This window comes from Agelaius phoeniceus, chromosome 1 (assembly GCF_051311805.1).
Source record: "Agelaius phoeniceus isolate bAgePho1 chromosome 1, bAgePho1.hap1, whole genome shotgun sequence".
NCBI classification, from domain to species: domain Eukaryota; kingdom Metazoa; phylum Chordata; class Aves; order Passeriformes; family Icteridae; genus Agelaius; species Agelaius phoeniceus.
Genome location: NC_135265.1, coordinates 108,229,176 through 108,290,123, shown reverse-complemented (window position 1 = coordinate 108,290,123; position 60,948 = coordinate 108,229,176). Strand labels below are relative to the sequence as shown.

General features: G+C 39.1%; 1 protein-coding gene across 3 annotated transcripts; it reads left to right on the top strand.

The window, feature by feature from the left end:
• Positions 1–781: 781 nt before the first annotated feature.
• On the top strand, positions 782–43,478 carry SS18 (SS18 subunit of BAF chromatin remodeling complex). 3 transcript variants are annotated; one of them, XM_054643060.2, is made up of 11 exons: positions 789–996; positions 4,500–4,576; positions 5,817–5,901; positions 17,597–17,750; positions 24,130–24,351; positions 32,380–32,547; positions 33,267–33,371; positions 35,552–35,644; positions 36,361–36,483; positions 39,150–39,283; positions 41,410–43,478. In XM_054643060.2, exons 1-11 carry the CDS (start codon positions 928–930, stop codon positions 41,434–41,436), a joined length of 1,257 nt encoding a protein of 418 aa, XP_054499035.1. In that variant the 5' UTR covers positions 789–927; the 3' UTR covers positions 41,437–43,478. The 3 variants fall into 3 exon arrangements, with proteins under 3 accessions (XP_054499053.1, XP_054499045.1, XP_054499035.1); XM_054643070.2 differs by lacking the exon at positions 35,552–35,644 and having other exon boundaries at positions 788–996; XM_054643078.2 differs by lacking the exons at positions 33,267–33,371; positions 35,552–35,644 and having other exon boundaries at positions 782–996.
• The last annotated feature ends 17,470 nt before the right edge of the window (positions 43,479–60,948 follow it).

Genomic DNA, 60,948 nt, shown 5'->3' with positions numbered 1-60,948 from the left:
CCGATCTTCTTGCTCTGTTTCACTCTAAGGGCAGTGAACCTGCAGCTGCCCAACTCACCGGGGAAAGCCGTCCCAAGCCCCTGAGCAGCCTGTTCCACTGCTCTGCTACCCTCCATGTAAAAAAGTCCTCCCTCATGTCGAAGTGGAAACTTCTCGTGTTCTAGTTTATGGCCATTGCTCCTTGTCCTGTCGCTGGGCACCACTCTCTTGGCCCCCTCCTCTGAGATGTGTAGATGTAGAATCGTCTATTCTTTAGACTAAAAGGGTCAGTTTCCGCAGTCTCTCCTCATGAGAGGGACCGGGAGACGATCCAAACCACGTCCCCTCCACCTCCAAGTTTCACCCTTCAGCAGGTCCCGTCCCGTCCCGCCCCGTCCCGCCCCGCCCTGCGCTGCCGCCAGAGCGGGCTCCCCGGGTGCAACCAACTGCGGCGCCGGGAAGAGGGGGGAGTGGAGACTGCCGCCCGGCACAGCCCGAGCGTGTCCCCTGCAACGTGCGCGCCACAGCACCGTCACCCCCCTCCCAGTCGACCGTACCACTTCCCTGTTATGAGGCTCGTCGGGCAGGAACGTACCAAGGCGGCGGAGGGAAAGGGATAGACAAGAAAGGCGCGTGACAAGGCTGTGTGGGGGGGATCACTTTCGAAGCGGCTCAGGGTCGGCTCTCGATCCAGGTGTTCTGGCCGGGCCGTACGGAGCGGCCACGGTCTCATCGAGGCGCCCCCTCGCCAGGGGGAAAAGCAGGGAGGAGCCGCCGGTCCTCCTTAACCCCTTCCCCCGGCGGGATGGGGATGGGCCGTCCCACCGGGCGCGCGCCCCCGCCCCCCCGCGCGCCGCGTTCTTCCCGGATCGCCGCCGCTGCTGGGTCCGCGGGGCGCGCGCGCGAACGGGCGGGAGCGGACGCGGAGGCTCCCGGCACCCGCCAGACATGTCGGTGGCGTTCGCGGCCCCGAGGCAGCGGGGCAAGGGCGAGATCACGCCGGCCGCCATCCAGAAGGTGAGGAGGGCGCGAAGAGGAGGGCCCGGCCCGGCCCGGGCGGCCCCGGGGGCTGCAGCTGCCGCTTCCTGCCGCGCGGGGAACGGGGGCGGCGGCAGCGGCTCAGGCCCGGAGCGCCGAGGCCCCGGCGGGGAAGGGAGGCGGCTGGGCCGCACTCGCTGCGCCCGGGGCTCGGCCCCGGCGGGGCGCTGCCCCTCTCCCTGCGTTTGGACACTTGTTGGAGGGTCCCGGGGCCGGCGAGAGGCGCCGGGCGGAGGCGGCGATGTCCCCGGGCGCCTCCAGCCCTCATTTTTTTTCCTCCACTCGGGCTGCCCCGATCGCCCCCGCGGGCCTGAATTAAGCCGAGAGGACTCGGCCTGAAAGTGGAGGAGTGGAGTAAGTCCTTCCTGCGGGGGGGGCTCTGACAGCGGGACCGCAGCCCGGGTGTTCCAGACCCCTCTGCCTGACTCTGGGCGCTGCGGGGTAGGCGGCGGCTCCAGTTCCCAAACTTGGTCGACCTGGTAGTTAAGGCTGCCTCCCAGTAAGCCTTAGGTGTGATTGAAGAAGGCTATCTCGTTCGGAGCCAATGACAGCGCCTCCGGACGACTCCACCTAAGCTTGTGTGGGAGGGAGCAAGTTAACTCGCTAAAGCGATCAAAGAAAAGCACATACAGGATTAATAATAATGCACAGCAGCAACAGAGGAGCATGTTCAAGTTCACTGGTAACTGTGTGATATTTAGAAACTTGAGACTCGTACCATCATTGGTGTGGGTGGCCGTGGATCAAACAGATTTCAGATTGGTACCAGCTCCTCATGTGGAGGAGTCCTTTAGGTAAATAGAGCCTCTGATTTAGTAAAGAATTAGAACCTCTACAAAGCAGGTGTTGCCCCAATACGGACCTCAAAGAAGAACCTAGAGTTGTAATGGGAAGCTCCAGGGTACTGTAGGAGAAGTCAGTGCTTGGGAACTGTAGATGAAAAATACATATCCACTGGGTGGGAAGCTGCACAGGGGTAGTCAGTAGAGACTTCAGGATGCCGAGGTGCCCATGGAGAATACAGAAGATAAAGTTCTCCTGGGTCTGTAGTCAAACCATTAGTTCGATGGTGGTGTGCTGGCAAAACCCCAGTGTTAAAGTTGAAGAATTTTTGTAATGTACCTGAGTTGTCAGAAGTCCTGAGGGTATTTTCATCCAGCTAGAAACTAAATTCTCTTTCAATGGTAGGCGTTTATAACTATCCCAATTTTCTATCAGCAAACACTCAGTTAAACTTGTAAAAAACAGTTGTCTGCAGCCCCTCCTAGGATACAGTTATATTCTTTCTTGTTCCTTTTCCTCTTAGCCCTAGCACTCCTGCCCCCTCCGGTCCTTTCCTCCCCAAGAGGTCTAGCTTACATGGTTATAGTGAAGAATGCAACCATCTAATGGGTAGTTTGAAGGTCTGCTTGTCTGCTAAGCCTTAAGAATCTGCTGCTTCCCTCAGGACTGTGGGAGGTAGTCTGAGGAGAGCCTTGATTCACAGCTTCCTTTGCAAGTGTTCTATTAGACTTTGGTATCAAAGGTATTATCTCCTTTTTCCCTTTTTCTGATGAATATGGCCACTGTGTTTCTTGTAAAGCTTGAAGTAAGTACATGTGCTATGTGTCAGTGTTGCAGTGGGTTTGTGATCCTCTTCAGAGAGTGCAGTTGTAGCTTTGCCTGTTTTCCGAGGTTCACATAGTAGCTGAAAATACTGCAGTTATGTCTGTGTTTAGTGCTTAATGCATGTGTTTCCAGATCCAGCAGTTTCAGGCAAAATACTTGCACTGGGATTTTTCTAGTCCATTCTGGTGAATTACTGTTTAAAGATTGAGAAAACTTGGCTGACTGGCTTGTTCTTACTGGATAGAAGTCCTGAATGAACTGCCTAAGGTTTCTGACTCCATCCTCTTTTTCATAGTAGAGATGGATTAGGTGCAGAAAAAAGTGTCACTACTTCTTCTTTTTTTTTTTTTTTTCCCTCCCTGTAGAATTTGTTAGGAAAATAAAGGTTGTGGAATGATGTTGGCCCTTCCTTGTGGAAGAATGACTCTAGTCATGGCTAGTTTCAACCGTGTTTGGAAGAAGGAGAAAATCTGTGGGATGTCTTAAGATTCTGCTTGTTTTGTGAAATTCAGCAGCTGGGTAAAGGGATGTAAACCAGCTTTTCAGTGAGAGAAAGCAAAGGAGTAAATTGATGCAAAATTTTGCATTTGGCAGTAAATGTTCCATTTCTGTAAGTTCACTTGGATAACTTGGCTGGTGGCTCAGATTAGCCATGGTTCTGCTGAATCTTGCCTGATCAGAGTGCGGAGCATGAGCTAGAAAGATGAGTGTGGGCCACATGCACTCCAGGATACCAGGTTGTGTGGTTTTTTTCCCTGTTCACAGAGCTTGGAACACTCTGACTTCATGAAATTTTTGTAGAAAGTTGTGAAATTGTCCATTTCCCATGATTTTTTAGAACTACCCTTTTTTGGTGAGAAAATGAATTAGCAGGTGTTCATTTTCATGGACACTGCTAAAGTATGATAGATTTATTGTGTGCATTTGTCCTGATTCTGGCCACCACAGGATTAATTCCTGCACTAGCCAGGAAGTCTCATGGCATGGACCTGGAGGTTATTCTGTAGCACCTCGCTCCATTTTCCAGGCTTGGGGAAGGGGTCACGTATTGTGGTGTTGTCAGGTACTGTTGGGGGCTCTGTGTGATGAGCACTTGCATGTGAATCATTTCCCCTCTTGTACCCTCTATTAGTAGTAGTTTTGCTGTTATTGTTTGCTTCTTATCTCAGTGGTATTTCCAGTAAATTTTTGCCATCTCAGTTGGTGATCCTTTTGTACCTCCAGTTCTCCCCTCTACCCTACCAGAGGGGAGAAGGATGTGTGGTTTGGAGTGTTCAATGGGAATACTAAATTGGGCAATACCATTCCTAAACCATAATGTGCCATTATACCAAATATTTATAAAATGCAGCTTAGTTAGAGATTCTTCATGTAAATATTGCCTGACTTTCCAGTGCATTTACTTTGAACAAATCTGGTCAGCCCAGTTTCACCAATAACAATTTCAGTGTCTTTTAAAATTAAATTTATAAGCAGTTGCAGGCTTTAGAAGGAGAAGGGAAACTTGGGGCATAGACTTTTAAGTGAATTTCTTGTTAAAAATCAAACGAAGGAATGCAGAAAACTTAAAACTTTCTAAGAACTTAGTGCAGAATCAGCACAGGTCTTTGAACAGGATGCTTCACGAATGTGGCTTCTGATGGTAGCACTGTGAATTCCTTAAGCCAAAACCTGTAAAACTGATCAGAGGGGGGAAATGGGAGCAAACCAGTGTTCTGCAAATAAGTGGTGAAGTAGAACTTTATGGATAACAACATTTTTTGTTGTTTTTTAAAACTAAGAAGAGGAGCATTACTCAAGACTCAAACTTATCTTCAGTTTCTTTCCAAAAAAGAACATGGAATTTACTTCAAACTTTTTCTTTATTGTTCCAGATGTTGGATGAAAACAACCATCTTATCCAGTGTATAATGGACTATCAGAACAAGGGAAAGACTTCTGAATGCTCTCAGTAAGACCTTAATCTATACCTACTGTGGACTGGGTGAATTTCCATCTAGACCATCATTCTTGATTTGTTTAGCTTCCCTTACAGGACAGCTGTGCTGTGAAGAAAAGCATTGCTATAGATACTACACTTGAAATTCTTGTGGGGGGTGGGTGGGTTTTATTTGCTCTACGAGTATAACTTCTGTCACTGAAATGTTGCAACTTGCCTACTGCAAGTTGATGTCATGATGATGATGCTCATAAAAATAAGGACTGTCTAACATAGATCTTTTTCTTCTGTATTGTAATTACATTGTTGGAAAGAGGTAGTTTTGTTTGAAAAATTCTCAAAGTCATGTAGGAGAATGGACCTTTCTGCTTCCTGATGGCATGTTTGAAAACTACCTGCTTTTCACATGCCCAAGAACAAACAGGCTTGTTGGAGAAGTTTGGCTTGCTAAAATATCTGTCATAGATTTGCTGTCTAGTGGGGTCTTTGGAGAGTAATCTGAGAGAACTATAGAAGGAGTGAATTGTTAAGGAAATTTATTTTCCTATTACTCTTTTCTGGCATGAAGTGATGATGGCACCCATGTAATCCTACAAATATGGACAGATAGGATGTCCTACTCCCTTGCCAAGAGAACTGGTAATATGGGAATAGGAGTGGGATCATAAACAATGGGTGCTTTTGGTTTAAGGGACTACTTTTGTTTGCAAGCCTGTAGTTATGTTCTTGTCATCTGCTCCAGCTTTCAAAGTTGTTTTTGTGACTGTGGGCTAAATACTGAGAATCAGGACTGTGGTTCTCTAGCAGAAAAATTATTCCATAGCAAACTTCCAAATCTCATGGTCCTGATGAAATGTAGTCATGTAAACCTATGATATCTTGAATATGGGGACATAATAAACAGCTCTAGTGTTTGTGATGGAAATTACATCAGACACAAACACACTCCCTGTATGTATTCTGGTGATTTAGTTTAAGGCAGGAAGTGAAATAAGTGAGAACAGTGTCACCCAGCTTTAGATTTTTTTCATAGCAGGACAGTAGTACAGTTAGATACAGATATGATGGAGACATTGGGAAAGATCGGATAATAGAGAAGTGTGAGGGAAAAGGCTTAAGATTCCTAGGAATGGTACTCTTGTAAGTCTCCTGAGTCATGTTTTGCATAAGTAGCTTTCTTTTTTCTTTTCTAAATTCTCATGTTAACTGTATTTATGAATTAAGATTTGTTTTGCTTTGTTTATTTTGATAGATACCAGCAGATGCTGCATACAAACTTGGTTTACCTAGCCACTATAGCTGACTCCAACCAGAACATGCAGTCTCTACTACCAGCAGTAAGTACTAAATAGTGTAAAAGTAGGGAATATATTTCATTTGGATTCCCGAAGGTAAAAAAAAAAAAACCCACCCAAACCAAAAACCAACCAAACAAATGTTTGAGATAATGACCAAACACTTGGCCTCTGATTTACTGTGCCGTAAATACATGATGCTCTTTATGCTGTATTTGGAGTAATCTCACTGCTTAGGTTTGCTTAAAATCTGACTTGTTTAAATGTAGACTCTTACTGTGATTTAGATATCTGGTCTACTTCAAGGACAGATTTTTTTTTTCCTCTTTTGTTTTTCACCCTCAGCTGAGAACTGTAGTGGTATGGTTCCTAGTCAACTCCTACTGCAGTACTCTTTTTCCTCTTAGATTAGGGAAAGGTGAGGGAATGGGATTTTTTGTCTTTTTATTTTTCACTGGAATATAATCCATTCTCTTGCCCCAGTGGAATGAGGCTGGGTAAATTTTTTTCTGCTTTTCTACCTTCTAGATGATTCTCAAATTCTTTGCCTTTCTCCTTTATTGGAAAACATCCTTGTTTTAAGGTGGATTATGATAATACAAAAGAAGTAAGGGCCCAGAGGCCCTTGAAATGCTGCATCACTTTACGTGTCTTGGATATTACTTGCTATCTTTTTTAGCCTGAATTTTCTCTGAATCTGTATTCCTGAACTCTGTATTTTACATGATGCCTTAATTTTTTCCCCCTTTTCATTGTTTATACAGCAGTAAGAAAAGAAACAGCAGCATAGCTTGCTGTCTGTTTGCTTTTTGTGCTAATCAGAAAGCTTGGGGAGTTCATTGTGAGTAACACAAGGAAGTTCTTTGTTTTTTAGTAGTAAGACTTTTCTTGAATTAATATAGTCTTGATTCATTTCTGCAAAATGAAGCTAAAAAGAATATCTATAAAACAGCCATTCCTAGATACTAGTTTTCACCAACTGAAATTGAATTACTTTTTCTTTGGTCTCTGGAGAAGTGTTCTCCAATCATTGCTAGTGGCGAAGCATCCTTTCAAGTTGGTACCTAGAGGACTATAGAAACACTGCTTTATTATGTCCAACCTGTTGTGCCTGTAGAGGTTTCTCTTTTATAAATCCATGCTTGTAGCTGAAGGGGAGGGAAAGAACCCTTTAAGACGGTTGTGTATGTTCCTCAACTAATATGTTTTTGGAGGCTTAATTCATATCCTGCTTCTGATGACAACTGGAAATGAATTTGACCTTATCCTAGTCCCTGGTGGACAGCCCTGTTGTTAAAGTTGAATGTGATGACATTCTCTTCCTAAAAGAAAATGAAGATAGGGCTGGGAAAGGCTTTTGCAGATCTGGACAGAAGTGTGTTTCTGTCCTTCAATGACAGGAATATTCCATGATACTGAGAAAAATAGCATAGTGTGTGTGTTTGAGTGGGTAGAGAAAGTCTCTTTTGGACAGGTGAGGAAGGGAATAAACGTTCTTGTGTTTCTCTGGGTTTTCTTTCAAAAATACTAAATGAAATTTCGATCATCAGTCTTATCTAAATGTAGATGCTCTGACCTACAATCTTTGAAGATTGTCCCAAAATGTAGCATAATCAGACAAGATTATTTTTGTTGGGGTTTATGGGAAAATATTCTTTAAATTCTTTCTGTCTTGCTAGTATATATCTAGCAATTTTAGCTAACAGAATTTGGGCACATGTGAGATATCATGTTTTCTTTCTTTTTTCAATGCAAGATGAACTACTTCAGGGTCTTTTCCTCCACTGGCTTTCCATGTAGGAGCTGATGAGGCTCATGCTGACTTGGAGGTAGTATGATTCTCTTCACCATGCTTATGTATCAGCAGTTGATCAGTCTTTAAGGTGTGGATGGTAACAGTAAATACAGAGCAGGATACAGTGTGTGTGTGTAGACATCTACTATTTTTTATACTAAAATACATCAATTTTATGCTACTGCTATTGTAGTTTCTTTCCACAGAAGTTAGGAGACCTTGAGTTTGGATACCTTCTGAAGTTGGGTTGTGTCTCATCTATTCATTTCTGGAAGATTGTTCCCCCTGGCAGACTAAATTTTCTTTTTTGTTTAAGTTTTATCCTGTTATTGTTCTAAGCTCTCAAGAAATTTCACAACTTTTAAAGCATTTCATAAAAAGTAATAGTTATGTGTTAAAGGAAGGTTGGAAAGAGAATGCTTCTCTTCAGATATCATTCACACTGAAAAAAAGACATAAGTTACCAGCTTCATTGAAATTTTTAATATGAGCAAAAATTACTCAATGCTTTATATTGTTAGGAGAAATGCTTGTAGTCAGCTCTTGTGCCTTTTCCCTTGCCTTTCAGAATTCAGTGTTCCAATGAAATGACTGATGTAGTTTCTGAAACTCTGGTACTGCCTTAGAGAACAAAAAGTGTAGTGATCCAGTAGTGCTGTGCAGAGAAATGTTTATATAACTGGGACCTGGAAGTGTGGAAAGGTGAAGCAAACACTGCAGAGTATGGGTGAAGGGAGCCAGGAAAACTTTGATAATCTGGTGTCATAACAAAGCTCTTGTGGTCTTGTATGCCTACTAGAGTACTAAATTATTACTTTTGGGTAAGACACCTTCTTTCACATTAAAAGACAAAGTGTGAGGTTCTTGAGTGAACCAGTCTTTTCTCAGCTGTGTGAACAGCAGTGTTATTAAGGGCAGGGCTGTTATGTGGTGTCTTCCCAGCTGGATTAGGGCAGTGCCTAAGTTCACATGTTAAGTTGATGCAACATTTTGCTGTCTCTTTCTGAGTTGTGGCAGGTATTTTTGCATCACAGTCAAGAGTCTCTTTACCATCACCTTATGAGATAAGCTAGCTTCCCAAAAAGGGCTTTTGCACCATGAGGAACATAACACTTGCTTTCTTGTGATTTTTCACTGGTGCTGCTTTTGAGGGAGGCCTAGAGCAAGATATTGATGTCCTTGAACTGTAGAGAGCAAAGATGCAATTGAAGTGGTGGTGAGATATTGTGTGTTTGTTTCTAAACACATGAAATTTCAAACTGCAGAACAAGCATTCTCCTTGACTTATATTTTTTTGTTTTCTGAAGTGTTTTTAGTGCCCTTAAAAACTCATTGAAGACTACTGAATAAAAAAACCCCAGCTTTTCTATTTGGGCATCTTCCCTCTCTTATATGTCTTCATTTTGCCAGATATTTTTAAGGAAACAACCCATGCCCATCACTTTATTTGGTATGTAGTGGGGAAACTCTCCATTTTATAATGGACATATTGAGATCTACAGGAATTATTTGGGAACACTGGTGTGTGGGTTTTTATTGGTTTTTTGGGTTTTCTTTTGTGTGGGGTATTTTTTTTTTTTTTTTTTTTTTGTAGTATAGGCAGTGATTTTTTCCAGTTTTTCTTACATTCTGCCAGCATTCAGAACATGAGATTTCAGTGTATATTTCAGGGTGTTGAAAATAAGTGCTCCTGATTATTACTCACTTGTGTAACATAGAGCTTTGTTTTATGTTGGAAGTGCCAGTTTCTTCCAGTACTAAGTTACAGTCTGTATGTGTAATGACTTCCAAGAAAACTTACCGTGTCCAAGTCCCAGAAGAATCTGGATATTGCATTAAATAGTTTTTCTAAATTGGATAATATTGTAAAGGTTATTAATAAACTTTCTAATTACAAACCAGAAATACCTCTTTTTCTTGAGCTATTTCTTTCAAAAATTAAGCTTTTTGTAGCACTCGTGAAATCCCTTACTTTGTGCTGTTCCCAAACTTGTCACACAGATTAGGGAGGAGTCCATGTCACTTTAGTTACAAAATACTTCTCTAGAAGATAATGATAGCTTTTTATAAACACCTAATCTCAACAAGCACTGAAATCCTGGTTCTTCCCAAAGCAACTGCTTCAAGAGATAGGAAAAAACCCAAACCACAGCAAAGCAAACTAATACAAACAAATCTCCCAAACCAAAACCAAAGACAACCACTGCCCATACACCAAATAATAAAATACTTCCAAAAATTAACTTGAAGACAAGCTTTCATGAAGTGTTAGTAATGATGTTTAATGGTTCTATGTTGTGGAGTGCTGCAGGCTAAGTAGGAATCTTTAATATAAGCATGGTTTCACTCAAACAATGAAAACTCTCATATAATTTTACACACTTTATTTTTCAAAGGGGTGATGTTCTATCTATGGTTTTAATGTACTTGCAGTGTGTTGTAGAAAAAAATGTGAGTCTTAAGAAATGAGCTGTGCACTCTTGTTTTTTTTAGTAGCCATTATTTTGAACACAAAAGTTGTCTAAAATATATGGTAATTGAATTACCTTGACTTGGCTCTTATTGAAAAAAGCAAGGTGGCTCAGTTTTTTTCACACTTTAAAATAAAACTGCGAAGTAAAACTTTTACTACTGATGATGAGAGGAATCCTAAATTAATGAGATTCTTGTCCAGTTATGCACCAAATGCCTGGTAAAGTTTGATAGCTATGGTGGTGATGTGGTTTAACCCCAGCTAGCAACTAAGTACCATGCAGCTGCTTGGTTATCCCATACACCTTCCTTCCCCTTGCAGTGGGCTGGGCAGGAGAATCAGGAAAAAAGATGAAACCTCTGTGTTGAGATAAGAACAGTTTAATAATTGAAATAAAATAATACAATAATATTGTAATTGTAATTAAAAATGAGACAGTAAAAACCACAGACCAGTGCTCAGTCTGAGTCTGATGCTCTGTGGTGTGGATTATCCCTTTGGCCAGTTTGAGTCTGCTGTCCTGGCCATGCTCTCTCTTGGCTTCTTGCACACCTTGCTGGCAGAGCCTGGGAAACCAAAAAATCTTTGATTTAAGAGTGAGCACTGCTTAGCAACTAAAACATCAGTGTTATCAATATTATTCTACTGAATCCAAAACCCAGCACTGCACCAGCTACTGGGAAGAAAATCAACTCTATCCCAACAGAAATCAGGACAGGTAGCATAGCAGAAAATCTGTTTGTAGTATGTGGAGTATGCTGCATAATTTTGCATTAACCTTTCAGAACACAAGTCCATGCCCAGTTCAAGTTCAACTATTTGTAAACTGAATTAATAGAGAACAGAGCCAAAGCAAGGTTGAATGTTTCCTGTCAAGAGGCAAGGGAGCTATTAGTGATTCCTGGAGCTTGGATTTTGAAGAATAATTGCTCTGATTAAATGTTAAATAGTTTTGAAAAAAACCGTAATTTCTTAAGATGTTACAAAAGAGAAGAAGGCGGATGTGTTGGCACAACTGAAAGGGTACTGTTGGAAATGAAGAGTCACTGGTGGGAGCTTCTTAACCCAGCAGCTACACTAAGAAAAAAAATAAATACTGGAATTTCTGTTGTTAGGAGTGAATTCAGAGCCCAATAGCTGCCATTTTAAACAGAGGATTGCTCTGAGTTCTGTAAGCTACTTTGCATGTATTGTTAATCAGGTGTGTCCACACGGGGAGCTAGTGCACTGTACACAAAAAACTATTTCTATTGCCTCTGAACTTCTGTGTCTGATTTAGAAATCAGTAAAAATCACTGGCAGCTTGAATGAGGAGTATGCTCTAAAGTGTAGTTCTTTCATACTCACAAATGTCATTTGCCTCTCTGTAGTGCACTATCTGCACAATAAATACATTTTCAGTTGTAGGCTGTTTCCTGAGAGCTGTACCATGTAGTCTGGTAACATAGGTGCAGAGTCTGTATGGTTTTGCTCTTTCCCAAATGCCTTGCTGTGATTTGGGGTTCTCCTGGATTCTTTCTGCTTTAGGTGAGTTTACATAAAGCCTTTTAGCTAGAACAGAGGTGGGGTTTTTTTCTCTTAGACTACTAAATGCAAGCAAAACCTGTAAGTATCAGACCAAACATTAAACCATCTTAAAAGCAAAAGAGACCAGGGCTGTGGAACACAAAGCTGAGGACAGATAGGAACTGCGTTTTATGGGGGAGTTATAGAGCACCTCAGAAGCTGTCTAGTTTCTATAATTCAGTGATCCCTGAGTTAACATCCACAGTTAAGTGATGCATGGTCACTCTTAATAAACCCTTATGAATTAATACAGATTTAAAAATTTCTGATTTAAGTAATTTTTAGTTCTACTAAAACCCCCGAAAGAATTTTTGGAGGATTATTTTTGTAAGTGTCAGAGTAGCTATTGCTAAGAGGACATCAGATATTTCAGGGTTAAATTTTGTTTGTTAAAATGTTGTTAATGAATATTGGGACACTGAAATATTTTTATGCAGTGACATATGCAATTTGAAACAATTAAAGATTTCAATTTCCTCTTTAAACAGAATGTTTAAGTCAGAATTTCTCTGACTTTTGAAGATCCTGATGTAGATCAAGATGTATTAACTGGCTGTCATTGTAAATTTAAAATTCCTTACTCTGAGTCACAACTGATAATCCAACAGTGAGAGCACAAATTACATTTATAATTAACTTCACTATTTAGACATGATTGTAAATGTTTTTCCTGTCGAAATCCTCCCTACCCTCAAATATTTCACTAGCTGAGAATTGATACAGGGTCTTTATTTTTTCATTGAAGACACTCAGTACCAGAATACCCTGTACCTTGTAGAGGAAGAATTGTAGCCCAATTAAACCTCTGCTCTTTCAAATCTCAAAAGCATATTCCTTTACAATCTTATTTCCCAGTCTGACACCTCAGTAAGTACTCCACAGGTGCCATCACCACCTATCAACAGAGTACTGCTCTCTGAGACTGGGACAGGTCCTGCAATATTAGCAATGTGATATGAGCAGGGCAGAGTACCCCCTGGGAAAGGGTGTGTTGCTTTGCAGAAAATGGTATTTGAGAATTGAAAACAAAGATGATTGATTAAATCCTGAGTTAAGGCTTCTCTTGGAAAGAAAAGAAGGCTATTTATGTTTGCATTTCCTGGAGCTTTTAATTGTTATTCTGAGAGAATTTCAAGAAAATTGTATTTTTGATAGTGTACTTTAAGTATCTATTGCTAGTTGTATTGATTAGCAATATTGTGTTTTAATGTGCTTAACAGTATTTCCTGAGGGGTTTTTTGTTTGTTTGTTTGTGTTTTTTCTGGTTGGTTGGGTTTTTTTTGCTGAGTTGATATTCCACCTCAGTTTTCATAACAATACATGGTCCCTAAACAAATCTTTGAACCTGCTTTGAACCTGCTGGTGGTGGTAAGAAAAATCTTACCATCTTCTGGTACACATTTTCACCCTAGGTGATTTTATTGTTGCGTCTTATATTTGATCTATTTTATTATTTACAAGAAAATCCTCTAAAAAATGCAGTGTAGCTGTCGTCTTTAATGCATGCTTTTAAATAACTTCTGGATTTAGTAGGATTTTGTTTGCTGGAACTTGTCAGTTAAAATCTATTTTTTTTTCATGTCTCTTTTTTTAATTGCAACTATTGGATCAGTTTCAGTCTTTTTCCAGTTCAAATTTCTGGAGTTTCACTAAATAGCGTATAATTATTTTTTTTTTCATGCTCTGATAAATTTTAAATGCTTATAGCCACAGTAAGTGTAATCTGTGTGTTTGGGGAAATAAGCCAAAAGTTAGTGTTTAGCGAGTGAAGCTAACATTTTCTAAATCTTTAATTTACTTTTTACTGAAGTAAAATATTTTAACATTTTCTACTACATAATCAGAATAAAATCAGCAGTGATTTTAATTTTCATTCCTTTTTGTCACACTTCTAGCAAAAGGAGGGAAGTAACCTTTCCTTTGGTTCTGTTAACCTAACTGTGTTTGGATGTCAATTAACCCTTTGTATCTAGGCTTAATGGCTAGGGTTCATTTTGGATAGCTTTTCTTTCACACAGGGTGGGTTGTTTCTTTTGAATACTGTGTGATCATTTTTCATTGCAGAATTTATTTAGTGCATGTTCCTGGGGATAGTCAATTTTCTTAACTTCTGTAAGGAACAAAAAAGGTTAAATAATCTAGTTTATGTAGCTGAGTGGGGCTTTTTTCTTGTGGGATTTTTAAATTGAAGTTAATTTAAAGAAGTTTATTATCTCCAAAAGTCTGGATCAAGTCCAATAGAAATTGGGAAGTTACCATTTAAAAACAATTTTTTCTTGTTTTCTTCTGTCTGGATCCACTAGAAAAATACTCTGGAGGAATTTCACTGGGGAATAATTATATCTGCAGGAGACATTTCATTTTAATTACTATCAGGTAGTGATTGGTTTATGATCTGACAAAAAGGCTTGTAATGCTCTTTTAAAATATCCTATATAACTGTTTCTATTGCATATATGTATGTGTAATTATCTCTTAATCTTATTTAAACATACTTCTAGTGTACTGTGTTGATGAATACCTCAGATTTATGTGATTTATGGCATGTCTTGTATGTTTAATGTTATTCGTCAATTTACTGACTAATCTCCTGAGGTTTTCTTTCTTGTTAAACTATAAATTGGATGATCTACTTTTTGTATGTATCATACATTAAATTGTCTTTCTGTCATATCCTCTTAAGTTATATTCCTTTATATGCAAAAAAAAAGATCTGTCCTTTTTGCCTGTTTCAGGTGTAAACAGTCAAAGTTTTTAATCACTGATTGCCTCTCTTTAGAATCCTGCTATTTTACAGTATCTTTTTGAGATTATTTTGCCCAAATTGAATGTGCATTATGGTATCAAAAACATCAGCATTTTTTCTTTAGTATTCTACCTGACTTTGGATATTACTGAAGATAATCAGAAAGTGACCACAGGTATTATGTATAGATTTTATGGGGTTTTGAGTTTTCTGTTTGTTTTGTTGGGTTTTTTGTTTCAGTTTGGGATGTTTTTTCCCCACCAAACACTCTGGATTGTGGTAAATTCGTTTTTGTTTGTTACTTTTTTTCTGGATCAAAGGCAATAGGAGCTTCCTCTTTCTGAAGAATGTGGTTTACAGTTCCATGTAGTTGTCATATATTTATCCACATCACTTGGCACCTTCTGCTTATTCTTTCTTTCACATTTTCAGTAATGTTACAGTAGCTTCATATGTTGACATTTACTAAAATATTTTCAGGAGAGCTCTGTGTGTTCCTTTACTCTTTGAACTTCCCTTTGGGCAGTTTCTGATCAGTGCCATTGGACAATGTATTGCTTCAAAAGGCTTTGTCAAAAAACTTGTGTTAAGAGGCTTCTTTTAATTATGCAGCTAGGTGGTTTAATTTATACTTTAAAAATTTCTAGTAAATTAGAAAGGTTTGACTTTACTATATTGGTCCTACTACTTTTTTATAAGTAGAGGTATAGTGTTTGTCTACCTTCTATTTATCTGATAGGGTAGTTTCTTTTAATGGAAGATTGAATTTTTTTCTTAGCATCTTGGACCTTTCTTTTGCATTATTTTCAAGAATCTTGTATGGATTCACACAGGTCTTTGGGCTGTTTCCATATCCAGAAGCTCCTCTTGATGAATTACTTTCTGGTAGTACCTCTTTGAGTGTCTTTAGTCGCTCCCTCAATTGACTTAATTCCCTGTGGTTTGTGAAGTCTCTTGCAGGTTTTTGTATCTAAAGTCCTTAACAATTTTTTGTTCCCTGTCCTTGCATGTCTACACTCTCTCATGCTGTCTTTTTGATAACTGCAGTGTTTTTCTTGAAGGATAGTTGTTTTGAAAACTTCAGACTAAATAGCATTGGAATATATATAGTTTTGTTAAAATAATCCTTGGAGCTTTCTTCATCCCTCTTCCCACACATAAGGGCATGCCTGTGTTTGTGCAATATGATCTGCAGGATAGCTAAAACCTAGGTATGAGCTGATCTTCTTTAGTACTTCATTGGAGTTACTAATGTTTGTTTCATACTTGGAATTGAAGAAGTTCATTTTAATTCTAAAAACATTTCAGCTTGGAATGTTTTTGCTCTCAGTTTGCTGGCATGGGCCTTCTCTGAGGCTGACATGGGACAGGCTTTGAGCACTGACTGTTCATGTGGAGGTTACCAAGTGTGTTGGTTTTGATAGTATTCCTGAACATACTTTCTAAATAAAAATGTTTTCTTTTTTGTTTGTTTCTTTGTTTATCAGTTTTAGATCATTTCTGTTAGATTCTCTTAAATGCAAAATTAGGATAATAGTGAGTTTTGAAGGTGAAGGGACAGAAGACTCTAACTGAGGGGAAGCAGCCTTGCCTTGGTTGCTCACTAGTGGAGGAAGAACAAGCAGAGTGGAGCAGCATTTCAGTCACATTGTTCAGAGGGTAGAGCTGCCTTTCACTCTTACCTTCTTCACCTCCTGTTGCTTCTGCTATAGGCTGAAGAAGGAACTTTGCTTATAAAATGTTATTCTTTTCATCATGGAGGAATGAAAGGAATTTAGTAAGAGAAGTTGCCTACTTGCTTATATTTTTCTTCATCTCCTTCCTTCTTCCTGCTGAAAAAAAAAAGCTTTCACTAATTTCCTGAAGAATTTTTTAAAGTACTGCAGGGAAAATAATACCTGCTTGAGGTGTTTGAAGAAATGTTGAGACAACAAATTACTACCATTCAGTCCCCTCCCCTGGCAAGTGAATATATGTGTGTGTCTGTGTTACCCTGCTGTTACCATCTCCAGCATACATTCACTGGGAAAGCCTTGCTCTTTACTATTGTATTGTGTTTTGTCTTTATGAACCTGGTGAATAGTGTAGGCATAGGCAGGGACTGGGCTAGAGAGGAACTTAGGGTTCACCTGCTTGGTTCTGTCTGTGAAGAGAAATGTTGAAAAACGCACACGTGGTTGTCTCATGGGGGCAGTTTTTCATGAATAGTTATAACCTGTAGACAGAGTCCTCAAAAGCCAGAGAGCCGGGAATTTGCTCTCACTGAGATGATTTTTACTCCCCTGAAAGTGCTTGGCTAAGGTATGTGAGAAGGATCGTAGAGTCTCACAGGTGTTTTTAGTAGGAAAAAACAAAGCTGGCTACTAGCAGTTTCTCTGTCTCCTTACATTGCTATGAGTAGAACCTACCAGTAAATTCCCTCTTGTATTTATTGTTTTTCTTGCTCTCCCTCTTTGAACTCTCAAGGTTATTCAGTTATTTTCCTCACAATTTCATTAGGAAATTTGCCAAAAACATCCTTTCTAGGCAGCTGTCTCTGGACCTTTGGAGGCCAGCACTAATGTGCTTCCAGTCTGTAGGGGGTGTTTGGCATGGAATTATGAACTAGGCCTTCATTACTTTGGGGGAGAGCAGGGAAGAGATCGCTAGTGTTTTACCACACCCAGGTGCAAATTTTTTGCTGGTTTATGAGCATTCAGAGGCTTTCATCTCATGTTGTACCTGTTTTGTCCCAGTGCAAGGTCTGTTAACAGCAACAAATAGTTGATGTGAGAGAATTACAGTGAACACTTATTTCTCTGTTGAATGAAAGCTTTTGTGTGTGAGTGTAAGGGAGTGACTCCAGCAGTCTTAAACTGTTCAGATGTAATTTTTTAATGAGGCATTGATTTGTTTTTTTTATCTCTTGAAGTGGCGCTCAAAGGTGCTGTGGTGTTGTTTGCATGTAATACTTCATGTAAAATTGATTAAAATGTTAAACGCTTTGCCAGAATTAATGTTGGGAGGAGTTAAACATATCAGATAGAGAAAGAAATGCATTTCAGCGCTTTCTTTCATACACCGTTGAACAATATAGGCAAGTGCTGTACCATATGTACATATAATATATTTGTCAGACTAACTGCTCCCCGTGTTTGACTAAACTGTCTCCTTTCAGCCACCCACACAGAATATGCCTATGGGTCCGGGCGGGATGAGTCAGAGCGGCCCTCCCCCACCCCCGCGCTCGCACAACATGTCTTCAGATGGTATGGTAGGTGGGGGCCCTCCTGCACCACACATGCAGAACCAGATGAACGGCCAGATGCCTGGTAAGTTTTTCTCCTCTAAGACATTAACACCAGCGTTGCCTGGCAACTGAAACGACATGGGGGCTCAAGGGATACTAGATTGTTGATGACAAAACTGCTTTGAATGCCCCCGAGTACAAGCTCTCTTAGAGTTTGTTAGCTACAGAGCTACGTGACCTGTATTCAGTGTTTATCAGGCTGCCCTTGGGCTTTGATGTAGCTGACACACAGCATTCCTCTGATGAACAGAACTGGCTAAATTTAGTCTGTTTGAAACCATGCAGTACAGCTGGCTTTAGAGGGCTTACTGGGGAAAGGTATTGGCCTGTGGCTGAGCGAACACAAATCCTTCCATAAAAAGATAATGTGAAATCATTGTAGCTAAATAATTAGATAATAATAAAATAGATACTTCTGAAAGCAGCTGTTTCTGATTTCGGTAAATGTTTAAAAAAAAAAAGGTTGCTTTTATACAGCTTCCACTAATCTCCTGTGTTCTTTATTATTGAAGATGTGTTGAATCGTAAGGGATTTGTAAAGAAATGGCCTCCAGATTATTGTTCTAGGTGTAAATTTTAAGTCAGTTTCTATGCCCTCCTGTTTTGTAATAAAAAGAAATGTACTTGGGAAGACAGAAACAAAGCAGAGAAGGAGGATGATAAAATTCCACATTGTACCTACCAATACTGGCTTCAGGGTAACTATTCCCTTTAGCAGTCAGATCAGAGTGGTGTAGGCAATGGAAAAGCATGCTTTTTTATATAGAGGCTATTTTCCTGAATTTCCACTTGTAAAATCATACTGCCTATTTCATGTGAAATGGCTTTCAGCTTAAAATTGCATTCCCAGGATTGCTTTTGTTCAGGATCCCTTCCATTTTTTTTTCTTTTTTTTGTTATGAAGGAACTTTTCATACAAAAGCTCCTCAAGGTATTGATACTTTCAAGAAAGGAAACTACTGTCAAAGGATCTTTGAAAATTAATCTTTCACTGGTGTCAAGGATAACCTTCCTGACAGCAAACACAGTAATAACTATGCAAACTTAATACAAAATAAAAAATACAACAATTGCTGTAGTCTCTAATTTCTGTGCAAATCTTGATAAAATGGACGTGATATAATGGTGGCTTTTCTGAAAGAGTAGCTTGAATAGCCTCCAGAGGCTGTGTGTAAGAAGTGCAATAAAAGATCTAGAGAAGTTAGTTTCATCATACACCAGTAGTCATGGTCTGCATTTGGAAGTGTAAAGAGCAATATATGCTTCTCCCTAAGTAGGGCAGAGATATTCTGATTATGGTGTCCTTTATCCAAGTAAGATCCATCAGTTCCCATGGAGAATAGCATTGCCTCTCAAAAATCAGTCTCTTTGACCCTCAAGTGTAATCATATTATTGTTGTTATAGTGATCTTTTCCAAGGAGAAGGATTACTAAGTCACAACATGAGCATAATGACTTCACTGCAGAGCCACGGGGGAGAAAAGTCACTCCTTAAACATACATATTTTGTAATTAGATAGAATAAGAAAAGAGCTGTTAGGAAAATATGTGAAAGGTAAATAGCTTTGTTTTGGTATTCACCTAGACAGATAGTTAAATACAGTTTCCAACTAAGCTTTAATTTAGCCTTTCCTCCAACATATTCCCTTTCTTGAATGTCTGTTCTTTCCATCTCAGTTTGAAGTTTTCTCTGAGGATGTGAAGATAAACAGCTTAGGATGAGGGCATCTCTAATATCAGAAAGGCTTGCTAAAATAATTTCATAGGTTGGAAAAAGGGAAACAATCATCTTGGTAAGTGTGTAGCTGAATTACACATATCTTTTTAAGTGTGTGTTAGTTTACCTGCTTGTGAGCCTTCCTGTATTTCACAGAGAATTTCTCTGTATTTCTCTTTGTATTTCTAATAATTTCTACATTGTATACATTTGCTTTCTGGTTTTAGGGCACTTACTCTGAGCTTACATAAACATTTGTACTAAAAACCAGATACAAAATCTTAAATATCTGTAGAGATTATCTGTATAAAAGGAGTAAAGTCACTAATCTTAAACTAAGAGAATCCAGGACTGACATCAGTTGACCAGCATGGAAAAAATAAAATGCAGGCTCTTAAAAATGCCAGCTAAGGATTTCAGGTATTACGTGAGTAGGGGCTTCCACAGATCTGTGTATGGGCAGAAGAGAATGGTTGATGAGAGGTATAGAAGAACTGCCTAGTGATCATCAGGGCATGAGTAATTTTAAAGTTCTGCTACAGACCTGTCCCATTGCCTGAAGGGCAAAGGATGATTTTTCTTGTACTTGTGTCCTGGTTAATACAGAACCTGAAGTGCTGTTGGGGCCTTTAATTGCATCCCCTGACAAATGTGTGTCTGTATCCTCTTGCCAGGGAAGACAGTCATGACAAACCTTTTTCAACTGGTGATACACTTGAGTGTTATTTGTACCTGTGACAGATTGTGGGTTTTAGCTGAAAAAATCGCTGTCTGAAGAGTTACTTTGGCCGAGTTTATGTGATGCAAAGTAAGGGTGGTCTGAATTTGGAAGGAGATGATGAAATAGGATGTGTTGGGGACAAGTTGTCTTCCTGATTTCTTGAGGTTGTTTTCTCACATATACAAAGTTGAAAGGTAAGACTAGCTATGGGGGTCTCTGTCCTTTGTCATGGCACTGATAGGTGACCTTCCTGGACAACAGGTCCTGGTTCCAGCCAGAACAGGGTTAAATTTTGCAGTAGCCAGGAGGAGGCATGGTCAGGACCTGCAGGATATTTTGAGGGTTCTGTGTGGTGAGCAATTGCCTGTGAATCCTTTGCATCTTGTACACTGTTATTAATACTGTTGCTGTTACTGTCCTTTTTCTGATTTCATTGCTGTTTCCAGTAAATTTTTCTTATCTCAACTTGTAATCTTTACTTTTTTTTGCCTCCTGTTCACCTCTCCAGCCCAGCACAGGAAAGGGGATACAGGGGAGCAAGCAAAGTGGTGTGTGGTTTGGAGTGTTGTAGTGGAAACCATAAACTGGGGAATAGCATTTCTAAACCACAACACAGGTGTTTGTGTGTTCCCAACAAGTTCTCTCAAAATCTTTCCTTCCTGCAAATGTAGTCTCCAATGTATTTAGTTCGGATTACAGCTTCTTGGAGGTAAGATGTGTGCATAGGTGGTTAAGAGGAAAAAGGACTTCTGTTTATACTCAGGATAGATAGTTACTCTACTAACTTCATTGTAACACAAATCTAATTATAAGTGTATATATCTAAGTATAGCATTTAAAGCAATTACTTTAAAGTGGAGATACATACTTCATGCCTCATTAATTCACTCTCCGTTCATTCATATTCTCTTCTTCCTATTTCATTTATGCGTGTAAAAAAGAAAATCAATTTTTTTGTCCTTATATGCAAGAGAACTCAATGAAGTGTTTTGACAAACTATAAAATAACTTATATGTAAAGTGTTTTTTTATTATTTTTCATTATTTTTTATTATTTTTCATTTGCAAGGTTTTTGATCCTATGGTCTTAGCTTTATCTCTGTTCTTGTTTTCTAGCTTCTCACTAACAAACCCCCTAGATTTTGACTACAGAAAATACACGTACCTTGCATTTCATATGACAGCTTTTTCTTATGAGTGCTCTCTTCTGTTTTAGTGCTATCTGATACGTGAATATAACCAACCTTTTAGAGAAGGTGTGTTATTTTTTCAAGCCATCTCTTGCGATGATTTTTGCCTTCCTCATTTTGCTTCTTACATTACCAGTTTTTAAAATCTTGCTCCCCTGTGTGCTTGCCTAACTCTCTGAAGTTTATCAATGTCTTCCTTTAATCAGAAAGAAACAAAGCCACTCCCAGGCCCTAACTTTCTGGCACTAACCCTGTATATTCCTTCCTTTACTTAGGAAAATAGTCTTCTAGCAGCTCTGCAACAGTTGCTTGGCACTACAGTAGGAAGCTTTTCTTCACTGTAGCTTTACCTCAGAGCACATTCATGATTGAGCTCGTGGTTAGAGACAAGCTCACTTTTTCATAATTAAACTGTCTCCATGTTCTCATTATTACAGAATTAAGCAATGTTGAATTGAAGAGGGGCAGCATAGGCATCTGTAGTACTCTTGTGGGCATAATCCTTTTCACTGAATTACTATTTCTGTATTTGGGGTGGACCTGCCTTTGTACATATCAGCAATCTCTGCTCACCTTGTTTTGCAGGAACAGTCAACTGCATGTTTGATGCCTTTTTCAGCTCTTACACTTCCCTTGACAAAATAGGTTTGTGTTTATTCCAGTAAGGTGTCTTAAGGGCAAGAGGATAAACACATTTTAAAACTTATTCTCTGTTTCTTCACTTTGGCTTTAGTAACCATGTTCATTTATTATTGTTATCTTTTTCTTCCGCATCTTTTTGTTTCAGTCAGTTAGTATTGTATCTGTGACCTTGTGTGCAGCTATCTGTGTCCTTATTTCTGCCTTCATTCTACTCTAGATTAGTGCATTTTTTTTTTCATTAGCCAAGGACTTAGGAGCTGTTTACATCTGAAGGCAGAGAGGGTGTGTGTGTGTGTGTGGTTCTTTTTTTTTTTAATTTTCACTGGGAAATATGTAACAAAATCAGTACCTTCCTACATCTCTAATAGTGTAATTTCTTTTAGATTCCTCTTCTTAGACTTTTCTAGCTTAACTAAAAACCTGTGTCATGTTAAGCAACAGGAGCATCCTCTTGCTGAAATCTGTACGTGTCAGCATTTGCCTTGTTTACAGTTGACCTGGTCTGTCATGTCCTCTGGTTCTACATATTTTCATGAGGTCTTCATGTGGTGCTTGTCATGGGCATAATCCATGCATTTAATCTACTTTTTTACTTGTCATAGTTATATCCAGTCCCACTTCTTACTAATTTTAGTTCTAGTAGCTGTTCACCTGTTCCACTAAAGTAATGAATAAACTGACCAGATGGTATTATAATGTTGTACTTGTTAAAGTACCTATTGAGAGTAGATTGAATTCAGAGAATAATCTGAATTCATCCTCTGTTGTCAGGAAGAAGGGAAATAAAAGGTGAAAAGATGTTGTTGGCACATGGGTGTTGGAGCAACTTGCTCTTCCTTTGCATCTTCACAAGCTGAACTGATAATTTAGAGACTGTCCTTCCACTCATCATCGCCCACCCTAGTAATATGCAAATACAGTTCCAGAATATTGACTATATAGTATATGATCAAAAATGTTAAATAGTTCTTCTGCAATTTTTATTCTACATTGTTTCATACTGTCTGAATCACTGCAATGCTAGGTCCATTAGAAATCAAAAGCATCAATTTTCTATTGTGTTGAAATTTTCCACTTTATTTACAGGTAGAGAAGAATGCAGCACATTGCCTGTAACATTTTTCCTTTGTTCCTTTTTTTCACACTTTTCTCTGATTTCCAAGGTTGTTCTTTTACGTATTCACAGCAAAGGTGATGTGTTTACCAGTGCAGGTCACTAAATGCTTTCCATTTACATGTCATGCTTATAAAAGTCATGATTGAAGTATCCAAAAAAAAGTCTTGATGTCTTACCAAAAAGATTTGTTCTCATTCCCATCTCAGGAGATAAACTCAGGAGTTGTCTCCTTGTCATGAGCAACTTTTGGTTACATTTTTATCTACAAGGGCATTAAAACACCTGTGTAGAATGAGTTTGGCTCACAGGTTTTCCGTAAAAGCCTTTGCTGTTGTATCAGTGATCCATGGAGTGCTTGTCACCTTCTCTTTCTTCTATGGGTGACTGTATAATCATTAGAATGAAAATTAGCCTAAGTTAGCATTTTGTGGTGGACTTGGCAGTATTAAATTTGTTGTTGGACTTGATGATTTTAGTGTTCTTTTCCAATCAAAATGTTTCTATGGTTCTATGTAATTATACCATGTCAATGTTAATACTGCCTGCCTGCATTTAAAAATAATAATAATAATAGTTTCAAAAATTGTCTAGCATGAGTTGTTTGAATACACAGAAATGTTACATCCATTGTAACAATTACAGATTTGATAAAGTTTCAACCTCTCTGTTACACTGGTCTTCTGCCATTCAGAATGAAATTCAGGCTGTATTATGCAAGTACTAAAAAGACTAGTTTTGTGTATGATATGGATAGAAGATGAGCTATATGGTAATTCACCTTTGTTTCAGTAGCTTCAGTTACTCAACAAAAGAAAACGTATTTCATAGTAAAGATGAACTTTGTTGTTCACTTTGTTATTTTAATAGTGACGAAATCACATGCAAACTGTATTTTAAAATTATTTTCATGTAATTGTATTTAATTCTGTTTAGTTTCGTAATTCAGTATGACTGTTTGCACCTGCTTTGAAGATGCTTAATGCACAACTTTCCTCCCTGTTTTTCTTTCTGAAGGACCCAACCATATGCCTATGCAAGGGCCTGGACCTAACCAGCTCAATATGACAAACAGTTCCATGAATATGCCTTCAAGTAGCCACGGGTCCATGGGTGGCTATAATCACTCAGTGCCATCATCACAGAGCATGCCAGTGCAGAATCAGATGACAATGAGCCAGGGACAGCCGATGGGCAACTATGGGCCCAGACCAAACATGAATATGCAACCAAACCAAGGTAAGCAAGGTATCTATTGGCTTCTGTAAAAGGAAAATATCTTGGGTGCAGATTTTTTTAAAGGTCTTATCTTGTAGATTTCCTTCTCTAAATGTGTTTGTACCCTGAGATTGGCTCAGTTGCTTAGAGCATGGTGCTAAAGACCAAAAATTGTGACTTCAGTCACCCTATGGGCCATATACCTAAGACGTGGACTCAAGGATCCTTGTGGAAGGATCATCTCAGAATACTCTGTGAATATTCTGTACTCATGTTTGGAGGATTCTACACCTCTACACCTCTTTTCTCCCATATATCTGTGACTTTTTGTTTATTTGCAGACATTTAACTGTTTTCAGGTATAATGTGAGAATCTAGAAATGGATCTCCTTTCAGCAGTTATAAGCTGGAGCTACTGTTTGTCTTTTTTAGACTTTACACTTCTAGCGAAGTGTTATTGTCATTCAGGTTGATAAAATACATTTCTACTTTCAAGTTTCTTGGTTAAATGGAAAAATCAAAGTCAGATAGCCCTCAGATTGTTAACCTAGTTAGTCTTTGTTTTCAGCATTTTTAGCATGGAATGTGTGTTTAGTCTTAGAGAAGCAAAATTCAGTTCCAGGAACAAATCTTGTACTCCCTACTGTTTTGATGAGATGTCCTTGTGTATATAGTAAAAATCAAAGCTAATTTTGTATCTAAGGTATTTCCATTGTATAAACTGATGGTGTTTTGATGTCCTTGTTGAAGTGCAAGGACGTTGTGGAATTAAAAAATTGCATTAAAGTCACAGCACAGCAAATTACTAAGCTGTATATGTACTGCATATTCTTATAGAGGTGCTTTATAAGTCAGCAATCAGTATTTTCAGCTTACCTGTTAAGTCTGTTACTGCATTGGATCTGTACATGCTAGAAGTACATCTGTACATTGGATCTAGCACCTGCTAGAAGACATATGACAAACCAAAGCTGCACTTTTTTATGTGTAGATGTCATCTGTTCTGAGGTGTACAGACAGACCAGGTCATACTGATCAGTTTGATTATTTGGTTACAGAAAGTTGCAAAACAGACAAAAGACTAACTTAATGAGAGACTAAAAAAAGTCATGATGAGAGAAGCTGTTTCTGCCCTTTCCTTACCAGATCTGAGGCCTTTAGCATCCACATAGTTACTTGCATTTTAATAAATGTATAATAGAAGAAACAAAAGATAGGTACATAGTTGGGGAAATCATAAGTGGGAATACTTTTGACTGTCTCTCTGAACTGGGAAGTTATCTCTGTATTCTGGGCAATACATAGTGTAATAATTCTGTTGTAAGATGCTTTGGAAAAGTCTTATGCTGTTTCAATTCAGATTTTTTAGTTGCAGAGTTAGCAATAATTATGTAGCAGTGTATGTGAGGGAGCCATCTAGTAAGTCACTCTGCAGGAAACATTGTTGTGTGACTGGCCTAAAATTTAGGAGATGATTCCATCTCAAAGTAGGATTCTTTACTCTTTATTCTCCTGTTGTGTTTTTGAAAATTGGTCATTAGAAACTAAGCAGAAATAAACTTAAAAGATTTCTGTGCTGAACAAATAGTGGAACTGAAGTGACTTTGGGGAATAGAGAATAAAATAGTATTAACCAAATTATAGGTTCAAGAACAAAACAAAAATTAACAAAAACAAAATCAACAAAATTATAGGTTCAAAGAGCAAAATCTTTACTTAGAACAATGGCACCAATGCCATTAAGGCCACAGCAAGCTTTTGCATTGTGCAACTCTAATTCTGCCAAGTTTTGACCCTTTAGGCTGAGGCTTTTCCATTTCAAGTGTCTGGTTCTATTTTTTGCAGAGGTTTCTCAGAAGGAGAGGCCAGTGGGGTAAAAAATCATATTCTTTAAAATGTTTCAATGTTTCACAAAAACATTAGTAAACAGAGCACTTCATATATAAATGTAGGAGTGCACGTGCCACTTTCCTTAAAGCAAGGGTTTGAAATTTGTCTGTTATGCAAACAAAGTGTTATTTGCTGTTAAATGAAAATATTGTTCCAATTACCTGTGAGAGAGGAAGTCTTAAGTTTGAAGATGGGGATGTTTGTTATTTTGATCTAAGATGATTGCCAATCAGGTCTCCTTAGTACATTTCCCCCATTTTCTACTCTTAGTTGTTCCATGTGTATTGATGTTTGATGACAAATTAGAGGACGTATTTTTGTATCTTCACTGTCTTGTGACTCCAAGGCAGCTGGGCAGAGAATGACAGCAATCTGTGAGACCATGAGAAATTTAGAGGTAGGTAGCCAAGCCCCATTATGGCTTGGCAGATGTCTCAGCCAAGCATGGCCACTTCAGGCTTCTCTCCTAAGTGAAGAAACAAGAATGAGCTGTTAGGAAATGCACCCAGTGCAGTTTAACAAAAGGGGAATAAACAGATTGGGACTCAGAGATTTCTTAACTGGTCATATGTACAACAATTCAGAAACATGAGTGAACCAAAATTTCTGAACATCAGTGTTGTTGGTCAGGAGACATTTGTGAACCCCTAAGTATGCTTTGTTTCTTTGTCTTACAGGATTGATCCATACTGAAAATGAGAGATCCTACTACATCTGTCAGTTAATAACAGCACTAGCTAAATATAATGCTAAATATTCCAAAGATAAGGTCTTAGCATCTCAAGTTGGCTGTTAAAAATTAGTAGATGTTTTTGGCCTTAATCTTTCCCTATGTGGGTTCCTCATCTATAGAGGAATGAATTTGATGGTAAGATTCCAATACCCTCTGGTTTCACAGGAGAGTTGTAAGAATATATTCATTATGAAGATTTGGACAAATTACTTATGGGTACCATAAGAAAACGTATGAATAAGTTAATAATTCTGTCTTCAGTCTTTGACTAGGCATCACATCTCACATGAACAGAAACAAAATACTGAAATAGTTTTTCAGTGAGTAATACCTACCGTGTACTGAATGAAGCCAATACTTCCAGGGGAAAAGAAGCATACTGTTATATAATAGATAAAACCACCATAACACTCAGAAAGGCTTGCTTTAACACTTGGGTTATGCTTGAGCATAACCTCTTTATGTGCAATTGCTACCAGAACATCTTGCTGTATATACACCTTGTGAGGCAGATGGTGTTAGCAAGAAAAAATGAAAAAGTGCTAATTAAGAAATAAAATGCATAGTAACAGAACTGTTTGCTGCATTCACTTCCTGTATACCTCTCTGTACTCATTACTGCTTTGTACTAGTTATAAAATGCTATCCACAGGAATACCTTAAATGAGAAGCAAAGTTTTCATGGTATTGATTTTATATAGTCAGTCCAGTTTAAAAGTTTAAAATTTAGTAGTTTTGGACTTAAAAAGCAAAATATTTTAAGTGGAAGATTCTGTAGGTGTCTCTTCATTGAAAAGTGAATATAGCAGCCCAGGACATCTGCAAGAAATATTGGCTACCTTTTTGGAAAAGATAGGAAACAGAAGGAACTGAATGAATATTGAAGAAATTATGTTCTTATGGGTGCATTTCTTCTTGTGTATGGTAAACTACTTAGCTTGAAAAAAAATGTCAAGTGTTGCCAGTTTTTGACTTTTCAGGGGGGAAGATATAGGCATAATTTTTCTGAAACCTGAAACTTGCATGGAAATTCCTCTTTTTTTTTATATTGAACAAATCTTTCACACTCAGGGAATAATATTTAGTAGTGGAGTTAATATATTTTATAAGTAAGAACCAAGGAATTGTAGCTTGGTCATCTCAGAAGTTCTGTTTGGTATGCATGGCCAGCCCAGAGACTGTTTCTCGTCTGTCAGATCCCTTTGCTGGGATTGCATTCCTGTGCTAGAAGAGTTTGACACAAGGTTGTCAAATTCCCAGTCTCTATTGAATGAGCATTATATGTTTCCTGTGGTAAGGGAGGAGAACAAGTTTACAGGTGACTTCTACAGGACAAGATCATGTTGACTCAGTCACTTGCAGACCAGTTGTCAAATCTGATGCTGAAATTCTTTAATGATTGTTTAATTTCTATAACCTTGGAAAAATTCCATTAAAATTTCAGAGCTCTTTGACTTAGAAGCAAATATGAAGATATGGAAAGAGTAGAGATGAGACAGATGCAGATTCTGGTTGTTTTGTTGTGCACATAAAGAAAGGAACATTAAGATAGGAACGTCCAATGTTAGCTAAAATATAAACATATTCAGGGTATGGCAGATCAGGATAAAGTGATTTCTGAGTTTGACTACCTTCTGTAAATGTCTTCCCATCTGTTCACTCCCATGTAAGCTGAGACTAAGGTCTCAGTACCTTGACTGTTTACAGTAGTCAAGATGTTATGGAAAAAGCAGGGCAGTCTCTTTTTTTTTTTGAAATCTAGTGTATTAGAGGGAAATAAAATTGCCTCCACATTCTGAAATGCCATCATGCTATAGCTGCATTGTGTAGGATGTCTAGCTGTAGAAGACACTGTAGTTTTGTCATGAAAAAACAAAAGATATAAACAGCTGCCACAGAGCTTGTGCTTTCATCTGCTTTCCCTGGAGTGAAACATGAAAGGCAGTGTTGGTAACTAAGGAATTTTTTCTCTGACATTTTGTGTTCCAGTTTTTTTAAAATGATACCTGAAATTGTGGTTCAGTTTGGGATGAGAAATTTGTGGAGTAATAAAGTGTGGAGAAGTGTCTACTGTCTTTAATTTGCAGCCTGAATCATACATTAGGAGTAGCAAAAAGTTTTGTATCCTCAAAATCTTTTGAGATAATGTTTAAACTGCTCCTGGTGTTAAATTTAGGATGGTGGTTCATTTGACTAAGCACATCTGAATTGTAATGTTTGTCAAGTTAAATTGACCCTCATTATAGTTTCTAAGAAAGCTCACACAGGGCTTAAAACCATCATTTGAAAAAGAAGCTTTTTTTTTTAAACATGTGGAAAAACACCAAAAAAAATTTTGGTGAGGGCTGCTGCATTTTGTTTTTGGTGTTGCCTGATCAGGAATTCAAAAGCTGTGTTTTAGGGTGCTTGTAAAAATTTGTGCCACAAATAGTGGAAAACATAAAGTCATTGAATGGTTTGGGTTGTAAGGGACCTGAAAGATCACATAGTTCCAGCCTCCCTGCCTGTGCTACAACTAGCCTAGGTTTCTCAGAGCCCCATCCAGCCTGGTGACTTGAATACATCTAGGGATGGGCATTCACAACTTCTTTGGGCAACCTGTCCCAGTGCCTCTTCACACTGAAGAATTTCCTCCTAATATCTCACCTATACCTACCCTCTTTCAATTTAAAACTATTGCCCCTTGTCCTGTCACTGTCTGCCTGTATAAAAAGTCCATCTCCTTCCCTTTTATAAAGCCCCTTTAAAATACTGGAAGGCCAAAGTGAGGTCTCCCTGCAGCTTTCTCTGCTCCATGCTCTCTTAGCGTTTCCTTCTCTATCCCTCTGATAATCCTTGTGGCCTTCCTCTTGACCTGGTCCAACACGTCTTACTGTGTCTTTCTGTGCTGGACCCCCTAAAGCTGGATACAGCACTCTGGGTGGGATCTCACCAGAGCAGAGTAGAGGGGCAGGTTCACCTCGCTTGACCACCTGACCATGTTTTTTCATGCAACCCAGGATACAGTTGTTTCTTTGGGCTGCAGGCCCACATTGCCAGATCAGAGCAAGCTTTTCATCAACACAAACCCTCAAGTTCTTCTCAGGGCTGCTCTCAGTGAGTTTCCTACTCTGTACTTGTATCTAGGTTTGCCCCTACTCAGGTGCTGCACCTTGCACTTGGACTTGTGGAATTTCATGGAGTTCTCTTGGGCCCACTTCTCAAGTTTGTCCATATCCAAGTAGATAATGAATTAAGAGTCTTAAGTGTTTTATTAAGTTTTGGGATTTTATGTCATATTAAGTGTTACACAATGAATAAACATAGCTTTCTCCTAGGCTAGATTTTTCAAATGGAAGAATAAAGTCTAAGTTCCCTCATCCCTCAAAACCACTGCATAAAATAGTTATGTTCCATGAGGCAGTAGAGACCATGGTGGTTCTTTTAGGTATCTTTTTAATAAGAAGAACCAAACTGGAAGGAAGCCAGGCCGTCTGTTATGAACACAACACACAGCCTAATACAGGGTAGTGAATTCTCATTGTGGCTCTACAAAGCGTTAATGAAGTTCTAATTTAAAAAGCAAACAGAAAATCTCTACATTGCACCATAGGGACCCAACACATTTTATCACATTGTATTGTGACTAATATTAATATTGTTAATTAACAAGCTTTCTTGAGATCTAGGAATATTATGGCAACAAGTTTCTATTTTTTATCAAGACTGCCTGATGTTTCTCAGTACCTCCAAACAGAGGAGCAGTGAAATGGAATAATCTAAATTACTTACTCATTTAGAAGATCAAAAAAAGGAAAAGTATTTTGCCAATAATTAAAATAAGTACATCTGAATTTAACCCTTACTTTAAAGTCAGGACAGAGAAACTTGCCATACTGAAGGACAGAAGCATAACTGGATCTTCTTAAGAGTGGCCAATATTTATCTTTAGAGGAAAATGAAACTTAGGCCACTTTACTTCTCAGTGAGAGATCCCACACTGGGGTTTTATGGGATTTAACTTATGCACTTGGAATTCATACTATTAATTAATTTGTCTTAACTTTCCCTTGTAAATCTGCATAGACAGTGTATAAGTGACTACATATTCCTTTGCCTGTAAAAATCCATTGTTGCTTGGCTGTGTATCTAGGTATTTTTCCAGTACGCTAGTTTCACACAGGACTTTCTGCTTGTGCTTCAGAACCTAGTTTTTCAAAAATACTAAATGGAATGGAAAAATCTAAGCATACAGAAAAAAGGTAATATCTTCCTTTTTCTCACTGGATGGCACTTAGGAGTGGCTCTGCTAGTTTGATGTTTAATGTCATGGTTTGTTTTAATTTTTAGTAAGGCTGCTAGTTTCTTGTTATCTTTGTAGTTTATAAAATAAATTATTTTTTTAAAAGCCAGAAAAGCTTAGGGTTTCACCATTATAGACTGGGCAGTATGTGTGAAGTGGTTCAAATTAATATATTACAAAAATCTGTTGCTTAAAAAAGTTTAGCTCCTTGTCACAACTTTTTCCTCCTCATGTTTTTGATACTGGAATAACTCTTTTCTGAAGTGGTACTACAGAGGAAGCACTGAGGCTGTTCTTTGTTAAATGTTGTATCAGTCTAACCTGCAATCTCATATAATGAAATTGTGTAATCATCATTTTCATTGCTGTGTGGTGTCAGTAGGGTGCTCTTTAACTGTCTGTTTTCATTACTGAAATTTGCATTTCTCCAAGTACAGCCTTAATCAAATTTTGTCAGTTGATAAAACATGGACAGTACTTGATCTCTCCTAGTCTCTTCCTGTGGTTTATAGAACTTGGTGCAACTAAATATGAAAGATATTTTTTGTTAGAGATTGTTTAGGACTGTTCAGTGTCAGGCAGAGCCTGTGTTCTGTGGGCTTTCTGCATATGCCTGTTGTGTAATTGCCTGTCTGGTTCATGTGGTTTGTCTTTTCAGGCTAAATAAAATTGTTGATTTTGTGATAACAGCTTAGTGGTTTGTTGGTGGAATATAACAGCAACTATGTATGTGTATTGAAACTATGCTCCAAGGAGATCACAAATGTTAAATAATTTTCCTATGACTTACCAAGGTTTCACCATCAGGTTTTCACCTACACTATTTTTGAAGATTTTTTTTATAACAAAAAGTCGTGAAAGTGTTTCAGTTATGTTTTTGTAGGTGTAAACTAATATCTGTGGTTTTGAAGAAAAATCTAAAAAGCAACCTTATTTAGGCTGATTTCTGTTTTGTAGTTTGGCTGCTGAATTGTTCACCTACATTTGCATAGGTCCAGAAACAACAAACCCTTACCAGAGCAGTGGATATACAGAGCTTTTTTTAGTCCATTTTTAAAGGTTGGGTTTTCCGTGTTCTTTTGGAAAGGTTTAATCACAAATCATTTTTGTGTATTTGACATTTTTGCTGCTTCTCCTTTTGCAGGTCCAATGATGCACCAGCAGCCTCCCTCCCAGCAATACAACATGCCACAGGCAGGTGGCCAGCATTACCAGGGGCAGCAGCCACCGATGGGAATGATGGGCCAAGTTAACCAAGGAAATCACATGATGGGGCAGAGACAGATTCCTCCATACAGGCCACCACAGCAAGGTAGGAATTCACTTCAGTATTTTTGCATTGATTTTAAATAACCATGTTTAAAACCATTTTTCATCTCTTTCTTGCTTAATCCAAATTTCTGTCAAGTCATTTGGTGTGACAGACTTTGTTTGCACACTCTTTTTGTTACCCATTTTAAGGGTGGTTCTTGCAGCAAGAGATTACTGCTGTCACCATGAAATGTGAAGAAAAGTTTGTTTTCTTTTTGTTTTGGTTCTTTCTGAGATTATACATTCTGAAATTGGACATCTCAGATATATGCTGATGCAGAATTTGATATTCTGATATTTAAATGATAGGACAGAAAAGGAACAGAATACCTACTCGGTTCTGGATTCATTCAGTTACAAAAAAGGAACGATGTTCCACGATTTTGGTTATCTTTTTTCTTTTTAGTCCTTTTCAACAAGGAATAATTTTATTTTTAACACCCTAGTCTGTTATACACATATTCCTAAAATGAGCTCAAAACTGAAGTTTGATATATATAGTCTCAGTCTTGTGCAGCCAAACAACTGTGTGTTTGTATATGTATATAGATACATTTACTTATTTTTTTAACTAAACCAGATTACATATGTTGTCTGTAATGCAGCAATATGGGTGGGGAATACATTTGAGAAATATTTCTCATACTAAAATCAGAAATTAGCAGGCTTTATAACAGACAAAACAAGTTATTTACGTATTGACTGGTTGTGGTTTTTCAGGCCCACCACAGCAGTACTCAGGCCAGGAAGACTATTATGGGGACCAATACAGTCATGGTGGACAAGGTCCTCCAGAAGGCATGAACCAGCAATATTACCCTGATGGTAATCTCTCATAAATGTTAACTTTCCCATTTTCTATACCTGCCCAATACTAATGTAGTCCTATGCCCAAAATTAGGGGATGAGGAAAGAATAGTAATTGGATATCATACCTCACATTTAAAAACCCTTCCAAATTCAGAATTGTTACTACAGTTTAAGCTACTGTGACTAGTTAAATTTGCAACTTAAAGCATGTAATTTGTATTACTCCCATTTGAAACTCTTAAAAACAGTTTTAGTATTTCAAAAGAATGGAAATAATTTGTTTCTCTCAAAGAATGGAGAGTTCCTTAGCATATCTAATATGATTGACATGAATTTAAACAGTCATAACTTTATTATCAATAAGAGAGGGGGCGATATCCTTTTATTAAAAATTTTACTGAACTGAAAAAACTTGCTAAAAAGATGTGGGTTTTTTCTGTAAATACTCTACTTTTTTTAACTTAGTGTTTCATTTTCATGTAAGTCGCACAAATGTGTTATTGCTGACATGGTATGGGCCTTCAGTTTAACATTTATAGAGGAATAAAGTGGTCCCTGCCCTGAGGATATTGAAAATGTGAATCCTCTTTAGATGTCCCCTCAGTGCTTTCAAGACAAGACTGAAACTTTGAATTTCATAAATCTGTCCTCCTACCTCTTGGAATATGGAGTGCTGAAGACTATTGGATTGTGTTATAAGTTAGAAAAGTTGAAATTAACTTGTTTTCAGGCTGAGCAGAGACTGGGAGAACAAAGATGCTAACTCCTGACTACTGTGATAACCATGTGTGCAACTTAATGGTATCTTATGAAGCTCAAGAAATGTGGTACATGTTAATGTTTAAAAAATATGTGCAAAGCAAAGCTGTGTAATTGCCAAAGCAACTGCTCATAGCAAATAAAGGGATGCAAGTCAGTTGTTTGAATTCAATTTCCGTCAAATTGATTTTAAGGTACATCAAGCCTTATCTGTATAAGCTTACATGTGTTAATTTCTGGAGGTGTGTGTGCAAATAACTTGTGTTATTTTACAAGTTGCATTAACTGGTAATTATTCAGATTTCATTTTAGAAGATTTATGTATACATGTGAACGCTAAATTGTTACAGGCAATTTACTCTAGTAAAGGCGGTTTGATGTTAGCATCAGCAGCTTTGTGACAGCACAGATGACTTCTAGGATCTATTCCTTCTAAAGAGTCATCTTTATCATTACCTCATTATTACTCTTATGTAGAATAAAAGTAGAATATTTTAAGACTTGTTTTAATGGTTATGTATGCATGTAAGATTCAGTCAGTGCTGTATTGCAGACCTGATGACAAAACCACTGAGTTTCAGAATTGTTTCCTCCTTTCCTTACTTGTATCTAAAAAATTTATTCCAAATTTATAATATTTAATTTCAAATGTAAACAAAATTTTGGCATGTATTCTTGACCAAGTTAGCAATAAGATATATTTTGATCATCTGTAAGAAAATATATGTGTGCTAAAAACAACAGGTGGGGTGCTTACTGCATGTATTGCTTCCTTAATCAGAGATGCCTGTAGTCTCTGAGTAGAAAGGTTTGTTTGTAATGAATCTGCTCAGGACTGAAATGTAAGAGGAAAAGTTTTCTTAAGATTTTAAGTAGGAATTCTGTTTGTAGGGAAAACCTTGAGAGTGTTGTATTTCTGTCATTCAAAACCAGAATTTAATGTAGATGATGGTTCATAACTTCATTGAGCTTTATTTGTTATATTTCACACTGCTTTTAGCATATGCTTTTGAATTGGAGATCAGCAGAACAGGTGTTAGACAAAGTATGATAATTGCTTTCTTTGTTCATTCTAATTTAATTCAGGTTATTTACATGTGAAAGGCCTAAATGCTTTCATTTTTTTTTTGAGTGAAAGATGAAGTACTCGTCCCCCCTCCGACTCCCCCAACAAGGATTATTGGAAGGTTAAGACCATCCCTTACTGTGATGTTTCTAGAACTACTGCATTAAGCCTTTTTTTTCCCCTGTCACATGTTAATTCAATATGAAAGGAAATCATATTAATAAGTCTTTGGCTAATACAATTGAAAATTCTTTTTCATGTATATCCAGTTGAAATTTTTTTTTTCATTTTTCTGAGAAATGAAATATTTTTAGGGTTTTCACTCAGAGGCCATTAACGTTTCTTCCTGTCTCTTGTCGAATTGATGTAGGTCATAATGATTACGGTTATCAGCAACCGTCGTATCCTGAACAAGGCTACGATAGGCCTTATGAGGATTCCTCACAACATTACTACGAAGGAGGTATCTATATACCTTCACACACATACGCACAGACATTCCCTCTCCTCCCCCACCCTCAACGGGAACAGACATTCTTGCACAACACAACTTATACCCATGCAAAGCTCTTGTAGAATACTAGTTGCTGGCTGTCTTGGAAATGGCAGGGAACTTGGAGCCTTCAGAATAATTTCTTGCAAACACCTTAAATATATAACCACAATTTGCCATTCTAACAACAGTAAAATGACTAAAACACTCTAGAGATTTTTTTTTTTTTACCTCAATGGAAATTTTTATTTTAACATAAATTTGTTGGTTCAGTTATATATCTTTTTGTGTGTGTATATTTTGTATAATTATAGTGCTGTTAGGAAACAGCTTGCTGATCTTGTGTAGCTAGTCTGTGCTCTTGTAGCTGTCCTTAATTTTGTCTTTTTTTTTTATTTTATTTAGCATAGTCATGATCTTATGACTGTGATGTTCCAGTAAATGTAATGCTCGTTTGGCAGAGACGCTGAAAATGCTGCAGTTCAACTTTGCAAAATTGGCTTTAACTGCAGTTTGTTTGGCCGAGTTCCTTCTGTTTGGTTTGAGTTTTCTTTGTTTTGTTCAGTTTTTGAAATCAATATTGCATTTTCATTTTGTTCTTGTGTTGTTGGCTGTGCATCTTAGAAGGAAAAAAAAATAAAATAGGTATCTTTATGAGTTTTTGCTTTCTTGCAATGATCTTACAGGAAACTCGCAATATGGTCAGCAGCAAGATGCATATCAAGGACCACCCCAACAGCAGGGTTATCCACCACAGCAGCAGCAATATCCCGGCCAACAAGGCTATCCAGGACAGCAGCAGGGTTATGGTAAGAACCTGAGGACACAGACAGCTGTCACAGAAAGGACTAGGAGAGACCTTTGTTGTGTCTTACTCCATCCCTGTTTGACTGTGTCCAGAGGCCAGGCTTGGATAGAACAGCTCTGTGCTTGCAATTTCACTGGGCTGAGACAAGAAAACATAGAAGGCAGTGTCTTTTGGGACTTAGATCTGTTTAGGATTAGGCAGTCCAGGAGAGTGTGGTGGCACAGAAAAGTGAAGAGTGACTAAACAGCATTGCAATGGGTGTCTGTAAGTTAGAAGGACCCAGAAAGATTCTGCTCTTTTCTCTCTTCTCTAGGTGAACATACTTACTAAGAGGACAAAGAACCACTTTCATCTGTGGATTTGCCAGTTAAAACAGTCTTTTAAAAACTGGTTTAAAACTTCATTCAACACATACATGAACATATTCATGGTTCACATACATGAACCATCATTTTCAAATTCTTGTATTGATTAGTAGAGAAATGACTGTAAGCATTGACAGCACACCTTTAAAGCAACTGTGCCTTATAAATTCATACTAGTAGTCAAAACCTTTTGGTGCATGGCAGGAATGAGAAATCCTCTGCCACAAGTCCCTAGATTCAAGGAAAACCACCTAAAAAGGAAACTTAAAGCAGTAGAATGTAATTTTGGTGAATTAATTCTAAAAAACTTCGTGTCAGAAGAGCATACTGAAACTCAAAAAAGTTTTATTTGCTTTCATACTGTAAAGCAATATACATAAATTTATGACAGAAGAAGGAATCTCTGAAATTTCATAAATTCCATGTATATTAGCTTTCAGCTCATTTGCAGGCTTAAATGCTAAAGCTTTCAACATCGTGTGTATGTGAGGAAATGCACGGGTAATATGTTTGCCATGTAGATAAATGCCAGATTCACATGAAATCCAGTTATGTTGAGATAGAGTTAAGCTTTAAGAGGATCCACTGAGATTTACCAAGTTCTACTCCTGGAGTTTATGGATGAATTGATAGTTCTGGAGTAATACTTGTACCTACATTCTGCTAAATATAATATAGGAATAAACTAAAGGTCAGAGTAGAGGTCATGTTGATCACTGCTCTGAACTTTGTAAGTAAAGAAATAAAATCTGATTTATTCAGAAAGTTTAGGTTAAGAAATACTAGAAGAAAAAGGGATTAGGAAGTCTTTTGGAGCCATTTACCCAATATAATTTGTAAAACAGAATAATATATTTTTCAGTTTCTTGTTTTTAGCCAGAATTGTTACTGAAGTTCCATTTCTTTTCTGTGAAATTTGTCAATGAATATTTAGAATTCAGCTATAAAGAATTACCATGAATAAATAAACCCATGTTCATTTATCAGATGAACACAGCACTTTTAGGATGTTGTATTCTCGTTCAATTTAATATTTAATTGCTTTCTAATTTTCAGAAATAAATCAATATCTCAAGACATTATTATCAATCTTTAAGGTTTTGTTTCACTGTGGAAAGGTGAAACTGCATAGTTCAAGGGGATTTGAGGCCTGAGGAGAATGGTAATAGCTTATGGAGCTTTTCTTCTCCAGGTCATCTTTTCACTGTCTTATAGATCCAGAATTACTGAAGGAGTTATCAGCTGATGTCATCCTAATGTCCAGTGCCTGTAGCTCAGACTAGCCCTCTCTAGCACTGTTTCTTCTGAAGTGAAGGAAACAAAAGTGTTGGTTTGTTTAAAAGAAAAGCCCTTCTGAAAAGCTGCAGATCTTCAGCTCTGAAAAATAGAGACCCAGTTTTTGAGGAGTGTTGTTGAAAAAGCTAACAGATCCACTGCTGAGGATTCATAGGGGTTGCCACTGAAATACAGAGTACATCTCTCCCAGTGCTGGGGGGGGATGGGGATAATTTTGTTTGGAATATGGCTGCAATGCCTGATGGTGGTATCGTGCAGCTTCCAGTGGTAGACAGGCCAAGTCCCTGTGAATAGTAACAGAGAGTTATACTTGCAAAAGAACTACTTCTTTTACAGACAAAAAAGACTGGAGTCCAAGTTTTGGGTTTTTTCTTAACCTTTTTCTGGAAAGTTAATATTACCAAAGGAGTGTGGAGTAGAGGGTACTTTTTTCCATCTCACAATACCTTTTACTGCTTGTCACATCTCACATTTTATACATGTGTAGCTTGCTTGCCTGACACCCCATCCATGATTGCCTGTTGTGGTGTGGGACTTCACTTTCTGGCAGCACAGTACTGCTGGTCTCTTCAGAAAGTCCAAATGCTAAACATAGCTGGTTATCTGGCTGCTCTTGGCATTAGAAAATTCTGGAAGTCAAGCAGCCTACATCAGGAGACTGCCTTCCTAAAACCTGGAAAGGGCTCATGTTTATTATTTCTTGCCTTGTTCTTCTCTGTCCTGTACGTGGAACTACATGCATTGATATTAAATAATGAATATATAAATAAAAGTAAATGTTTCTGTGGTTGGAGCACAGGCCCTGGCAGCCAAGGTGCTTTCCAGGGGGAGGGAGGTAGGACACTCAAAAGACCTAATTGCATAGTAGTGGTATTTCTTAGTCCTGGTTAGCTGTAAAATTCAGTGGTTTTTTAGCTGTAAAATTCAGTGTTTTCCCTGTTCTCTTCTTTCCAACATCTTAAGCACTTTTTTTTTTTTTTTTTTTTTTTAATTTAATGATCTCCAGGTCCTTCCCAGAGTGGTCCAGGGCCTCAGTATCCCAATTATCCACAGGGACAAGGACAACAGTATGGGGGATACAGACCCACGCAGCCTGGGCCACCACAACCACCACAGCAGAGGCCTTACGGATATGACCAGGTATTCTTCTGTTTGATGAGAAAGTTGTGAATCTTACACACTCATTTGATAATCTTAGGTTCTGGACACTTAAACTAATGAATTTTAGGACATGGTCTTTCAGGTATGTACATACAATTCTCATGGAGTTTATTTCTTGGTGAGTTACCAAGAATCATTTGTATGGAATTGTGATTAGTCATTCTCTCCTGAGTTTGCTAAATTTTAATGCAATTTGGCAAAGTGAGGCCTTCCCAGCAGTGTTTTTGGATGTTAGAAATTAAGGTGATGTGTTTCATAGCCTTATGGTGAATGACTAATATGAAAGATGAGGTATCTAAATCTCATGGTGGATCATTTTTCATTACTTCTTTGCAATAGAAATGGTTGAATTTATTTTCCACAAACACAAATCCTAATCATAATCTTCCTCTTCAGTTGCAAAAGCACCTGAGGTGTGCAGCTGAGGTCTTTCAGCTGCAGAGCTTATGGGGAGACGTGAACTTGTTTTTGCACAGATTTTCTCTGAGCAGTATAAGGGAGCAGTGAACATGGGAAAGAAGCGACCTGAAAATCAACTGTTTCATTCCTATTACTGCTAAGACAAGATTAAAACAAACAAACAATTACCACCAAAACTTTGGGCTGGAGTTGTAGTGAAGGGCTCATGTAAAAAAGCTGGCTTAAAATTAAAGGATGAAACAGGTTTAGTTCCTGTAAAAAGTACTAACTTGTAAAAATCCAAACTTTTCATTATTAATCATTCAGAAGCATCATTAAAATGCTTTATTACTTTCCTTGGTATAAATAATATTAAGATTAACTAAATGATAAAGTTGAGGTTCTAATGTTTAAATAAAGTCCTGTTATGTCAGTAGAAGATCAATTCAATTTTCAAGAAAAACTTCCCTGAGGAAGTGAGAATTGCCCCCAGTTTTGATGAACAGTTGGCTTTCTTTATAGAGAAATTAGAAAAGACAAGGAAGAAGGAACAAACTCTCTGTGTGGTAGTTTAGAGATGCAGTTACTTTTAATTATTTAACAGATAAAATGTTTATGCACTGAACCAGTAGCTTCCTCTGAAAACAATAAGCTACAGGAGAATTCTTTACCTGTGGCCAGTATAGGGTCAAGGGAACTTAATCACAATTTGCTGAGTTTTTTCCAGCTTTCCTTGCAGTAGAGGTGGATAACCCTCTCTGTTGATAGGCTGTGCTCCTCCAGTTTGTGCACTTGCAAGTTCCCCTGGGAAACTCAGTTATAGAAGACCTCTCTTTCATACTGGCCATTCCCATAGGAATTGTGCTGCTTAAATTCTCATTTGGCAGCTGTTGTGAAACTCTTCTTCGTGACTGATTGTTATATTATAATGGAACATAACTGGCATTGCAACATAAAACTAAAATGTAAAACACTACCTTGTTGTGGTAGTACTTTGCATGGAATGGTGGCAGGATCAGTTTGGAGCATGTTCACTTCCTAGCACAGTACTTCTTTCTGCAAGCCTTGAGCCCTGTGGTGGTGAAGGATCATGGTAAGCTTATAGCATTGATGCTTTCACCTCTGTCCACTTCTGCAGTACATGACATTCTGTCAAAAGAAATAGAGAATATCAATAAGGGTGGTAATTCTGTGTATCAGATCTGTGGAATAATTGCCTCCGTAGGATATGTAGGCTGGTTGTTCATGTTCATCAGGATGTGCCTTGGTTTTGAAATACATGTAATGCTTGATAGATTAATAATTTTAGGTATCTTTGTGTCATGGTTACTTTCCTAAATTACTTTGAATTTCGGTGACCTTGACTTTTTGAAATAATTTTCAAGGTTTAGGTGGGAAGTAATCCCCATCTTTCTTTTTTTTAATGATGTTCTGCTAATTTCACAGCAGCCTATTGAATATAAAGGTATACTCTTTTGATCAAATTAGGCTCCTGGCCTTATATTCATGTCTTTGGTCTTACTTCTACATTAAAGCACAAAGTATTTTTAGTGAGATGAAACTTATTACTCATATCAGTATATCATTTACTTGTATTAGTTTCCATCTTTTAATATCACAGTTTATTTGGATGGTCTTCCAATTACAGCTTTAAATGCAGGAAAATATGCCTTGTAGTCTAATTATGTATTTTGAATTTTTTTTAGGGTCAATATGGAAATTACCAACAGTGAAAAAGTACTCACATTCCGGTAGGCAAAATCTATTAGCAGCCATATTGTCTCCTCAGCACTGTGGACATCTTCCCAAGATGAGAGCCTCCCATTCCATCTAGATTTTGGAAAAATCTTGTGGCTGTTTTATGGTTATACAGTCTTTATGGGTTAATTGTTAAAGACTGTAGATTCTCAGAAACTAGTTTCACATCTCTACTCTAGATGGCAATATTGGACAGAAAATCTGTGACATAACAATTTGCAGTGAGTTGAGAACTGTATGTCAAATATACTGTTACAGACTGAGAGGTGCAAACAGCTTTGTATGTTTATGAAGGTTATGGGAATTTAATATTTTTTCCACAGATTTTTTTTGTAGGGGGAAAGGGGAAATGCACACTTTTTACAGCAGCAATATTTTGTATATTATGTTTTACATGTGATGAATATGCAAGACAGTACACTACTCGCTGGGCAGGATAACAAATCTACTGTTAAAATGGGTAGGGCATGGTAAATGCTTGATTGTATTAGTCTCGAAATGGTGTACAATAAAGATAACAGTGAAAAGATGGAGAGCATTCTATGTCACTGATGGGTTCACGTACAAAGATTGAGAATCCCAGTTATCTAAATGGGAACATAATTAAGGACAGTGTAATATAGTCTTGTGCAAAGATAAAATTTTTAAGCTTTCCAATTTTTCTGAGTGAAGCGGTTTTGTAAAAATTGTTTCTAACATAGTTTGACAATTTTCTGCAACATTTTTTGGGTAACAAGATAAATGTTTGGGTTTTATTTCTCAAGTGTTTTGTCAGAGCTTTGCATAAGCAAGCTGTAATCCTTCTTAATAATTGCAATAACAAAGAAAATGACAAGTGTTAATTTTACTTGGCTTGAATATGCAAAGAACTTGAAAAAGAATATGGAGAACAGGACTGTATTGTATAAGTGTATTTTAACCTTTAGTTGAATAATTTGTATGTATCAAAATAGCCTAGAGGACTTTGTAAAACCTATCTAAACTTTTGTCATGGTTTAGGAATGGTGTCCCCCAATTTTAGTCTTCCCACTGACACACTCCAAGCCACGCTTGCTCACTTGCTCCCCACTCTCCCCTTCCTTTGTGGCAGGCTGGAGAGGAGAATCAGAGGCACAAAAGGGAAAGATCAGGGCTTGAGAGAACAATTTACTGGAAACAGCAAAAGGAAGGTAACGGCAGCAATGCCAGTGCCAGAGGGTGCAAGAAAGAGGTGAAGGCTTCGCACATGGTTGATTGCTCACCATGCAGAGCCCGGTTCCACCCCATGCTACACTGCCTGGAAGGGTCCCCTGAAAATGAGGTGTGCCCTCCTGGCTACTGCAAAAATTAACCCCGTCCTGGCCGGAACCAGGAGAGCTTTCCTAACTGGGAGTTAATAACTTTAGAAAAGGGACATTTTTGTTTGTGCCCATTTTTCTTATTGGTTAACATGAGACCAAGGGGATGTTTTATAACATTAAGTACAAAACCTGTTGATGAGGGAAATGCCAAATTTTGTTTGGAACTGCATTAATGCTTATAGTGTTGCATGTGAGAGAGGCAGCACCTTGATCAATAACAACAGCACACAAAAAATTGGTTTTGAAACTGCCCTACAACTGTGTATCAGATAAATAAATGGATATTCTATTCTGCAGAAATATACGCATTCAAGAATCCCTTGCAACTTTTATAAATGATAAAACCTAAAATTAACCCAGGAGTAAAATATTTTGTGTTTTTTCAGTTTGCAATCAATGTTCAGGGGGATAAAAAACAACTCGTGTTCATAGTATGTGTGACATTATATATGGAAGACAAGATTTTCAATTTGTGCATCCTTTTTAAAAGGAAAACAGATTTCTTAAAGTCAATAAAAAATACACATCAAGGTTTGAACAGATATGGCATGAGGAACATTATTATGAATTAAAATCTTGCAGGTTCTGTGCCAATTTTCCACCACTGTGTACTTCATTGCTATTTAAAACTGTACTCCATCAATTCTAACGGAAGAATAAATTATTTGTGATTTTAATTTTCTCATTTGTTTCTTTAAATTAGATCCCTATCACTCTGATGTCTCATCTGGAGACTCTGCTGTGGGTTTTGATTTTAAAGATGTTTGGCCAGAATAACCAGACCTTATTTGCAGTCTAGGACTTTATCAAAATTCTCTTGCCATAGCCAAGTTAATTAGAATTAACTGTTCAGTAATCAGCATGTTGTGTAGGTTGTTTGTTAAGAAATTCTTTCTCTGAAAATGAAGGTCCATGAGGCTATAATCAAGATGACTGAATTAGATAAATGAGTTGACGAGGCAAAAATGTGTTGAACCCAACCTGGTGTAGATACGTTATCTCATTTGAAATAGGCTCAACTGACATTAAGAAATAATTTGTCTTGCCAACCCATCTTCTGTTGTCTTATTCTCCTTTTTAATGGAAACTAAAATTGCAGTTTTAATAAGCAGAATTTCCTCCAGGGTTTCCCTCCTAGAGACTACTGCATTTGCAAGGTTTAATTGTTTTATAACAGTCCTGTTTCGTAAAACTTTTTAATTGGTGGTGACAAAAATTACCTTATTCCTCTGATACTATGCCAGAAGAACAACTTGAGAGGAGATATCTCCACGCAGAAGTTTTTCTAAAACTATATATTAGAAAGGAACGTGTGTTCCCTAAACAAAAGAAGAAGTGCATGACAGGACCAGGAGAAAATGGCAAGATACAAAGTTCATTTTAGTAAGTCTTCCTTATTAAATAAAATCCAGCCAAAAGGAAACTAGTAAAAAAGGTGTTGCAACTGGCATTTTACAGTCAGAATATAGAAAATGAGGGCGACTGACATAGCAAATCAAACACATGAGCAGAAATTATAAAAATGGTAAAAGAGTAAAGAGGAGGGGTTAATGCATTCAGTGACTTCTATTTATCATAGGGTTATGATTTTTGCCATTGTATGTTTTCAGTATTCAGACTGTTTTATTTCCTTTTCTTCTCTGTGAATGACTTGCAGAAGGGAGAAGCTGGTTCCTTGTTTCAGTTGAAATTGACTTCACAATGTTGGCTGTAAGAAAGCAAATGTGCTGCTTTGTAGGCAGGCTAAATGTATCATTTCACAAAAGACACTTCCATTTTCATACCTAAATTACTCTAAAATGTGTAAAGTAATAGATTTTTTGAGAAAATGCACCTGATTAAAGAGGGGCAAGGACCTCAGTGCAAAAGTACCATTGTATTTCTACAGTTTTCACCACAGAGGATGCTAAAAGCCTACAATGTGATAAAAAAAATCAGATTTTCAATTTCAAAAAAGAATACTTAAATTTACAAAATTAAGAGAAACTGTTACTTCAGCAAGTCTAGGTGGAGTTCTGCCAGAAGCCCTGAAGAAGTTCAAAAACAAAGTATCAGGCTTTCCCTACAGGAACAACAATTGCTGTATCATAAAACAGAAGCATAAGAGTGAAATCCTGTGAAATGAAGCCAAACAAACCTTCTGAGATGAATAGATACCTGGATAAAGTAGTAAGTAAGAAAACCCCAACAACCTAAGCTAAATATGTTCATTTAAAAAAAATGTTCAAAACAACAAAAGCTGACCCTCAGTCTGGTAGAGTTATAGTAACAACTCATAGCACAGTCTGATGGAATTGATCTTTATGTTCACAATGCCTGAAGTTCTCTGAGAAGCTGCTATCATAAAAATGAAGCATGGAGTAAGGTTGACTGTGAAGCACTAGGAATGGTATAAGACAGCAAAAGGGGTGTAGGAATAAATGCTGAGTATCACAAGTAATAGAGGTTGATAGTAAGTTACTCTGGAGCTCTCTAGGGATCATTGATTAACACTTTAAAATAAATTGGAGAAAAGAATATGTATTTCAACAGCAACAAGAGGTGGAAGTGGTGCTACTTAGATTATGCAGGACTTAAACTAGAAATGCAATGGGACATAGATAGCAGAACTTAAGAAATCACTGATGTTTATGAATACAGTACTGGGTGAGATAATTCCTTTTTACTCATACCCAGCTATTCAGGTGTCAGGAGTAGTCCAGCAGCTAACACAGTTAAAGTTCTGTTCAGTGGGTGTCAGGAGTCACAGGGCTACCAAAATACTCGAAAAGTTGTGCTGTGGAATGCTTAACAAAGTACTCTAAATACTGATAAGAATTCTTTTCAGTTCAGAATTATTGTTCAACCTTGTCTCTTCCACATCAAAAAGACAGCTCAGGTAAAAGGTAAGTGGGTAACAAATGGCCAAGGACAAATACAGTGTGTTTGGGATTATTTCAAATGTCAGTATGTGTAAACCAGCAGTAAATAACAGATGTAATTTTTGTAAGGATACAGACAACATGACCAAAATTAAAAGCAGCACCTTTGAAATTGATGAATGCTTCTTATGGCATGCAGAACTGCAGACTCAATCCCATGGGTTTAGTAGGATTAAAAAATGAATTGGATAGATGTACAGTAATGTAAAACTGGTTAGGTTGGAAAAGATCTTTAAGACCAGTGAGTGCAACCATTAGGCCAGCAGAGCCAAGTCTACCAGCGCCCATGTCTCCAAGTGCCACATCTGTTAAATACCTCCAGGGATGCCAACTCCACCACTGCACTGGGCAGCCTGTTCCAACACTTGACAACCCTTTTGGAAGAGAAGCTTTTTCCAAATACTAAATCTAAACCTCCCCATGTGCAGTTTGGTAAGTTGGTGAGGGGAGAATAGGACTCCTGTCCTACCAGCTGTTATTTGGAGAGCAGCCTGACCCCCACTTTGCTACAACCTCATTTTACATGAACAATTAAATTAGGGCAGATAAAAAGCTTAATTTGAAAGAATGTTGAAACCTCATGTTCCACAGCTTTGTGCAATAAGCAATGTTACAGGGTGTAGAACTTTGTTGGTGCCTTGACAGTAAATGTTGGGAGTATATTTTGATTTTTTTTGCAATTGTCACATTTAGAATGTCACTCTGCAAAACCTGGGAGTAGGCAGCACTAACAGAAGACTAGGTGTATGTTGCAGTATCAAACTGGAGCTGAACTGGGGTAGCAATGTTCTATTCAGAAAGCTGTTTTTTTGCTGTGGTGAAATATATCTCCTAAACAATGTGAATAGTGAAATACTTACATTTCAGTCTTGCAAGATGCTGGCTGGGTACTTTCACTGAACTCTCTTAAGCTTCCCATGACAGGAAGCTTTTTTTCAGGAAAATTTTCAGGAAAATTCTGACTAATCCAACAGAATGTCTTTTTTTCCCTGCTTGAGATCTGATGATTTTACAAGAGATTTTTCTGTTTTCCATAGATAAAGTTTTCTAATTTTCTCTTAACTATTCACATGTTGGTCTTAGGAATGAAGGTAGTTTGGTATGTCAGTGGCTTCATAGAGGTACACCTGGGGTTTTTGGTTTTCCAGCTGTGGGGCTGGAAAGGAAGCTGCTGGAATAACCAGACCTAATAGTCTGTGAACTCTTCAGGGCACTGTGTCATTTTCACTTGCCTTGGCACTTTTTAAACAAATGGTGTAGGTGAATTGCCATATAAATGCTTTTGCATTTTGGTTCATAATTTTAATTTAATCTCACAGTTAATTTTACACAGCATAAATTCTAATCACCTACTGCAGTTGGTGTTGCCAGAAGTGCACTGGCATCTTTACACAGGTTCATTACAGATACTTTTATAGAAAAATACCATTTGTGAGGGCAGGCTTGGTAGAAACACACATTTTGTTGTTATGAAATTAAGTTCCATCAGTTGTAGTTCCGGATGCTTTTAGCAAATTTCAAGTCAAGAAGTTTTGGTCTCCGGTATTAAGTTGCCACGTTGACATTTTTCGACATGTAGCTTTTCTCAGCCCAGAGCCTTTCGACTTTCTTTCCACAGGGCTACAATGTAAACAAGTGCTGCAGTTCTTAGAGTTTCTTTCTAAATGCTAATTATGGCCTTACTTGTTAAGATAGTTTTTTGGCAAGTTGATGCAGTGTCAGTCTCAAAGGTTAATGATCAGAATCTCTGTCTTTTTTTTTTCTTTTTTTTCACCCCAGGAAGGATGCAGATTATTTAAGAGCTAGCTCTTATTTGGGCACCTAGATGATTGTATCAATCTGCTCACAACACTGTTTCCAGTTTAGCAAAAATGTTTGCCTTCTATCCTGGAATGCCTTCTTAGCTTACTGGTGTGTAAAAAGGGTTCTGCCTGTAAACACCAGAGTTTCTGATTTCATAATGACAGAGATCCAGCCCATCTGAGTATGACAAAATATTTGCTAGAGTGACACTGGCTTAGGATTTATTTCCTGCTTCAGTGTCTATGTAGGCTCAGGAAAAGTGCATTTGGCAAACCTGAGGCAGCACGAAGGTTTCTGTTGTATCCCCCAGCATTTTTGGTTGATGGCAAGAGGTTGATTTTAGGACTGAAATAGATATGTGGTGAGTACGAGGGTATCTGTCACAGCTACAAGCACCTTGTGTGCATGCAAACATGTCTAATGGAGCCTGTGTTCATTGGTGCTTGTTACAGCTGCTGCTGTGGTCTTGCTGTAAAGACAGCACTGGTACTCTATTGCCTCAGAAGCTTCTAAGTTGCCTGTGTTATTTGCCCATCAGTTTCACATTGCTTCATGTTTTCTGCCTGTCTGGCTGCAAAAAAGGAAGGCAGAAAAGCAAGAGTCTTATGTGAGAATCTGCTGAGGAACATGAGACTAATTGATTTGACTGCTTCAGTAGTTCTTTTTACTGTTTTAGAAATCTGGAGTTTAAAATGTGGCAAACCTGAGATCTGTGGGCCAAGCACGATAGAGGTGACCGGCTGTCCAGGATTTCTTGATACCATGCCCCATCGTCTCTTTGAGTGACCACTGACTGCAGCTGGTCACTTGGCACTTGGCTGCACGTCCAGCTTGTATCAGCTGTTTGGTAAGAGTGAACTCGTGAGTCAAAGCACCTTTTGGGCTGCCTGTTTTTCACTGAGAGTTGTTGCAGGAGGATGCTGGAGTGTGCTGTGGTGCTGGTGAGTGTGTGGTTGTCCTTGCAACAGGCTGATCCAATCACTCAGTAACTTGTAGGCTACCCCATGTTATGGCATCAGTAGTGCAGACAGTTTGTATATATAGATGAATATTCAGAAGCTCTCTCCTTTGCTGCTGTTTCTCATACAGCAGTGGGACCATGTTGGCCATCTGTTTGTTGTTGTAAGCCACAACAGCTTACCTTTCCACCATGCTCATCTTCTAGAAGGGTAACAGGCAAGACTCTCCTGGACGCCTGATAAGGATGCAAAGGCACAATTGCTGCTGGAGTTACTGGGAGATATCTGTGCCATGGTGTGTGTTTTGAGAGTGCTTTCTCCATTGCTCTGAGTAGGCTCTGAGCCCAAGAGATAGCCATGGATTAGTGGACTTACGTTATATTTGGAATCAGGGCCTTTGGGTGAAGACCTCTATAGTGAACTGCTCCCTGAGTTTCTAAAAGATCACAGCATATTCCAAGCACCAGTGCATATGAGGGACAGGGTGCCCAAGAGGTTTGATTCTATTGCTCACTGACTGATGACTTAGGAGTGGGAAAGTCTACTGCAAGGAAGATGGACAACAAAATCTGCTTTGGCAAATTTTGCCTGAAAAAATCTGTCAAGTTGTGTGGAACCTATCCCAGCACTGAATCCTCAATTTTTAGCACTGTGAGCACCTGTGACTCCATCAACAAGAAGAGTTTGCTACTCCTTTTATGTGAGGATTCCTAGATTTTCACAGATGCACCGACTGATCTCAGTGGCCCAAACTGGGACACCTTTCTTTCCACCATCTGCACAAAGAGATTTTGATAGTGGGAGGGACCAGTGCTGTTTTCTCCAGATAAAGAAATATCCAAGGTGAGTGGCTCCCTAAATGCACTCTGGGAAGTTGTGCCGCAGGTGTGGCATAGGGTCATGAAAAGATTCCATTTATCCACCATACTGCACACTGATGAAACTGAGAGCTATGTAATGTCTCAAAGCAAAAAAATCATGTTTGAGTAAAAGGAGGGTAGAGAAAGCTTAAGAGGAGGAATAGATGGTGGAACTTAGAAACATCAATAAGCATAAAGGATTTATGTATCCCTCCTTAATGTAACCCAAGACACTTGCAAGGACAAGGGAGGGTCTGTAGCACCAGTGCCAATATAGATGGGAAAAAGGGAGAATTTGGTGGTTTGCAACAACTTTGATGACATGACATTCTCAGAAGGCAGCAAGTCAGATAACAAGCTAATACACATTGGAAGGGACCTAAGGAGATCCCTAGTCCAGCCTCCTGCTCAAAGCCTGGTTCAGATCAGGTTGACCATCTTCTGAGAACAGAGACTGCACAACCTCCTTGGAACCATGTTCCCCTGACTGACTTTTCTCCTCCACGTGAAGAAGTTTCTTCTTTTAGCAAGTCTGAACCTCTTATGCTTCAGCTCATGTCTGTTGTCTCTTGCCCTCCAGCCATGCACTGCCATGACATTCCTGGCTTGGTCTTCCTGCTAGCCTACCTTTATACACTTAGAGGTATGCTGCTTGTAGGTCCCATCCCAAACCATCTCGTCTCAGCAGGACAAGCCCTGTGCCCACTACCTTGTCTCAGATGGCAAGTGCTCCAGCCTGGGGGCCTGCCACTGAATTTGCTCCACTTCATCAGTTCCTTTGCTGAGGGTGGGACAAGCCTGGACAGAGCACTGCAGGCCCTCATGCACAGTCAGTCCCCAGCAGTCAAAGATGTCAGTGTCCAGAAACAAAGCGTCAGGAGCCAAAGATTTTGTAGAGTGAGGTGGTTTATATTATAAGATCAGAGGATGAACAAGAATGAGGATATTGAATTGATAAGCTTAAAACTCCAGATTTTTGTGTATAAATGCAGTAAGTGCAGGAATATACAGGAAGATCCATAAATGTATGATTGAAACTATAGCTACATAGGCATAACAGATACGCAGTTCTATTTATTTATTTACTAGTTTTGAACATTAACATACATATTTTTTTACAATTGAAGAGAGGAGATGCTTTGTCAGTGAATAAGGCATTTCTCTGAGGCATGGAAGATTGACCAGTTGAGAATGCATGCAACAACAAGTTGGAAAAGACCAAATGCAGCCATCATGGTGAGATTTTACCCTAGGAAACTTTAATAGGGGGAAAAAAAGTCTAAAAAATTAATTCAGAAGAGCAGGCAAGTCCTCAAAGAAAATTACACTATGGTGGATGTACAAACTATCCCAATGTGGAGGATCAAGAGCTCATCAGTGCCTTCAAACAAAGGAGTACTGAAGGCTCTCATTGTTAGGAATTGGCTTAAAATAACAGTAGAACACATTGAAATAAAATCAAGACAAGCAACAAACTGAACTATAATTATTGAGAGATACTGGTTAAAAAAAAAGAAGAGCTGATCCATTACTTCTCAGAGAACAAAAGCTGTAGGCAGTGTTGCTGAAGAGTATTCAAGCTTAGGACATTGTTCCTAGACTTAGGTAGGAATAATCAGTTACACAAATACCAGATGAAGAGAAATTCATTAGGTACATAGAATTTTACTATTGTTGCCATGAAGATTGCTAGCCCTATTCTAGGATCAAGGAACTAGTAAAATAACAGCAATAATAGCAATAGAGTTCAGATTTGTTATCTTATCAGGCCAATTTATGACAGAAGGAAAGACAGTGGGCACATTAGAGGTAGGATCTTGGTGGGGATAATTATCCCCAAATGACTACTGGCATGAGGTGAGTATGGAAAGATGATGGTGGGGGCATCTCAGAGGGGAATAACATCTATTGATCATATTTATCAAACACAGTGAGCTGACCACAAGATCCATAATAGTATATTGGCTCATTATAGTACAAAACATATATTAGTTCTAACATAGATTACACCTTTACTTTTAATCCCCACCAGCGCTGAGGGAGTAATGAACTTCCAGCAAAGGAGAGAGATGAGGAGAGAGTAAATAAATGGTCTTGCAGAGAACCTGCCAGCTGCCACATCCCATGGAAATGGATGCTGGGAAACCAGCAGATAAAACCCATTTTGAACATCAGTTGCTGCTGTTACTCTGTTGCACTCTTCCTCTTTTCAACTTCAGAAAACATCCTTTAATTTTAAACTTTGCCTACATCAATTTGTTATGATTCAGTGTGTCCTGTACTCCTGAGTGATTTTCAACCTTATTAAACTTTATTCCAAGTTTCCTAATTGGTGCTAAGAAACTGTGATTTTTGGGCAGGTGAGGAACCAAGGTCTTTACTAAATAGGCAGTTCTTGGGCACCATCTTAGAATCAGAGAATAGCTTGGGTTGGAAGGAATCCTAAAGGTCATATAGTTCCACCCCCTTGCCACAGGCAGGCACACCTTCCACTGGATCAGGCTGCTCAAATAATTTCTGTAGTTTTTTCTCTTTGATACTAGGAACATAGTGCTGTTCAGGATATCCTTCCATCATCAGCTGGAGATGAGCTGGGGATGGCCCAGCTGGAGCTGCAGACCGTGCCTGTGCTAGCGAAGGAGGGTGAATTACCATCATGAGCAGAGTGCCCATTCCCTGAATACCCTGGCTTTGAGTTGGGAGGAAGAGTTAAAGAAGATCTTGTATGCTTCCTCCCTCTTTTCAGGAAGAAGCAAGTGTGCAGAGCAGCTGGGTGCCAAGTGTAAGGGGAGCTGCACTTCCTAGAGTGGGGAGCACTGGAATGGCACTGCAGATCCCCTGCAAAACGCAGAGCTCAGGAGAAACTGGGCTTCAAAGTTCCTTAATTGACCCACACCTGTTTTGGACCATGCTGGCTGATGTGTGCACAAAAGCAAGTACTGCTTCTGAGGTGTGCTGATAAAATGCATTTGTACCACCTATGGATACTCCTTGTCTAGTAAGCACAGGGATTTGGGAGCAATGGAGGTAGGATGCACTGGGAAACAACAATCCTAGTATGTATATTTTGGGCACTTGCTGCCACATCTGAGACCACAGGAGCAAAACAACTATTTGCATGTTACCTCCAATCTCACACTCTTAAGACTCTTCAGAATCCCCTTAAAGGTTTCTGAACAGAATGCCAAATGCTGCAGCTCTCCTCAGCAGCTGTAGCTCTACCAAGTTACCAAGACCTAGTTCTTTAATTTCGACATCCCATCCTAGCAAGTCATGGAAGCTTCGTACCAAAAGTTGAGTACTTCAAACCCTGCCAGTTAGAGCTCAGTCCTCATTCCCACATAAACACAACCATTTTGCAAACATGATCTGATATTAATTACCCCCCTGGCACCAAAAGTCAGGATTTCCTGATGCAGCCCGCTAATGTAAAATGCATTAGTGAAAATGCTGGCTCCAAGGGGTTAGGTTCTCTAAATAAACATAGCAAAGTTCTTTTTTATTTGCAACTCCCAGGCTATTCTGAAAGACTGATTTCTCCAAGAAGAAAAAAAAAAAAGAAGACTAAAATCATCCTTGGGTTTTTAATAGGTTATAAATGCCTTTTTTCTATTCAGTTGCAGGAACTGAATGTCAAGTTGTAGATCAATGAAATCTGAGTCTTTGCCTTAGAATGAAGTTTGTCCAAGCTCCTTTCTACAGCTGTGTGCTTTGTGTTGTGTCTTTCAGCAGATAGCTGAGTATCAGCAGGGCAGGACTGCAATGCTGACTTTTGGGCTAAGGTGACAACGCTAACATTTGTAGATAAAGAAGGTAAAATTGTGCAAGAGCTAGAGAAGATTATTATGTAAAAAAACCCCAAAACTTAATTTCTGAGGCAGTGACTTAGAATTGTTTTTCTGCCACTGAAAATCAGAATTAGGACTCAAACAAAGCCAGCTTGCAATGAATGAGAAATGTTCAGCTCTGTTAACAAAATATGGCTGTGAGGCCAGTGATTTCCATCTGAGAAGTTGCCCATGTCCTCATTGGCAGTACCAGCTTAAGGCACTGCCACCTTCTGCCAGTACTGCAGTGCCTTGCCTTCACATTTGTGCCAGGACTTGGACACAATCTGGAATTTCATCTGGCTTGAGTAGAAAAAAAACCTTAAAAAACCCTAAACCTAAACAACAAGACAAATCTCTCAAGCTCTTGCCAGCAGTACTGTCCTGGGACACCTGACAGGCACAGAATGGCAAGAATAAGAGACAGCAGATGCAGGGCATAACCCAGACAGGACAGCCCAAAGCTGCCCCTTGCTGAGCAGCTGCTGCTCCCCAAGTGCCCGCAGCAAACAGCTGGGGCTGGAGCCTTGTGCTCTGCAAGGCTGGAGCTGCCTGTCCTGCCTGCACAGAGCCTGGCAGGCTGGGGTTGGCTGGGGAAGATCCCAGCATGGGAAGGAGTGGAAAGGATCAGGGAGGGCTGTGCTTCGTGTCCAGAGAGGTTCTCCTGCCTGTCTCTGGCCAAAACTCCTCCAGTGTCCCATATTGTAATATTTCCACACTGGCCAATAAAAGCACTCCTTAAATGAGTGTGGAAGATGCTACTGCAGTCATCATACACCAGCAAATGTGGGCACCTCTGCCTCACTGGGCACTCCCCATCCTAATTTGTGTCCCAGCTTTTAGAAGGGTCTTTGGAAACTAGACCCAAGGTATCCATCCTTGCTCTGCTTCTGTTTGTACATCCTGTTCTTAGGGGCAAGGAAGTGAAAGCAACGAAGTGTGTTGAAGGCCTAGGATACCTTCTCAGGTGGTGAAAGGAGGCTGAAACTGTGGTGGGGATTTCAAACCAGGAGCATATACATATAGCTAGTCCCATGTAACTGAATTGCTAAAAAAATGTCTACTCAGTCCTTTTCCCATTTCAGAGCAACTAAAAATTTGTGCACTGGTATGATAAGATCAGGTACCAACACAAGCATCTCATCCTCACCTGATTCTAAACACAAACACCTGTTTAACATTACTCCACTGCAAATAAATTTGTATCTGAAATGCTGTTCAGCACCTCTCTATTAGAGTCTATTCAGATAATGGTCCCTTCATATTTATAAGAAAGGCTGAAACCTTCTTGTATGTTGAAAGAAAATTCAATTACAATTTAAAAAGAATACTTGTCCAGGTCAAGTTTTGCTTGAATCATCTAATGAGGCACACTTAATCACTGGGAAACCTGCAGCATTTTGTAGACCAATTTTCAAATGTTAGTTCTCAGAGTAAGTTTCATCTTTGTATTCAACAGTTTACCATGTTTGGTTTTAAATTTAACTTTCTTGATTTCAGTTAAAACAAGACCCCTTTCTGTTTTGGTGGTCTAACCTTGCATATTCTGTTCTTGCTTTGAATCACATCCTAGAAAATATTTTCCTTTTGTCTTCCATGCTTGTGGAGGGATGAGTAAAATGCCAGCTTCAGTCTACACCAAATTTTTTTAATAAAAAAAAAAAGTTTGCTGTACAGGGTCAGGATCTAGGGGAGGGGGTAGAGGATTCTAAAATTTCAAAACTAAGTACCTCTTTTCTACCCAGAGTTTTCAGAATTCATTCTTTGTCTTGCAGGTCCAAAGGTTAAAAATAACAGTACCTCCTGAGACTTCTCCCTGGGCTGTGCACTTCCCTGGGATTCTGTGAGCTTTTTCCACCCAAACTGGGTCAGCCTCGTGCCTGATTTTAAAAATCTCTGGGATCCAATGCTTTATAAAAATCAATGAGGACTTTCCCATTATATAATCCCAGCAGTCACATATGATATGCTCTTGCCCAATTCTGCTTAAGCTTGATTTTATATATTGAAATGATGATTATTAGTTTTAAGGAGCTGTGAGTTCTCTTGAAAAATTATAAGGAAAATTCTTCATGTGTGGAGTCTTTTCTCCTTTTCTATATCTCTTTTTGCAAACCCTTCCCTTTTCAGGCAGGAAGACTACTGTTAAAATGAGAATGTTGCTTCATTGAACTTAGGAATTGACTTTTAAGCTAAAAGGTTGAGAAAGTACATTTTCTTATATTTGCTCTGACTGTGTTTGCAATCTCTTTTACTCTCTGAAAATGTAATTACAAGAAATATTGATGGAGTTTACAAATATCTCTACAAATCTGTTTCTCTAGACATTTTGATACCCAAGTTATTCCTGAAGCTAGGCTGCAAGGTCTGGGAAGAACTCAAGCAGCATTAAATTATATAGGGGGCTGTGAGCATCAGATCAGTGAATAAACCAAAATAATTTCAGAATTTAAGTAAAATACCTCATTGTTTTATCATTCTCTGCTTAGACAGACTCTTCTTTGCTATAATGCCTACAAAATATGTGACAACTGTTGGAGAGCTTGCATGCTGCACCAGTGTCCATCATACCCACCTGTTGCTGTGCTCTGGCTTTCCTGGTAATATCCAGCTGTTTCTAGACTTAGACTGGGTATTGGAATAAGAATTGTTTTGATCTTTTATGCAGCACCTAGCACAGTGTCATCCTGATGCATGGCAGGAACTAGAAGATGCTCCTGCAAAGCAAATTAACAGTGTCTTTGGGATTTGGAAATGACATGAAGAATTATTCAAGATCCAGCTCCAGAAAGTAAATCACTAAGTCAAACTGTTAATGATAGCTGTGACAGCAATGCATGGTTTGGAATTTTATTGGAAAGAATTTGACAAATGCTTTAGATAATGAACAAAGTAATAAAAAATCAATGTCTATTCCCAGATAATTTGTGAAAAGGAAAAGGAGTTTATTTATCAAATATATTGTTTCTGCAAATAGTTCACCTCATGATTTCAGAGGGGAAGTAGGTAGGAAGAGAAAATGAGCTTAGCAAAACAAACATTGGTTTATCTTTCAATATTCTCGTAAATGACAACGACAGAAGGGAAATACAGCTAATACGATATGGGAACAAAATAACTTCTAAAATGAAAATTTTGTTGTGACTCTTCTAAACTTCACCAGCTCCATAACAATGACAAATCCAAGAACCACCTACTGCACTCTGCTATTGAACATGGGGCTGCAGGAGAGCCCTGGCTGTGCTGCTCCAGTAGTGCTTCCCAACTCTCCCACTCTCTCAATCACTTTTTGGTGCCATATATTTCCTTTTACTCAGTTTGTCTGCAGCAAATGACTGTTTGGGAAGCAAACAGACACATTTCTGTATTCCAGGGGAATAGCAGGCTGATTTACAGCAGATTTCCTTATGACTTTTTAAGGACAACATTAATATCATTTATAGTCAACCTAATCTTTCCCTTTGACAGAAACAACTGCAGAAGAGGGAAACTTCTTCTTGTGACTTTTACCTTAATTAGGAAGCCAGAGGTGTATGTCTGAAACCTATTTGGATGGAGCTGGGCAGGTTAGAAAACCCCAGGGCATCTACCCCCAGCCCTAGCCAGGGTGCAGGCATGTCTGTGTGACCTTTTGTCACATCTCTTTGGCACTGAGTTTCATGGCAGCTCCCCTCCCCACCTTCCAAGGTTTTCACTTCAGTCTGATGAATTCCTGTGATGGTTTTGGGTGGGGTAGGGTTAATTTTCCTCACACTAGCTGGTAAGGGGCAATGGCTTGGGCTTGTGCTGTAAACAGTGCTGATAGTTCAGGGGTGTTTTAGCCCTTGCTGAGCTGTGCTTACACAGAATTAAGGGTTTTTCTGCTCCTCACATCACTCCACCAGTGAGGAGGCTGATGGTGCAGAAGGAGCTGGGAGGGGACACAGCCAGGGGAGCTGGCCCCAACAGACCAGAGGAGTATCCCAGCCCATATGGGATCATTCTGAGCAAAAAGAGCTGGGGGATGAGGCAGGAAGGGGGGATGTTCAGAGTAATGGAGTTTGTCTTCCCAAGTCCCTGTTAGGTGTGATGGATCCCAGCTTTCCTGGGATGGTTGAACACCTGCCTGCCCCTGGGAAGTGGTGAATGAATTCCTTGTTTTTCTTTGCTTGTGTGTGGCTTTTGCTTTACCTATTGAACTGCTTTTATCACAACTGATGAGTTTTCTTGGTTTTACTCTCCCAAATGTCTTCCCCCATCCCACAGGGAGAAGTGAGCAAGGGGTTTTGTGGGGCTCAGTTGCCAGCTGGGGTTTGCAGGCAGAGGAGAACAGCTGCTCCAGAAAGGTACAATAACTTATTTTGTTTCCAACTGGAGTCATCATGACTTTTTATGGCTTATTTTTAGTCTGATCAGATGTGGGAGAGGAAACGGGTAACACCATAGCAGAGACCAGGGTGAAAAGCAAAGCCCGGGGAGTACAGAAAGCACAGCTGAGATCCATCCCCCTCCTGCCTGCAAAAACACAAGTTTATGACCTGAGAAAGCACAGCAGCCAAGTGTGTGCGTGTGTGTGTGTACATGTGGGTGATTTGTGGGGTCCTGCCCATGCCCATTTGCTCTCCCCTTGGAGCAGATGCTCCTCCTCACCTCTGTGGGACAAAGAGGAACATGAAGTTTGAGGTTTGCCCTTTCAGGTCCTGCATCCTCCCCCAAGGAGGGCTGCTGGTGCAGCTCTCAGGGGGATGCCAGCCCCCAAGCACAGCTTGGCTCTGCACCTGGACAAATCCCACCACACAACCCACTGGGGAAGAGCAGCGTGGGCCAATGGTCTTCTGCTTGTGGAATGGCACAAGGCAAAGTGGAGCCCTCAAGGTGCTCCAGGGTCCTGGAGACCTGGCAGGTGAAAGGAGAGCTGTGCTCAGGGCTGCCAGCTGTTCACTGTGCTGTCCTCACACCCTGGCCTTCAGCACTGCTTGCTGCTCACCTGGATGCCTCAGGAGCAATCCAAGAGCTGGCCTCTTGAGGGGCCACCCTTAGTTCTCTGTGCTTTATTCCAAAAGCAGAATGTCATTAGATTCTAGTGGGGGAAACACTGTCAATGGAAAAAGGATTTTTCTCTGCCAAATACCAGGACACCAAATAAGAATGCAACTGGAACTGGAGAATAAGCTGAGTAAAATGAACCCCTCAGGAGGTCTCTTCTTTCCCATTAAAGCCCTAAAACCAGGCAACATGTATCTGGGAGTTTTATCTTCTTCCTTCTTTTCCATAGTGTTATCTTCCATTAGTAGAAATAACCTTTTAGGGATATGTTTTCCTTTCATGACTATCCTATACACAGAAATACAGGTAAGCATTGTCTGTCTCCTTGCAATGAGGAGGAAAATGTCTGCAATGTTTGCAATGAGGGAAAATGACATCTAAAGGAGACAGGTGACACTGAGCTCTCCAGCCTCAGCTCTACATTTGCTTGCACCACAGCAAATAACTTTTCTGAGGATCTTAGAGAACTGGGAGGGGGATGGAGCATTTCCAAAGCTTAGTAAGAAATGGTTGCAAAATTCAACTAATTTTGGAGTGTCAGGTGGATTTCTGCCACTATGCCCATTCAAAGTCAAGATATCCTAAATTGGGGATATGAGCAACAGTGCTCAGGGAGCAGACAGCAGGCACTGAATGCTGTTGTAATCAATGAAGGTTTATGCAATAAGTGGCTTTTAGTAGTATTTAAATCTCAGATGTCTATGGAAAACATCAACTCGAGGAGCTTTCTGTCCTCAGTAATTTAGATTGTGTTCATTGAAACTGAACACAGACCATCAAGTACTCTCAAGTTCATTTAAAGCCCATGCTAAGTTATGGCCTCAAATTCACATTTAAAGCATCAGGGAAAAAGAAGCCTGACTTTCAAACAGTAAGTCCTGGTTTTAAAGGTAGCAATGAAATGCCCATGGAAGGGAACTGTGTATTATTGGTTTCAGACATACTCCTTGGCCCAGAGAAAAACAAAAGGAAAATGTTGGGAAAGTCATTACAGGAAGGATTGGTTTCAGTTTTTCAAGGTTACAGGAGTCTCACCCTGGCTGCTTTTGTTCTCCAGGAGGCTAAGTGCTTATCTTAAACATCAGGGAGGCTCTTCATGTGCAGCATCCACTCAGGCAATAGTAAAGATACAGTAAGGATCTTAAAACATGAAAAAACAAAACCCAAAGAATCACAGTCCTAGTCTGCCCAGAAATAAGACTTTCTCTTTTATCTGACCTGATTTCTGAAAATAATATTTGCAATGCTATAATTTTTCCCTCTGAGAAGAAGGAAGTACCTGGAGTGAGCCTACAGGAAAGATGGAGAGAGACTGTTTACAAGGGCCTGGAGTGGCAGAACAAGGGGGAATGGCTTCACACTGAGAGAGAGTAGGTGTTGTTTAGGTGCTAGGAAGAAATTCTTTACATCATGGTGGTGATGGTGGTGAGGCACAGAAACAGGTTGTACAGAGAAGCTGTGGATGCCCCATCCCTGGAAATTTTTAAGGCCAGGTTGAACAATGCTTGGAGCAACCTGGTCTAGTGGAAGGTGTCCCTGCCCCATGGCAGGGGGGGTTTGAACAAGATGATCTCTAAGGTCCCTTCCAACTCAGGCCTATCCTATGATTCTGTGGATTTCCTTCTACAGACTCCAGCTTGCCATCTGTGCTTTCCTTTCCCTTGCACAGACTGAATTTACTTTTCCTGAGGATGGATGAGCACAAAGACCAAATAGCACAGTGCAGGGGAATCTGGCAAGCCTCATCCTCCTGCTGGGTGAAGTACAACATCTCACTGTACCTGATGGCAAGCTCCTTATTTGATAGATTTAGATGTGAAGTGCCAGTTGAAATGGTGGCACAGAGTTTCAAGCATCTATAACCTATGGGAAATCACTGAGTGCCAAAGTCTCTTTATGCTAAATCTCCTAGTCAGAGAAGTCTGGCCTTTCCATATAATTATAAAACTTGTAATTCTTTGTGCATTTTTATAATTGATTGTTTTAAGTGTTTGCTATGCCAACAGCTGATGTGGAAGCCCAGTCCACAGCTGTTTCCACCTGCAGCAGTCCTTCAGCTGAGCTTCACAGCCTCCTAGAACATCCACAGTGTCTGGTGCTGGCATAGGATGGTTTGATACAGTCTGTCAGTCAGTTTGGATGTCTTTCTGCTCTGTGTCTGACTGCCTGGACCACTCCTCAGCCTGATGCCCTGGGTGTGAGTGACCCACAGCACCCACACTCTGTGGCTCCCTGCAGCACATCCTGGTATTGGCTGCTCAAAGAGATTTTGCAGTTAAACTGCAAAGATCCCTTGGGACTGATGTTAGCCCACTGCAGCATGAGCTGGCCCTTCCCAGAGCTCCACCTCCTCCACATCCCTGTGTTTCAGCTTTCTGCTTTGGTTACACTGGGGTTTGAATGCACAGGTAAAGTTGACAGAAGATATGAAACCCACACAATCCTTACAAAAGCAGCACAGAAACAAAACTCACCTCTTTGCAGGGAGGCTTTTGCCATCTTGGTTTGACCTGCCCTTACACTGGACCTCCTCTTGCTAGAGGATGCTTCCCTACCCCTAGGGCTGTAAACCTTGAGAGATCAAAAATCTTGAGTTGGATTCCCTGAAGCAAATCAAAGTGAAAAGGCTGCAGTTTTAAATATTAAAAAACAAACCAGTAAAATGTGCCTTTCTTTTCTTCAGCTGATCTCACCTTGTTTTGCATTGTTTGTGCATCAATTTTATTTAAACCCCAACATTTAACACCTCCAG

Coding starts and splice junctions, on each gene's coding strand:
- SS18 (XM_054643060.2), top strand. CDS start 928: ATGTCGGTGGCGTTCGCGGCCCCGAGGCAGCGGGGCAAGGGCGAGATC. Junction 24,352..32,379: donor GAATATGCAACCAAACCAAG/GTAAGCAAGGTA, acceptor CTCCTTTTGCAG/GTCCAATGATGCACCAGCAG. Junction 33,372..35,551: donor CCAGCAATATTACCCTGATG/GTAATCTCTCAT, acceptor GAATTGATGTAG/GTCATAATGATTACGGTTAT.